Source organism: Eublepharis macularius, chromosome 3 (assembly GCF_028583425.1).
Source record: "Eublepharis macularius isolate TG4126 chromosome 3, MPM_Emac_v1.0, whole genome shotgun sequence".
Taxonomy (NCBI): domain Eukaryota; kingdom Metazoa; phylum Chordata; class Lepidosauria; order Squamata; family Eublepharidae; genus Eublepharis; species Eublepharis macularius.
In genome coordinates this window covers 89,055,062-89,122,061 of record NC_072792.1, presented here as the reverse complement: position 1 = coordinate 89,122,061, position 67,000 = coordinate 89,055,062, and the positions used below count along the sequence as shown (strand labels likewise).

Genomic DNA, 67,000 nt, shown 5'->3' with positions numbered 1-67,000 from the left:
TCTCTCCTTCCCATGTAACTATTAAAAGAGGAAGACCTCCGCTAAGAGAGGGAAGCAAGACTGCCAGCTGAGTGGCATTTTAGCCACTCTGCTTCAGTTAAACCCCGAGTTTCTAGAGAGTGCGCGGCCCTGCGCGCTGAAGCAGAACGTGCCCTGAGTGCATTGGAGTGGGCTGGGAACTGGCCCTTCTGCCTTGCCATGCTAAAAAGGGCTGGGATTGAGCCTTCAAGGAAGAGCAGTTTCGCTTTCTTCTCACTCTAGCATGTAACTGTTGGTTTTATACCTTCTCCACTTCATCATACATTTCCTTGGTGACAGCGAACAACAACTACAATAATAATAATGCAATTCCTGGGGATGCCAGAGTCAAAGAAAAAGAACAAGAAAAAATTATTAAATATAGAGATCTGGCAATAGAAACCACCCAACTATGGAAGAGTGCAACAGTAGTCTCCATTGTCATAGGGGCACTTGGAATCATCTTGAAAAACATTGCAATTCATATGGAAAAACTGCAGCTTTCTGACATAACACCTACAGAACTGCAAAAGATGGCGCTACTTGGAACAGCTTACATATGACACCGATATCTGGTTGATACTTAGGTCTCTGGTGGAAACTTGTATCAGCTTAGTAAGACCAATCAATAATAACATGTGACCTCTGCTTATTGTTGATTGTGTTTTGGATAGTTTGAATAATAATAATAGTTTGTATATTCCACTCTTCTAGACTGATTAATGCCTCACCCAGAGCTGCAAAAGTTAGTGTTATCCCCACAATACAGCTGGGCAGCTGGAGCTGAGAGGAGAGACTTACCCAAGGCCACCTGCTGAGCTCATGGCAATAGTGGGATTCAAACAAGTAGAGTGCTGATTCACAGCAAAACCACTTAACCACTGTGCTACTGGTGTGAAACAAAGAATAGGGTTAATCTTCCCTCTCAAATAAGTCTCCAAAACACATGCTTTACAATTCTTTAATGTTTATTGCCTCATACAAAAATCAGTACCATAGAATTCTAGTCTTTCGGTTTGGTCATTGGTTCTTGATATTCTTATTTCTCATTGGGTCTCAAGGTGGATTACACAGTGTAAATCAATACGGTCAACAGCAGGGACATTAAATAAACAGTGCAATATTTACAGAATGTAACGTAAATGTAAATTTACAAAAATTGGAAACCAGCAGAAATCCAATATAGAGCTTAAAACAATGCTGAAAACAAGCACAAGCATGACATACTAGACAACGCAGAAACTACCCAGTACAGACTTACTATATCAACATACAGTACACAGTAGTATAGTCTACTGTCCCTTTACCAATGCATCTTCTTGGACCATTTCCTTACAATACAGCCCTCCTATTTGTGCAAAAAAAGCCCTCCTGAATAATTCAGTTTTGCATAGTTTGCAGAAAACCAGTAGAGTGCTAGGCCAGGGTAGCTGATTTGCGGCCTTAAGTGTCATGAGAAGCTTGCTCTTTTCGTAGAAGCTGCTTCATTCAAAGTGGTAGATCTAAATGTTTTTATACATGAATATTCCATGAAACAGGCAACAAGTGATGACTGCAGCCACAGATATGTGAATGACAAGGGCCACTTGCAGAGCTTATTCCCAAATCTAAACATGGTTGATCTGACTTCGAAGCTTTTTGCCAGATGAGTTTGCTTGTGGTTACTCATTGCAGCCACCCTCAAGAGACACCCTGAAGATACTCAGATACTCCTATCAAAAAGAGTCCAGTAGCACCTTTAAAACTAACCAGATGCATCTGACGAAGAGAACTGTGATTCTCGAAAGCTTATGCTACAATAAAGTTGGTTAGTCTTAAAGGTGCTACTGGACTCTTTTTGATTTTGCTACTACAGACTAACATGGCTAACTCCTCTGGATCAGGTACTCCTATAATTCTTTCATGTTACAGGCTTGAGCCCCCCTAGTTACCTTCATCATACTTTGGTTCTTCAGGTCCCATATCCTTGAGTTTTAAAATAAGATTCCCATACATATATGGATGATAGCCAGATAAGGAAGGAACTTATAATGGCTCTATGAAAGTGCTCAGGAGAAACCCATATATAGTTATTATGGAGATATTTGAAGGGTTGGCAGAAAAGGAGTTAACATTAAGTCTCATCTCTATGCACAGCCAAAACTTTAGCCAACAGGGAAATGAATACTGGAAGAACTAGTTTTATCCCAAGGGAGCCATGTTTTTGCTTCAAAAGTTTCTTTTCTTTTTTGTTTATTTTAGCAATGTACATTAGATATTATAAGTTGAACATGTTGCTAAGTTAATTTGTACACTGGTACAGCACAGGCCAATGTCTTTTACTTCTGTCATTTTTGTTCATTTTTTCAGTACTTTGTAAGGTACTTTGTTACAATCTTCTGAACTGTATTCTTTGTGCTAGAAACTCTATAGACACTTGCTGTCTCTAGATGCTCTGTAATTTCCTTCTCTGTTCTTCTCCATTTATATTAGATTTACATAAGATCTGAAAATCCATTGCAAACATTGTAGGAGAGACGGCCCCTGAGGTTGGACATCTGTATCTGGCAGCCTGAGCTGTGGTTCTTGCAAAACACCAAAGTAACCGTTACCAACTAACTAATCACTATGAAAGAATGTTAAACACGTCTTGTGCAAAAATATGAAATTTACTCACACTGTAGATATGTCACAAAGTTGTTCCAGCCACTACTATTGGAGCAACTGGAGCACTCTATATATTTACACTTCAGTAAGAAAACTCAAGGGGGCAGTAGAACATTCAATAAGAGCCCCTATTGTTTGCAGAAGCATACAAACTTGTCGAAGCTACACAGAGCCTCTATGCAATTTCATCCAATTTCATATACACAAACTCAAAGCACCCTTAGGTTGCCTAAGTAATTTCAAACAGCCATTTTCCAAAATTGTAACTGTGTTTGCAGAAGCAGACAAACTTATCGAAGCTACACAGAGCCTCTATGCAATTTCATCCAGTTTCATATACACAAACTCAAAGCACCCTTGGGTTGCTTAATTCGATTCTGACAGAAAATCAACTAGTAATTTCAAACAGCCATTTTCCAGAATTGTAACTGAACGGGTCAGCCAGCAAGAGGTCCCGTTTCTGGTATCCCCTTCTTCAGAGCAGTTACAACTGTAAGAAATACATAAAAGGTATAAATCAATATAAATTAAACAAATCTCCATTCTGCCTTCATTCCATGGTTCTGCAAACGCCTACTTACATACAGCACATCAAACAGCATTTCTATCATGGTTCCAAATCGCTCACCGGCGTGTATAAAGGAGAGGGAGTAACCCACTCCTTAAAAAATGCTGTGTAATTCTCCTCTATTGCCATTGAATGATTTTTAAAGGAACATAGTCCCCAGACAGTCCTCACAAATAAGATGTCAACTCGCAACTGACATTCATTCCTTGTGGTTCCTCCGTATGCAGTTTGTAGATCCACCACGCTTCTTTTCTTAACAAGTCCCGTTGTATAAAGACTTCTTCCTTATAGTGGCTTACATGTAGGACTGTGTAAACAAAGTCATTTTCACGATGTTTCAAAGCCATGAAGTGTGAGACCATAGGCGCGTCTTCCACTCCCCGACGTATTCTAGAGCGATGTTCCTGTATACGTGTTTTAATAGCTCTAGTTGTACAGCCTACATACATCTTATTACAAATACATACAATAAGGTAAACCACATTTCTTGTATTACAGTTTGAAAAATCCCTCCAATACAGTCCCATAGCTTTAAACCTCTGGACAGGCATAACCAAGTCACAGCTGTTACAACCTCCACATCTATAATGCCCTTCAGGAAAATTCCTATGTGGTTTATGATTTATCAAGTCTGTGTGAATAAGCTGGTCTCTGAAGTTCCTGGTTCTTCGGTGGGCTATCAGAGGCTTATCTGTGCAACCTGGAAGATCACTTATTAAATGCCAATGTTTGTATACTATTTGTTTGATTTGCTTCGCTAATGGAGTGTAATCCAGTGCGAAGCAGATCCTAGTTTCTCTTTCCACCCCCCTTCCCTTTAAGAGATCTTTTCTATTTCTTTCTAATGCCCGTTGCCTGCCTCTCACAACAACATCTTCTGGGTAACCTTTGGATATAAACTGATCCCTCATCTTCCTTGCATGTATTGAAAAATCCATCATGTTAGTTGAATTCTGACGGAGGCGTAGGAACTGGCTGAAAGGTAAGTTACACCGTAGGTGGGGTGGGTGAAAAGATTGGTAATGCAGCAGGGCATTCCTATCCGTAGGTTTCCTGTAAGGGCGCACATGAACTACATTACCCTCTGCTCTATACACCGACACGTCCAGGTAGTTGATTTCATTACCATCGGCTGACCATGTAAGTTTGATGCTATTGTGCACCGTATTCATCCAATTACAAAGCTCTATTGTGTATGAATTATTAGACAAAATAAGAAATAAATCATCAATAAAACGGCAGTAAAACAAAATATGTGTGAAAAAAAGATTTTGGTCTGGGTTCTGGAAAAAGTTTTCTTCTAATCGTGACATGAATAAGTTAGCTATACTTGGTGCTGCGGAGCAGCCCATGGCTACCCCGCACGTCTGTAAATAAAAAGTCTCCTGAAACCGAAAATAATTCTTAGTGAGTACTATGTCCAAAAGGTCTAACAAAAAATGTGTGGGAGGTAGTTGGGTGTCTCGTTTATCTAACAGGGATTGGACGGTCTGTAGTGCTTCTTCGTGTGGGATGTTTGTATATAAGGAAGTTACATCCAAAGTAACAAACATTGCTTCTTTGGGTATAATTAAGCCCTCTACTTTATTAATGAAATCCCGAGTATCCTGAATGTATGATTTTATTTTCTTCACAAATGGCTGTAAAAAAGAGTCCAAATATTTAGCCACCGGCTCTAAAATCGAGTTGGACCCTGAAATAATCGGCCGTCCAGGGGGGGGTGAACCGGGTTTGTGAATCTTAGGGAGTATGTAAAAGATGGGAACTCTAGGATACGTATTTAACAATGCCCTAAACCACTGCTCAGAAATCCAACCCATTGCTACCGCTTCCTGTAAAGAATTTTTAATTAGACCGGTAATACTTTTTGTAGGGTCGCTGGGGAAAAGAAGTTGGGACAGACTGTACTCAGTGTGTCTCCTGTTTTAATGTAAATATATATATATATATATATATATCCAGATTTTGTACCCAGAGTAAATAATGGGAATGGTGTTCATTTGCATTCCTCCAAATCCATAATGCCTTGAGTGAACTCCTGCTTTTCTTAGTGTGTATTCTAGTGTTCAAAGATTGCTGGCACAATTCTGGTTGTATCTTCAAAAGCTCAATAAGATGGATCTGCCACCAATTGAATTGTGCACTTACCAGAGAAAACAAATTGAACTTGCCCCAATTCTGAGGTCTGCCAGGGTGAGGAGGGTTGCTATGGCAACCTAGTTATCTGAAGTATAATTGGTTTTTGAAGCTGCAAGAGGGTTTTTGAAGCTGTTGCCCATGAAACTGTCTCTCCTCTGTTTTGGTGACATTTGCATGAATTTGTTGATGCCTGAAGTCTAGATAACTAGATAAGACTATAATTCATAATCTGGTGGTGGCTATGAAAATAAATCCTATTTTTTTATGGGGGGGGTAGTGGAATAAAAGCAGGAAAGATCAATTCCTCATTGGAGTCCAATTTAACCTGGACCAACTGGTTAAATTCCACATCTCCTAAGGTCGAACAAGGAGCCTGTGGGGTCTGTTTTGCAAAGACTGTTCACAGTAAACCTTTCTGGATATTCCTTGTTATGTTCTAGTATTCAAGAAAAGATTCCCTTTTTTAAAAAGGCCTCAAGGAATCCTTCCGGAAAATATGATTCCAGTTGTAACCATGTAATTAGACATGAATTTTTAAAAAATAAACTATATTTTTATTTCCATTTATAATCGAATTTCCATAGTAATAGGCGGCTTCCTGCAGACAGCTTCTCCAGCTATCATAGTACAAACACAGGAAGCTGTACAAGAAATTCGTCAAAAAAATAGGAACTTCCCCATGTGGGTTGGCACGCCCACTGCTGACCTGCTCCTGCCTGTCCAAAAGCACAAGTACCTCTTTGTTATAAACTGATGAATGGAATACATATAGGTCAAACACTTTGATCTTCAGAGTCAAATAGATTGCTCTAAATGTATAGATGCAGGAGCTTAGAGAGTTGCTCATAAGTATGATACTTGTTTTCTCTCTTTTAAACGTACTGGTTGTGTGTTTAAACCCTTAGAAGGACAGCTAACTTCCAGAGTGGTACTGTTGGACACACAAACCCCACCCACAAACACACAAAAACTCTTATGGTACCTAAAAGGCTAACACATTTATTGAAGCATGGACTAGAGTCCTGTTCTATCAGGTGTGTTCAGGTTTTTGTTTTAAAAGTTTCAAAACTGCTCTGGGTGTGTGGGAAAAGATATGCACATTCCCAAGCACAGACACCACCCTCTTCAAGCTACAGATAATGTAATCATGTAAATTATAATGATCCAGTGAGTATTTAGGCAAGCCAGTTCTTGGTAGAGGAAGAATGACAAGATGCTTGGAAATCACTAATTAATGGTACTTGTATTGAAGACTGCTAGTTTTGGCTAATAGGCCTAATTTACATATTTCCCATAATAGGTTCTACCAAAAAATGATTTAACATAGTAATTGTAATTTAACTTTTAATGTTGAATTATGGGTGCTGCTGCTTTCCAGTTTGATAAGTAATGAGCTCTTTCCTTCTTGTTCGTCTGAAGATTACCCCTGACTGGGAACACTTGTTTTCTTGTTATGGCTGTGTTCCCATGTTCACAGTGATAAAGATAGGGTTACCAATTCCAGGTTGGAAAATTCCTGGAGATATGAGGGTGGAGCCTGGAGTTTAAGGAGGGGAGGGATATCAGCAGAGTATAGTGACATAGATTCTGTCCTCCAAATCAGCTATTTTCTCCAGGCAAGCTTATCTCTGTGGTCTGGAGATTAGTGTTAATTCTTGGGGATCTCCAGGCTCCACCTGGAAGCTGGCAGCCCTAGGTAGAGCTGTGCAGCAAATTGCTTGCTTTCAGATTTCTTTGTTCTAAACGTTGCAAAACTGCTCTGAACAAAGGAGGGGGAAGATGTTCTTGGTTCTTGGGGGACTTTCCACACAGTACTATGAAAATATATGTATACAATCCTGATTTTACATGAAATTAGTCTTCAGGACAATTAGTTTCCGAAGAATAGAAAGATGTATTGAGACATGCTCTTATCTTGTTCTGCCCACATACTGTAAAGCTCAGACTGGATTTTCTGGGATATAATCCAGCAGTTCACAGCTGATACTAGAACACAGGTGTTTGAACATTAAATTGTCTATGTATCCACCTGATACATATTACTTTCCATGAAGATAAACATATCTAATAAACTAACTTTTATTTATAAAAAAGGTATCTAAAAATAAATATACAAATACAACATTGCCAAATGCAAGCAATATTTTTAATCCCCTTAATATCCTCCTCCTAGTTTTCATTCTCCTAACTGAATATTTTGTATCTATAGTTGGTCATCTATCACATTCATGACAGCATTCACACTTTTGTTGCGTTTGATGATTAAACCAGTGCTGATATATGTGTGTGTAACATAGGTTAAAAGCAGCAAAAGTATTTGTTAAACGTAAAATATTTGGAAATACTGCAATTTCTTGGACAGAAGTCATGTTTTCCCTTAGTATACTAGCACTAAGAAACTTGGTATTAAAAAAAATGTCTCTGACTAAAACTGTTTTTTTTGTTTGGGAGGGAAGATTCAAATAACTCTTACTGAGTTCATGAAATCATTTGTAAATAGTACTACTGCAGTCATTTAAACTGCAGCCTCTAGATTTACATGAAGCCAATTCACACTTAACAAAGTCTTCATGTCCCCAAGGGGTCTGATTGACAGATGGTCTGGCAATTCCACACTCCAAACTTAGTTTCCAGGTATATGAGGCCTAATTGGGCCACAGTGTGCAGGCAGAGAGACTCCCCAGCATCATCTTCACAATTTGAAAGTGTTCTTGGCAGCTGCTGTTTGCCCCACTGGGAAAATTTATGTGAAGCTCTCAGTACATGTGGGACAGTGTCCCCTCAGGGAAGGCTTAAATCCCCTTTTCTTGCTTACCAAAGTCCCATTCTAAATCGGGCCTGCAGGTGCCTTGGAATTCAGTTCTGTGCACTGAACTCCCATGCATGTCTAATCACCAGGCCCTGTGGTATACATATGGGGGACAGAAATCATGATCGTCATCATCATCACCACTACCACCAGCACTGCTGCTGCCACCACCACATGAACGGGTCCTGATCTTACTTCCAGATGTGCAACTGCTTCAGGATATGGGCAGTGGCAGTAAAATATGAGGTAAATATACTTAAATAAGGACCATTTCTAAAATGAAATACAGCCATCCTGTAAGAAAGAAATTGTTCCAAACATGGCTAAAGAAAAAGAGGTAAAAAGAAAATTACACCAGAAAAGGAACAACAGAGTTTGTATAAGTTTCTGATGCAAAAGCAATTAAAACAATAAACTATCTAAAATATGTTTAGAGTTGCCAAGTAAAAGGGAATGAAGTCTGCTCTTGTGCCTGTAAGAGCCACTTGATGCTCAGAAATGCACCTTCTGTGAAGGTTTCTTAGCACAGGGATAATGTGCTAGTGTCTCTGTTGCACTGGTTAAAGGAACAATTACAGTCACATACTGAAAAGTTGGCAGCCCTGTTTTAAGTTTTGCTTAAAGTTGGAAGAATTCCTTATTAAAAAGTCCTAAAATAGTCTTTCAATGGAACAAAAAACTCTTTAATCAGAGTAGCTGGACGCTCAGAAAAAATTCTGGTTCTGCAGATGTTCTTTGCTAGCTGAAACAGATCCATGTACGAGGATGAAGCAGAATATTTGCTAGAAAAGAAATAAAAACACAACATTAATGTAACTATTCAAACATATGCCTGGGCATCTCTCGGTCCCTTGATATGCAGATTTTTCTTTCAAGTTAATCACTTCCCCACTTCAACATCCCGCCCCTTGCTGTGAGAAATGTTATGGGGCCATCTTGCTTCCTGGCAAAGGGACTGTGTTTTAACACCTGCATGACAAGCAGAAATATTATAATAGTTTTCACATTACTACATTTCTATGCACCATTCCCTTCTGAAAAGCACAAAGCTTCCATCAGGACAAAGCCTACAATTTGTTCACAGCCTTGATCAGAAACTCTTGTTTTTTCCATTCCTGTGTTCCTCTTTGACCCACTGCACCTCACATGGTTATGACAGCTTACAAAATGAAAAAAAAACTTACTAAAAGTATCTTACTAGTCATGTTTTCAAAGTCACTCTTCTATAAATAAAGGTAAAAAATACAGCATTACTATGAGCGGAACTACAAGTGACAAAAGGCACAAATTGGACACTTGTCAGCTTCCCTCAAGTTTTGATGGGAAATGTAGGCAGCTTGGCGGAATGTTGGACAAGTGACAGTTGAAAAGTCCATTGGACAGCAGTCAGAGAGCCAAGCTGCATGACTAGGATGCCTACATTTCCCATCAAAACTTGAGGGAAGCTGACAAGTGTCCAATCTGTGCCTTTTGTCACTTGTAGTTCTGCTCTATATTGTCTGAATTTTTTCCTCATGTAGATTGCTGTGTTCATGCACACAAAACACTTGCACCAGCTGATCAATTAAATGCATGAAAGAACAAAAGGTAACATCGCAATCAGATGTTTGTTTCAAATAAGTGATTAGATGAAATTAATAATAAGTGATTAGATGAAACTACTGAAGTGATTAGACTGAATTCATTTAGTCTGAGTGACCTTGGGCCATGTGTCCACATTTGTCACTTGATGGCTGCATCAAGGCAAATGCTTTTTTCCCTTCAGGCAGTTGGCAACCTGACATATATGTACCATCCCTTCTATAATTAAACAGTTAACCAAAAAAAAACCCCAAGGGCATTTTTAATAAATTAAAATTGGCCTTTGTATCGCCCAATTATGTAAACTGACTGAAAACCACACAGATCAGATTATTCATTCACTTTCACCATGGTGTTTCCCATTTCTTTTTGTTGCTTTAACCATGGCCCAGAAACCAAGCATTCATAGAAAAGGTGTTCTCAGTATTACTTACAATAAAAGCCTTATTACACTGTTGGGTTTAGGATATGGGCAATCCAGTATACATCATATACTTCGACTTTCCCAAGGGTTTTTGACAAGATACCACACCAGAGACTTCTGAGTAAGCTTAAAAGTCATGGGATAAGAGGACAATGGATTTTAATCTTATGGATTAAAAATGTGTTAATGGCAGGAAGCAGAGAGTTAGAATAAATGGACAGTGCTCTCAATGGAAGGAAAGATTGGTACTGGGTCCCGTGCTGTTTAATTTGTTCATAAAGCATTTGAAATGTAGCTGATGAAACCAAATGATTCAAGATGATGAAAACCAAGGTGAAGAGCTACAGAAGAATTGTGTAAGAGGGCAACAAAATGGCAAAACAGGTTCATTGAGGGTAAATGTAAAATGACTCATATTGGAATTAAAAAATCTGATTTTAAATATATGTTGATGGCTCTGAATTTGCTGAGATCTTGAAAGAATTTGCTGAAAGAGATCTTGAGGTTATAAAGAATAGCTCAATGAAAAAGTTGACTCAGCATGTGGCAGTGGTGAAAAAGGCAAACTCTGCTAGAAATTATTAGGGAAGGGATTGAAAATAAAACGGCCAATGATGTAATGGCCTTGAATAAGGCTATTGTGCATCCTCTTTTTGGTTACTGTGTGAAGTTCTAGTTACTGTACCTCAAAAAGGATATGGCATAGCTGGAATAAGTACAAAGGGGGGCAACCAAGATAATTGGAGGCTTGGAGTAACTTTCCTATGAAGAAAGGCTGGAATGCCTGGGACTTTTCAGTCAGCAAATAAGACAGCTAAGGGGGAACAAGTTTATAAAATTACACATGGTGTGAAAGAAGGGGATAGAGGGAGCTTTTTCTCCCTCTTCCATAATACTATTATTCTACTTAGTGAATAATTAAACTGTGGAATTCATCGCCAGTGGAGGTAGTGATATGCATTACCATAGATAACAAGAGAGTTTGACAGATTCATGGAGCAGAAGTTCATCAGTGGCTACTAGCTATGATGTCTGAAAGGAGCCTCCATCTACAGAGGCAGCAAATTTCTGAATAAGGTGCTGCGAGGCAAAAGCAGGGAGGACTGTTTGCTCTAAGCTGTTTGGCTCTCTAGGGTAACGGGTTGGCTGCCGCATGAAACAGTATGCTGGATTAGATGGACTGAACCTGCAGGCTCTTCTTAAATTCTTAATGGCTTTGGATACTTCTGATATGAGCGATTCACCTGCAGGGCTCGGGTATGAAGTGTGTGTGTGGGGGGGAAGTATGATATATTTACTTCTGTGACCATTTTAAAGATTTTATTTTCTTTAACAGATTGCAGTCACTGTTGCTGTGATTTTCCAGGGGAGAATGGGCAACTGGAGGGGCTCTTGACATGGGCACGAACAGCATTACAAATGGAAAAAAACCCACGAACAGCCTATTCGTCTGTTCGCGAACAAGCCATTCGTGAGGCTCTATTCTAAATGAACAAGTGGTCATCGTAAGCCTCGTTCGTTGCCTTCGTCAACCATTCGTCAGACAGGCTGGGGCCTTTCAATCAATTACCCTGGCAACGGCAGGGACTGAACTCTGTCTGAACTCCTTCTGGCTTTAACCCTTCAAAGTACTTCCTGCAGACAGTCCCGTTTTTGCCACTGTGAACAGAAAATGACAACAAAGGGGGAGACCCATGCATCATGCCTTTCCCGGGGTGCAATCTGTCTGAAACTTGGGGGGTCTTCGGAGGACAGTGAGGACTATGTCCCCTGCAAATTTGGTGGGTATTGGACATTGGGAAGGTCTGTTTGTGGGGTGTTTAAAGGGCCCTGCCCCTTGCACATGGCAGGAAAGGGCCCTTTAAACTATCAGCTGGCAGGCGGCAGGGGGGAATTCCCCTTGCCACCTGCCAGCTGATAGTTTAAAGGGATCTTTAAGGGGCCACAAACAATGAACAATGAACAAGTTTGTGAACAGAGTCATGTTCATTACTGTTCGTTGTTCGTGGATGGCAACAAACAACGAACAGGTTCCTCTTTTTTTCCATTCGTGTCCATGTCTACTCTTAACCCTTTACAGTTATTCCTACTCTTTGTAACTTGGAAGCTATTTAAAACCACCGTAATTGAAGCCCAAGTAGAATGTGTTCCACAGATTAGGAAAGGTACTGCCAGGTCTAAGTGAATGCCCACATGGTCAATGTCAATGAAGCCATAAACAGCAAAAAAGCTTTTTTACAAAAGTGAAAGGTCTGTCCCAATGAAGTGAACAGAAGGGAGTACAGGGTCTGGCAAAAGAAGTGCAAATTAATTAGGCATGCAAAAAGAGAATTTGAGGAGTGGATTGCTGAAATCACCAAGACAAACAATAAACATTTCTTTACATATATTTTGAGCAGGAAATCTGCTAGAGAAGCAGTTGGGCCTTTAGATGACCAAGAATTGCTGAAGGAAAATGGGGAGATAGCAGAGAAGCTCAATTAATATCTTAGCATCTGTGTTCACTGTGGAAAGTGTGGAACCTGTACTCAAGCCAGAGCAACTATTTTCAGGAAGGGAGTCTGAAGAACTGAGTCAAATTGAGGTAATGAGAGATGTAGTTCTAGACCTACTGGAGAAATTAAAAAAGCAATAAGTCTCCAAATCCTGATAATATATACTCAAGAGTTCTTAGGGGACTCAAATGTGGAATTGTTGATCTACCGACTAATGTAAATAACTTGTCACTAAAATCAGCCACTGTACCACTTGAAGAGTAGTAAATGTTACACTGATTTTTAAAAAGGGGTCCAGAGGAAAACCAAGAAATCTCATAAATGATCTGGAAGGGAGGAGTGAGCAGTGTAGTAGTGGCTAAGAGGCAGATAACACACAATTATTCAAGATGGTGAAAACCAAGGCTGATCATGAAGATCTCCACAAATTGGAAAACTGGGCAACAATGTTGCAAATAAAGTTCAATGTAGGTGATGCACGTTGGAACTCCCCCTCTTTAAGTACACACTAATGAGATCTGAACTTTCTGAGACCAAGAGAGGAAGAGACCCTGGAGCTGTAGTGGATAACTCAATGAAAATGTCAACCCAGTTTGTTGCAGCAGTGAAAAAGGCAAACTCTACGCTGGGGATTATTAGGAAAGGGATTAAAAATAACATAGACAATATTTTCATGTCTCCATATAGATCTATGCAGAAGCCTCATTTGGAACTTGGGGGAGGGTATCCAATGATGATGAACAGTAGATTCAGGATAGAAATACATCTGTACTCAATGAGTGATTAAAATGTAGAATTCACTACTAGAGAATGTAGTGATGGCCACAAACATAGATGACTTTAAAAGGGGATTAAATAGATTCATGAAGGTTAGATTTATCAGTGGCTACTAGTCATGGTGATTAAAGGAACCTCTACATTCAGAGGCAGTAAACTTCTCAATACCAGTGCCATGAGGCTGAAAGTGAGGCACCCAAAGGGTCAGAGCCTCTCTCTTAGTTCCTCTGTAGCACTGCTGTCTTGTGGTCAGTCTCTTTGCCTCCTTGTATATTCTGTTTATGTTTTTGTAAATGAAGGGAACACTATAAGGACATTATCAGTCTCCCATGGTGTCTCATCCAAGGAAACTGAACTCTCTAGTGACGCTTCTGGAACTTCTCATTGCTTGAGAAAGATTGCTTTTTAACAGGGCATCAGCATTTTAACTCTTCTCCCACAGCTGCCATTTCCTCTCCAGTCCTATCAGGAGGAGGCTTTTTCTGGTTCTTTCTTAAACAAGTGATAGCTAGATTGCTATAGCATTATAACAATGTATCCACAAGGTCCTCTGAATCCCTACCTTTCAATTTAAAAAAGCAAGTCTCCACTAGGGATGTGCGTTTTGGCTTTCTGAATGCCGAAAGAAAGCCGAAACAAAAGTGTTTCGGCTTCTTTCGGGTTAGCCGAAACGTTTTGGCTAGCCGAAAGAAAAAAAGCCGAAACGTTTCGGCTTCTTTCGGCTTTCTTTCAGCTTTTCAAAGGGAAAATGCCTCCGTCTTCCCGGATGTCTGGGGGAGGCATTTTCCCACCGAATCAGCCCAAAATTGGTGGGGACCTTCCTCTAACCCCTCTCTAAAAAAACCCCAAGTTTCAGACCGATTGGACTTTGGGGGGCCATGTTATGGCCCCCCAAAGCAGGTCCCCCTATCCTCCCATAAGAAAGCGAAGGAGCAGCATATTGTTAGCATGCTGCTGCTCATCTTCTTCATTATTTCCTATGGGGAAAAATGAAGAAGCAGGCTTCCTTAGCCAGGGGTGGCATTTTGCATGCAAAATGCCCCCTTACCCTCAGGGGCCCTTCTCCCACCCTTCCTCCCACCCCCCACCAAGGCTCAGCCTGATCCCACTTGGGGGGGGGCATTTCATGGCCTCCCCAAGTAGGTGCTCTTTTCTCTACCACTGACAGCTGGGGGAGGCTTGTCTTGCCAGGGGTGGCATTTTGCATGCAAAATGCCCCCCAACCCTCTGGGGCCCTTCTCCCACCCTTCCTCCCACCCCCCACCAAGGCTTAGACTGCTCCCACTTGGGGGGGGCATTTCATGGCCTCCCCAAGTAGGTGCTCTTTTCTCTACCACTGACAGCTGGGGGAGGCTTGTCTTGCCAGGGGTGGCATTTTGCATGCAAAATGCCCCCCAGCCCTCAGGGGCCCTCCTCCCACCCCTCCTCCCACCCCCCACCAAGGCTCAGCCTGCTCCCACTTGGGGGGGCCATTTCATAGCCTCCCCAAGTAGGTGCTCTCAGCCCCCAAAGTCCACCTCCTACAGCCCCACACAAACCCAATTCCCCCCCAGCTGCCACACACAGACCGAAATCCCCACATTAGCCCCTCACAGACCCAAATCCACCCCCAGCAGCCCCACACCCATAACCCCAGGAACAGGCTGGCAAAGGCCAGCCCTCTCCCTTTGTTCCCTATGCTGCGAACTTCTAAACTCTCTTTCCCTGGGCAATTCTGCACAGCTCAGGGGTGCCACAATGGTGGGCACACTTCTGAGTGCCAGCTGGTCCCTGTGAAAGAGCACCTGAACCACAGACACCCTCCCTCAAATTCCCCCACCACCTACAGAGATGCCCCATTGTTCCCTATGATGGGAACCAACTGCACAACAAAGAATAAAACACAAACAACACAAAATAAAGTTTTTTAAAAATTATTTTCTCCCTTTCAAAGTACAAGTAGGCAAAGCATTATGACACATTACACCAGCAGTCCCCCACACAGAAAAATAACACAACTCACTTAACATCAGAGAATCACAAAGCACAATTCCTGTCAAAAACACTTTATTTCTTGAACAGCTTTAGGTTACACAGCAGGGGAGCACACCAAAGGGCATGGCAGCAGTATCTTACACAAAAATAACACAACTCACTTAACATCAGAGAATCACAAAGCACAATTCCTGTCAAAAACACTTTATTTCTTGAACAGCTTTAGGTTACACAGCAGGGGAGCACACCAAAGGGCATGGCAGCAGTATCTTACACAAAAATAACACAACTCACTTAACATCAGAGAATCACCCCAAAATATTGCTGTCAAAAGCACTTTATTTCCTTAATTGCTTTAGGTTACACAGTAGGAAGGCACAACAGGGCATGAAAGCAGTGTACTACATAAAAATAACACAACTCACTTCACATCAGAGAATCACAAAAGCACAATTCCTGTCAAAAACACTTTATTTCTTGAACAGCTTTAGGATACACAGCAGGGGGGTGCACCAAAGGGCATGGCAGCAGTATCTTACACAAAAATAACACAACTCACTTAACATCAGAGAATCACCCCAAAATATTGCTGTCAAAAGCACTTTATTTCCTTAATTGCTTTAGGTTACACAGTAGGAAGGCACAACAGGGCATGAAAGCAGTGTACTACATAAAAATAACACAACTCACTTCACATCAGAGAATCACACAAACACAACTGCTGTCAAAAACGGTGAAGTGGGTTGTATTATTTTGTGTAGTACACTTCTATCATGCCCTTTGGTGTGCCCCCCTGCTGTGTATCCTAAAGCTGTTCAAGAAATAAAGTGTTTTTGACAGGAATTGTGCTTTGTGATTCTCTGATGTTAAGTGAGTTGTGTTATTTTTGTGTAAGATACTGCTGCCATGCCCTTTGGTGTGCCCCCCTGCTGTGTAACCTAAAGCTGTTCAAGAAATAAAGTGTTTTTGAGAGGAATTGTGCTTTGTGATTCTCTGATGTTAAGTGAGTTGTGTTAATTTTTCTGTGTGGGGGACTACTGGTGTAATGTGTCATAATGCTTTGCCTACTTGTACTTTGAAAGGGAGAAAATAATTTTTAAAAAACTTTATTTTGTGTTGTTCGTGTTTTATTCTTTGTTGTGCAGTTGGTTCCCATCATAGGGAACAATGGGGCATCTCTGTAGGTGGTGGGGGAATTTGAGGGAGGGTGTCTGTGGTTCAGGTGCTCTTTCACAGGGACCAGCTGGCACTCAGAAGTGTGCCCACCATTGTGGCACCCCTGAGCTGTGCAGAATTGCCCAGGGAAAGAGAGTTTAGAAGTTCGCAGCATAGGGAACAAAGGGAGAGGGCTGGCCTTTGCCAGCCTGTTCCTGGGGTTATGGGTGTGGGGCTGCTGGGGGTGGATTTGGGTCTGTGAGGGGCTAATGTGGGGATTTCGGTCTGTGTGTGGCAGCTGGGGGGGAATTGGGTTTGTGTGGGGCTGTAGGAGGTGGACTTTGGGGGCTGAGAGCACCTACTTGGGGAGGCTATGAAATGGCCCCCCCAAGTGGGAGCAGGCTGAGCCTTGGTGGGGGGTGGGAGGAGGGGTGGGAGAAGGGCCCCTGAGGGCTGGGGGGCATTTTGCATGCAAAATGCCACCCCTGGCAAGACAAGCCTCCCCCAGCTGTCAGTGGTAGAGATGAGAGCAGAGCACCTACTTGGGGAGGCCATGAAATGGCCCCCCCAAGTGGGAGCAGGCTGAGCCTTGGTGGGGGGTGGGAGGAAGGGTGGGAGAAGGGCCCCTGAGGGTAAGGGGGCATTTTGCATGCAAAATGCCACCCCTGGCAAAGGAAGCCTGCTTCTTCATTTTTCCCCATAGGAAATAATGAAGAAGATGAGCAGCAGCATGCTAACAATATGCTGCTCCTTCGCTTTCTTATGGGAGGATAGGGGGACCTGCTTTGGGGGGCCATAACATGGCCCCCCAAAGTCCAATAGGTCTGAAACTTGGGTTTTTTTTAGAGAGGGGTTAGAGGAAGGTCCCCACCAATTTTGGGCTGATTCGGTGGGAAAATGCCTCCCCCAGACATCCGGGAAGACGGAGGCATTTTCCGATTGAAAAAGCCGAAAGCCGAAAGCCGAAAGAAAGCCGAAACAAAGCCGAAAGCCGAAACGGCTGGCCGTTTCGGCTTTCGGCTTATTCGAAAGAGCTTCTTCTTTCGGCTTTCGGCTTTCGGCTTTAGCCAAAATTTTTTGGCTTGCACACCCCTAGTCTCCACCCTTTTAATTGCTTTTCCTTCTGTTTCTGCAATGGAAGTGGCTACAGACTTACTCTTTTTTTTTTTAAGAAAGCTCATAGGAGTAGATAGATTATTACAATGTTATAGTGATCTAATGAGGGCTGATTTTTCAAACAAAAACACCCAAAGCACCCTAGTGGCATGAGAGAGGAAATGGTGACTATGGGGCAACAGATCAGAGAAAGTGTAGGAAACCCAGTATCTGGAAGCCCCATTGCTGATGTAGTAAACTGGCAGTAGGGGTGTGTGATCCAGGATTTGTAATCCAACTAAATAGCCAGATTTATACCAATCCAGCATAATCTGGCTATGTCAGATCACATTGGAGAATCCTGCATGAGATCTGGGGAGCTGGAACTCTGATGGGCCAGATTTGTTCAGCCACAGACAGCCACAAATGGGCAGAGCAGCAGCAAGCAACAGGGCAGTGACACAGCGAGAGGGCAATGGTACAAAGTGGAGAAAAGCTCCGCACCGTGGCAGGAATGTGGTGTGAGGCTGGCAAGGACAGCAGGTATCAGTCAGGGCAGGTTCCCATCCTCCAACCCTGCCGAAGCTCCACAAAGGCCTTCACGCAGCTTCTGTCTGCCTTTTAAACTCCATGGCTCTGAGCCTCACTCCCTCTTGCTTCAGTTTGGATTCCCTACTTTTATATTGGGTTTCTCTTATTTGACATTGGGATTCTATGGTTTGACATTAGTTCCTTTCCTTCATTTTGAGTCTGTTGGGCTTTGCTGATTAATCTTGCATTGGAGTGGGACTTGCATTGGGTCTGGCTTTTGGCCAGGGGTTGATTTTGCTTAAGGCTCCCCTTTGCCTGGAAAGCCTTGAAAATGTTTTCCCCGTAGGAAACAAAAGAGAGTGGCTGAGGAGCAATTTTTTTGGTACCCCTGAAATCCAGATCCTGATTTACCCCCCCCCCATATTTTTTTTTTTTGTGCACACCCCTAACTGGTAGCTGCAGTGGCAATAGGAAACTACAGGGGATCTTTGCTGCGAGAAAGACACTTAACTCAGCTCTGTTTCCCTTGAGGCTTACACTGAATTATACAAAATAGGGTTCAGAAAGGAAGAGCATACTTTTTTTTTTCAGAACAGTCCTGGAAAACACTCCGTTTTACCTGTTCACAGAGGGAATGTTGCTCCATATGTGTACAACATTCTGGATGGTACCATTCTGCAGTTTCATTCTGACTACTGCTTCAGTCTTTTAAAGGAATAAATGCATACATATGTTTCAATAGGTAAAACAATATCTACATGACAATGCCAATAGCATACAATCCAAATGGTTAAAACATTTCCCAGAAAATTTTTAATTAAGAGTGTACAGCCTGTGTAATTTCCTCTTTCCATTTCTGTTTGCTAGACTGATATATTTTTTATAAACAGGGAGATTAGCACATATGCTCATCAGCATGAAGAAATGCCAACCTGCCTTACAGTTTTACCTAACCAGTTATGCCTAGGGGTGTGCAAGCCAAACTTTTTTGGCTTTCTTGTTTCGGCTTTACCCGAAACAAGAATCTATTTTGGATAATGCCGAAAGCCGAAACGGCTAGCTTTAGGTTACACAGCAGGGGGGGGGGGGACACCAAAGGGCATGGCAGCAGTATCTTACACAAAAATAACACAACTCACTTAACATCAGAGAATCACAAAAGCACAATTCCTTTCAAAAACACTTTTATTTCTTGAACAGCTTTAGGTTACACAGTAGGAGGGCACAACAGGGCATGATAGCAATGTACTACACAAAATAATACAACCCACTTCACCGTTTTTGACAGCAATTGTGTTTGGGTGATTCTCTGATGTGAAGTGAGTTGTGTTATTTTTGTGTAGTACACTGCTTTCATGCCCTGTTGTGCCTTCCTACTGTGTAACCTAAAGCAGTTAAAGAAATAAAGTGCTTTTGACAGCAATTTTTTGGGGGTGATTCTTTAATGTGAAGTGAGTTGTGTTATTTTTGTGTAAGATACTGCTGCCATGCCCTTTGGTGTGCCCCCCTGCTGTGTAACCTAAAGCTGTTCAAGAAATAAAGTATTTTTGACAGGAATTGTGTTTTTGTGATTCTCTGATGTTAAGTGAGTTGTGTTATTTTTGTGAGGTGGAATGCTGGAATGCCCTTTGGTGTGCCCCCCCCTGCTGTGTAACCTAAAGCTGTTCAAGAAATAAAGTGCTTTTGACAGGAATTGTGCTTTTGCGATTCTCTGACGTTAAGTGAGTTGTGTTATTTTTCTTTGTGGGGGACTGCTGGTGTAATGTGTCATAATGCTTTGCCTACTTGTACTTTGAAAGGGAGAAAATAATTTTTAAAAAACTTTATTTTGTGTTGTTCATGTTTTATTCTTTGTTGTGCAGTTGGTTCCCATCATAGGGAACAATGGGACTGGCTGGCCAGCCATCTCTGTAGGTGGTGGGGGAATTTGAGGGAGGGTGTCTGTGGTTCAGGTGCTCTTTCACAGGGACCAGCTGGCACTCAGAAGTGTGCCCACCATTGTGGCACCCCTGAGCTGTGCAGAATTGCCCAGGGAAAGAGAGTTTAGAAGTTCCCAGCATAGGGAACAAAGGGAGAGGGCTGGCCTTTGCCAGCCTGTTCCTGGGGTTATGGTGGGTGTGGGGCTGCTGGGGGTGGATTTGGGTCTGTGAGGGGCTAATGTTGGGATTTGGGCCGGTGTGTGGCAGCTGGGGGGGGGAATTGGGTTTGTGTGGGGCTGTAAGGGTTGGACTTTGGGGGCTGAGAGCACCTACTTGGGGAGGCCATGAAATGCCCCCCCCAAGTGGGAGCAGGCTGAGCCTTGGTGGGGGGTGGGAGGAAGGGTGGGAGAAGGGCCCCAGAGGGTTGGGGGGCATTTTGCATGCAAAATGCCACCCCTGGCAAGACAAGCCTCCCCCAGGTGGAATTGGTGGAGAAAAGAGCACCTACTTGGGGAGGCCATGAAATGGCCCCCCCAAGTGGGAGCAGGCTGAGCCTTGGTGGGGTGTGGGAGTAGAGGTGGGATAAGGGCCCCAGAGGGTTGGGGGGCATTTTGCATGCAAAATGCCACCCCTGGCAAAGGAAGCCTGCCTCTTCATTTTTTCCCATAGGAAATAATGAAGAAGATTAGCAGCAGCAAGCTAAAAAGACGCTCACTTTTCCCTTACTTAGGTGAGGATAGGGGGACCTGGTTTGGGGGGGCCATAACATGGACCCCCAAAGTCCAATCGGTCTGAAACTTGGGGGGTTGTTAGAGAGGGGTTAGTGGAAGGTCCCCACCAATTTTGGGATGATTCGGTGGGAAAATGCCTTCCCCTGGCGTCTGGGAAGACGGAGGCATTTTCCCATTGAAAAAAGCCGAAACAACCCGAAAACCCCGAAATGTTTCGGGTTATTTTGTTTCGGATAACCCGAAACGTTTCGGCTTTCCCCGAAACATTTCGGATAACCCGAAAAAAGCCGAAAGACATTTCTTTCGGCTTTCTTTCGGCATTCGGAAAGCCGAAATGCACATCCCTAGTTATGCCCAGAATATGCTGAAGGGCGCTGGGTCATTGTGAATTCAGTCTGAGAGATTCAGTTTACACTGTTCCTTCCTCTGCTCCAGTCATGAACTCTACACATAGGGTGATGATTGCACAACATACTTACATGGGTTTTAGCATGGGAAATATTCTGGTTTATTCAGCTCCTTCACTAATGGGCCATGTGGGTAGATGGTGCATGGATACACAGTGACAGGGACAGAAGTATAGTGAAATGTTTAATAACTGGACCAGTTAATATTTGTGGCTTTGAATTTCACAGAAAACTAATCTGAAATATTTCTGTGTCAACTGCATTCTGAGAACAGAGGCCTTTTTTGTTGTTAAATATGTACTTATTAGGATTCCCTTGAAGCTGCCCACACTTCCATGCTCTGGTCACTTCCCCATTGTGAATTTCCTCTTCCCTGTCTTGCTCCAGTTACCACATGACTCTTTGTCATGTGGCGAGTTCCCTTGCCAGTAGCAGATACCCTATCCAAAGTTTGGAGGCTAGTGAGGAAATTCTACTCACGACAGAGAGTGAGATGACATAGTGTACTGGTAGAAGTGACTTCAAGGAAGCAATGGGAACATATATGGGTAATGGCTAGACTAATCTTCTGATTATATCCACACAGGAGTGACTATACTCTCAGACTGGCAATAGCATGGTCAGACTGAAGCACAGGCGCATCTTCCTGGAAAAGGCAAGCCTGCTACCACTAGGATATCCTCAGTGGGAAACTATTACTTCAAGGTAACCTTGACCAGCTTCACCCAGACGATGAAATTTACAGCTTTAGAAAAGAAATGAATGAACTGCACTCTGCTAGTGCTAGAAAGGCTACACTAAAGAAGCCTTCCTACCTAAGATAAAAATAGATAAACATTTACTAAGTGAGCCTTCAACTAGTAATCTACTACAACTGAGATGTAATTAGACAAATGGCCTGGCCTAAAAGATGAAAGTCCCATAGAAAAGGAATCGTTTAGGATGCTGTAATTTCTAAGTTTAAAGAGCCTGCCTTAGAATAAGACCAGCTAGGGCCTGTATAGGGCTGAGGGACAGAGGACTATGGGCTGGTACCTTTTCTTTATATTACTTGCACAATCCATTGCAGAGTATGTGTGTGGCCTTTTCTTTTTCTCTATTTGAAATGCTAGTAATTGCTCTCTGTGGGTGGGAAGGTGGCATAGTATAGCTCCATCTCATCAAAACTTGGAAGCTAAGCAGGGGTAATTGGGTGGGAGACCACCAAGGAAATCTGGGGTTGCTCTGCAGAGGAAGGCGATGGCAGATCACCTCTGCTCTTCACTTGCCTTGCAAACTCCTTGATGGAGTTGCCACATGTTGGTTGTGACTTGATGGCATGCACACACACACACACACACACACACGAGTCACTCTCTATACCACTTCAACCATCACCATACAAATACCTATCTAAAACAAGTGGCAAGGGAAAGGAGGTGGTTGTTTGCTAGACCACTGTTTTCCTGAGAGTGTGCAGGTCCAGTTAGATGTTCCCATGGTAAGCAGTCATTAGATAGTGGGAGATGCAGGCACTTGACAGAGCTTTTAAATGGCAACACAGAAGGGAAGCTAGGAGTGCTTGTAAGGGAAGATAGGCAGTCCTCTGAAAAATTCTGAAATTGACCACCTAGTATCAGCATACTGAAGGAGAAAGCTGAAAAAGACCCTCCAAGAGCCTGGTGGACTTGGGAGAGTGGCATGTTGCCAGGTGGAGGCTCCAGATGACTGCTGAGTGCCTAGGTGGCTCAGAAGGCTGAAATGGAACAGTGCTGTCAGGTCAATGGAGATGTTCTGTGACAACCATTTTACCACATCCTCTGCACTGCTACAGATGCGAGAAGACCAGTACGAGCTGAAGCTGTTGGTTTGTTCAAGTTGAAGCTTGTATAGCCAACTTTGTCACAGGTACAAAATGATGACATTGGTGAAAGTAGTAATTGTTTATGCAGATAAAGAAATCCCATTAGTCTGTAGAATCTTCAAACTACACTCCTGAAAATTTATATTAAGTTTAGACAGAAAAAAGCCAATAATCTACTCAGTAAAATGTTTAAAAACAAATTGTATTGCCATTTACCTTCCAAAATCTACAAGCTGCATCCCTGGTTTCTTCTTCTAGGACCAAATTATCAAGGAACATCCAGAAAAAAGGCCTGCTTCTTTCTATGGGTCTGCTGTATCGAAGAATACGATCATACTGATACATATACCAGGCTAGGGAGGAAAATGAATCAGATGAAGATAGTCTCTGAAAATGGTATTTGGAAGTGAATTACAGCCACTTTTAAAAAACAGTTTCCTCTGATGAGAAGCATTGCCCGAAATCATGAGGAGGGTAAAAGTAATTTGTTGGCTGATGATTCACCACTGGCAGCTAATGGTTAGGAGATTGTCTCTTGATTGCTGGGAGGGGGTCATTCTGTGCTTGGAAAAAGTAATCCCTCTCTAGCTGAGGGGAGGGGGCAGGTATTTTAAAGTAGGTTTGATGGCAGAAATGAAAGAATACTGGGAGTGGACAATCATCCAAATTGCTCTCTAGAAATCTGGTGAAATTATGCCCATTTGCTTACACCTGGGCTTTATTTGTATATTTGTCACTTAAGCAAATCAGACTCTAGTGCTCACTCAGCCAAAGTTAATGAGTAGCACTGCTCCGGGACTTCACAATGCTCAGGGAAGTATTTAGGATTGGAGTTTTAATCTAAGCATGATAATAATAGTATAAAAATTGTAAAACCACGACTGATGCCACCAAATAGCTACAGTTTCATGTAAAAAATTATATTTTATACATTACCAGATGGATGTTCATAAGAGTTTGCAAGTGCAGGTGTAGAGCCAAATACAAAATCAAATGGACCCCATTCCTCTATCTAATAAATATCACAAAGCAGTTTCAGAATATGGAATATGGAATGTTTCTCTGACATTCAGATTAGCAACAGAACTTCTAACACTTCCTTATCATCCAATAAAGCTGAGCCTGATGAATAGGATGTTTCTAGCCACACTGGCATTAACTGTTCTAGGTAGCTCAAGATCAGCACCATGAGAACTCGCACAGCTGAGCAGTTGTCAGCAGCCATTAGCATTATGGAGCTTTGAGAGGAAGTAATTCTGAATGCACATCACTCTATTTTGAATCTCAAGCTGGAGTCCTATGAAGACTGACTTGAGAGTGGCTCCACATCTTGGTAGGACTTTTTGAGCAACATTTGTAGAATGTTGTAGAATTTGTAGAATGCACAGAATGTAGAATGTACAGTTCTACAGTGAATCCCTTCAGGAATTGAAAGTTAGGCATATTGCCTAACTTTTACAGGTGTGATTAGAGTTGATGGTATGTTTTATGAGCACTTCTGGAATGGCTTGCTTGTACTCAAACCCAGTAGGGAATGTGGTTGAAATTATTTTTTAGAAATGCATGCTGATGTGCTAGTATTCTGGTGCTGATTGATCCTGTCTCTTTTCATCACTGGGAAAAAGAAATAAGAAAAAGAAAAAAGAAATTCTAGAAGGCCATGAGGAGTTGTTGGGTAGGGAATAAATATTTGTTACATTTTCCAAGATCCAGATCTTCCCCTCCTGGATGCTATAAGATCTAAAGGGTTTGGGAAGACCTAATTGCCCCAGCTTAAAAAAAGATTCTCAGTTGCCCTCAACACTTCATGCTTCTTGGAGGACAATGGGCATGCTCAGACTTCATCAGGCCAGTGGGGCAGGGGGTTGTCTTCTGTTTTAATTTACAGTCATATTTATCTGCATACCCGAAGAGTCCGTCAAGTATGCAGAAATCCCTACTCTGTAGCCATAACGACAAGCATGGAATGTGACAAGAGGGAATGACAATTATATTCAAGAACTGTTATTCAACCAATGAAGTTGATCAAAAGGACATTGACATCAGTGGCTAAGAGACAGCTCAAGGCACAAAAGACTATTCCTGATTTCCGTGGGCCTGAACCAGAAGCTGGGAATGTGCTTTGGGTTCTCTCTGTGCGACTATGGCGCATGAACAGATCTAGTGCCAAAATACACTACAGACAGTTAAGGATTTCTCAGTTGCCACTGCAACCTACTCCCCACTGTCCCATGGCTGAGGAAAAGCTAGTCTGAGATAGGCTGTGTTATTTATTTATTTATTTGTTTATGGTCCGCCTTTCTCACTGAGATCCAAGGCGGATTACACAGTGCAAGTGAAATACAATATAATTCGCAGCTTGGACATTCACTGAGCAAGTACCATAATGAATAACAGTTAGGATATTCATTGAAATAGATGTAGAGTCTCTCTACATGAGACCTCTTACACGAGGATGCTCAAGTGAAGGGAGACACAATGTTAGCTGGGAAGCATACTTTAAAAAGACAGAGCCAACAGAGATCGCTCCTCAGGGGCTTAGTTAATTTTATTTTCACCTCCCTAAAGGGAAGGTGAAATTGACAGAGCCTTCAGGGAAGTGAAGATGAAATTAACAAAGCCTCTGAGGAGGATCTCTGCCAGCTCTGTCTTTTTAAACTACCTTCCTGTAGAGAGGTGAAATTGACAGAGCCTTTGGTGCTGTCTTTTAAAACTATGCTTCTTGGCTAACATTGTGTCTTCCTTCACTTGAGCATCCTCATGTAAGCTGTCTCATGTAGAGAGACTCATAGTAGGGTATGGTAGCAGGAAATTTGAAAACAAGCATAAAGTCAAACATAGAGATGAAATCTTCTAAAATAATGCATAACTAATTTACATGTTAAGCAACATGGAAACTCCTGTGTGGTGCTTATCTGCATCAGCAGAAAATACACAATAGCATAGCATGTTGTCCATGTCCCTACCAAAGCATCTCTCTGAGCTGTTTCTTATGACATAGCCCTATAATCTGGGTAGAATGCCCTTCTGAATAATTCAGTTTTGCATATGTTGTGGAAAGACAGGAGAGTGGGAGCTTTCCTGACCTCTTCAAGCAGGTCATTACATGAGATGGGGGCCACCACAGAAAAAGCATGGGTGCAGGCAGCTGTTGATTTTGCCCAACTGCAGGGCAGTATCTGCAGAAGGCCCTGTTCAAATGAGCAAAGCTGTTGTGGTGGAACAGAGAGGCACAGATATGAAGGGTCAAAGTTATGAAGGGCTTGGAATGTGATAGTTATGGCCTTGAACTGAGCCTGGTAACTGATGGGATGTCAATAGAGTGACTGCAAAATGGGAGTGATATGCATACTCCATCTCATTCCTGAGAGTAAGCAAGCTGCAGCATTCTGCATCAGCTGGAGTCTCCAAGTCAACTTTGAGGGGAAACTTATGTCTCCTTTCTGACGTTTAAGTTAAGAACTGCTTTGTGGCATTTTTTCATTTCTAGAGGTGCTAGTGGAGATGGTGAGGAGGATGGAGATCGGTTCATCAAGCAGTGAAAGGAAATGTGGTGAATAACAACAATAATAATACATGGGAACTGAGAAGACCCTGCAAATAACACATGACTGTTACGTAGGACCCTGGATCCAACCTGTATACTCCATAGTGTGTAATCAATATATTCTCTTGCAGAAGGATGGGCAAGAGGTGACAGCAACAGAGTGACCAGTGACAAATCTATGTTGGATTTACTTGTATGCTAAAGTCACATGTCAAAATTGACTTAGCTCCAGCTGTCTTGCAGTTTTCTTTCATCCTCTTCCTTCATAGGCCATCTGAACAAAAACTACTTGCACACTTCCCCTTGTATCTCCATAATGAAAAAGTCTAGAGACTTCAGAGTGGAACACAATATATTTCTGAGGGAATATCACCCTGAGATATGTCCTCTGGAGGAACAGGCCTGCCTTTTAATGTACTACGGACTTTCTGGAGTTAGTTTCAATATCATCTATACTAGCTCTTACAGATCACTAACTGCAGTTAACCAAATCCTCATGGAAGAGGGAATGACTCTTAAACTCACTTACAGGTAGTGTAGCTATCAAAGCAGGCTGCTCTATACTTTATACTTTATTTATTTCCCTTTAAAATCTCCATAGAAGACTACAGAGAACCTAGTACTTCAGAAGTAGCTTCCCCAGCTCTGAAATGTTTATGCATTTTATATAATACTTTTCATAGCAAATCTGTCTTACTGCAATTCAAACCCGTTTGTTCTTGTCCCTTCATCAGCATCTAGTTAAATATTGCTTATCCCCCACCCCTAATCCTTGTAAACCTTTGGATGGCTTGCACAATGTCTCTGAGGCTTAGCTCTGAGTTGGTACTGAAGGTTCTCAACTCTTCCTCCATCTTCCCTAGAACAACAACTACTACTACTACTACAACAACTACTTCAACTACTAGACATGCCTGTTGAATCAGGTCCAGGCTGATGTTCCTTTACAGCAACAAAACCAGGCAGCAGGTTTATATTGACCCTTTTAGGGACAAGCAGGCTATAAATACTTTAAAATAACTTTTTCTATCATTCTAATCCTTTAGAAATTGCCAGGGGTTGAATTCGAGGGCCAAAACCTCACAAGATGCAGGGGATCTCTATCCGGACCCCAATATATGTGTTACCGTTGAAAAAAAGGGCCACTGTGGGTCAAGGCCATGATGCTGGAAAGGGTTTTCTGCCCCCCCCCATTAGAAATGCCCTTCCCCATCTGCTTTAAGCTGTAGGATATAAATAAAAGCCTGCACCTGGAGTATTTTAATGACTTTTTAAAGATTATTATTGATTTTATGGTTTTGTGATTAATTCACTGTGTTTTATTAATGTTGTTAGCTGCCCTGAGCCCATTTGTGGGGAGGGTGGGGTATAAATCAAATCAAATCAAATCAAATCAAATCAAATCAAATCAAATCAAATCAAATCAAATCAAATCAAATCAAATCAAATCAAATCAAATCAAATCAAATCAAATCAAATCAAATCAAATCAAATCAAATCAATAAATACCACCACCACCACCACCACCACCACTACTTTTTAAATAAGTAGTTTTCCAAATCTTTAGTTTTTCTAGCCCATGTAAATGTTTACCAGTGTCACTGGAGCCAGTTCATATGCAAACACATTAAAAGAAACTCCCTGAAACTTTGTTGCACTTCCTATCAAATATATGCCAAGAAATTAAAAACACGAGAGTTGCAACTAAATCCTGATAGTTGCTTTCAGGACTTGTTAAAACTTAGTTGTTGGGGAGGTATGCTTAAAAAGATATACTGAGAACAATCCTAAGCAGGTCTACTCAGAAGTAAGTCTCTCGTTATTCAGTAACTGTTCTAGGTAGCTCAAGATCAGCATCATGAGAACTCACACAGTTGAGCAGTTGTCAGCAGCCATTAGCATTATGGAGCTTAATAAAACAATTGTTTTATTAGAATCACACTCATAATTAGAAAATATGAGTTACGCAAACTTGATTTAGTAACGTACTTACATGAGTCCTCACTACATCTGTGACATCATGTATGTATTTCAACTTCATATTTTTTCCTAGGAACCCAAGACTTTGAAGTTCTGAAGAATGGAAACAAGAAAGGTAGAACTGCAGTCGTACCAGACACAGTCAATTAGCCAAATGACAAATACTGTAGTTTCATGTGAACATGCCCATTGAATGATGATCTTTGACAAGTGAGTTGGCCTCACTGAATAGACATCCCATGATGTTCCTGCAAGAAACTGGAGTTGCAAAGAGATCATACGGGACCAGTTTTTTGTAAGTCCCTCTGCAGCTTCAATTGCTTGTGGGAGTTTTTGGGAAGGCTACACTGTGCCCAGGATCATCCATCAAGGCACAAGTAAACCATTATTTTTCAGACTTATACAGAACGGCTGGTTGACTAATTAGTATGGACTGAGCAATTATTGACAGGCTCTGAAAATCGTGCTTCTTTAATCCCTTCTTAGCACCCGGAAGGCATCAAGTGTGTGATTCATAGTAACAGGGATTCCCCTTAGAGAGTTTAAGGACTGTGACAGCCACATGAACAAATGTACCAGAAACTGTTTTGGCCAGAGTGTTCACCTGTTTTTTCACTTTGGCCAGGCATCTGTTTGTCTCACATTTCTTTTATTTCAATATTTTTTTTTAATTTTTTTTTTACAGTTGATAAATTGTGAAGTTTTTATAATCTTATATAAAAAGCCCTGACCTGGATAGCCTAGGTGAGCCTGATCTTGTCAGATCTCAGAAGCTAAGCGGAGTTGGCCTTGGTTAGTAATTGGATAGGAGGCCTCCGACGAAGACCAGAGTTGCAGAGCCAGGCAATGGCCAACCACCTCCAATAGTCTCTTGCCATAAAAAACCCACTAGGGGTTGCCATAATTCAGCTATGACTTGAGGGCACTCTACCATAACAAAAGTGTGTAATTGAAAAAGAAACATTTTAAGTCCCATTATTTTGACTCAAGAGTTAAGCTCTTGTTTAATGTTTGATCATCTCTAGAAAAGAACATACTGTTTTTTGCTAGTCAAATATATTATTGCCATGGAAAATTTGAGTACACCAAGAAACAAGTCATAAATCATTCTGTCTTACTGCCCCAATCTGTTTGTGTGGAATCAGAACTGGAATATCCACTCACCTTTTTGTCCCCTCCCACATAGCATTACTGAACCCAGACCACAGCATGACACAGCAGGTGCTCTATAGAAAAAAACTCTGCTGTATAAATAGCTCTGGATGATCCAAGCAAGTGAGCCAAGCCACAAACTAGCATGGAAGGTGAAACATATTAAGCATGCAAGCTTTATTTCCCACTTATACTTACCCTGTGAAATGTTTTCAAACAAAGAAATCACCTTTATTGGTGTTCTTTCTCTGGGACTCAATGGCCGATATATTGACAGATTCTGACGCAATTAGAAAAAAGGCATATTTGGCATAACACATTTGTTTGTCAAATTTGCACAATATTAACTGCAATAATTAGTAACACATCAATTTTTAATAGCACACAGTTCCATTTGTTACACTTAACATGCTCTAGAAGCCTTTTTTTTTTTTGCACAACTCATACAATCACACTTCCCAAGTCTCTATCAATCCCCTTGCCTGTATTGAAGGGGCTTTAGAAAAGGGGCATGGGGATGGTGTGATTAAGATAAGTATCTTGACCAATGTTCCCTCTAAGCTTTGCAGTGTTGTGAGCTAAAAATCTACTTTGTGAGCTGAAACAACTTCCATTAAAATTTTGAGTGCACCTCCTTTTTAAAAAAAATCACAATCAAATTATTTTGATTACATCAAAACAATTTAACAATAAAAGCCATTAGATGAAAGGGCCACAAAAATCAGAGTATATTTCTGTATAAAAATGGATATGCCCATGCTAATTACAAAGGGGTAGTTGTATTAGTCTGTTGCTGCAAAATAAAGCAGACATGCAATGGCACCCTAAAGACTAGCACATTTATTTCAAGATGAGCTTTTGTGAGTCAGTGCTTACTTCTTCAGCCTTCTGCGTCAAGGCCAAGTTAAATGACGCCTTCACCATGGTGGCAGCTGAGGTGCTACCTCCTCTCCTCTTCTCTCTGGGGCTGAGGGGATCCTAGCGATTTCAGGCTTCATGGGTCAGGCCAGACCCAATCACTCAGCTCTGCTCTGTTCCCCAGCTAGAGAGCCAGTGGTGGCTGGAGGCACTCTCTGGCACCACCCTGGGGGCCAAACCAGCCACAGCCGGGAAGGGAGGAGAGAAGTGGGATGAGGCTCGATCCCTGCTCCGTCCCTATAGGGCCCACCTGCAGATGCTGGCTGAGTGGGAGGGCGGGGCCGCCTGAGGGTTAGTATCTGTGAGCTACAGCTGAGAAGCTGTGAGCGGAGGAGTCAGAATCTGTGAGCAATTGCTCATGTGCTCACATTAGTGGGAACACTGATCTTGACTAATCTCTCAAATCTTTACCTATACCATGTAAATATAATGAAGCAACTCATTTTTTTGGTATACAGAGCTCTGTTCTCACTGGTTATTGAGTTTGCAGGATTCCAGGTAACTGATGGCCAAGGTGATGTGACTGTGAGGGATCTATGATGGGATTGTCTATGGTTTGTTAAAATGCTAAAATTATACCTGTATGGTGGTAGGAATCGGTCTTAGACCCTCAATATGGGAGAAGTATGGTTCACTCTTTTCCTTGATATGTCACTTCCTCCCCACAGTGCTGTTTCTCTGTGGAAGAACATAGGAGCACCCATCTATGTCCCTTTCCCTTTTGGGACAAACAGCAACTGCGGCTGGCCAATTTGAATCGGGAAAATGGCCCCTTCTCCGGTTCCTTAGTCCTGATTTGGATTACCTTTCCCTCATAACTGTTTTTAGGATTCAAAGAAACCACCTGAAATCCTGACCACAAATCTTCAGTAGTGAATGATTTGGCCCTGAGGAAATCCAAAAGTTTAAGTATCAGTTTTGCAAATGACCATTGGGAAGTATTATGTTATTGGATGAACTTTGCTGCCATCTGGTGTAGACAGAGCTTATCTTTCAATCTTGTTCCCAAAAGATTTCCACACAGAACATTTATTTCCTGCTAGAACTAAGGACTGTGTATGTGAGTCTTTTCTCCTCTATTTAAAAGTAGACATGGGCACAAAGCAAAATATGAATCAAATTTCATCATGAAATTGGCTGTTCCGTGTTTTGTGAAGTCGAGTTTCGTGGGGCTGCATTTTTCACGATTCGTTCAATTCATAAATGTTTCGTGGTGCCAGACAGGCTGGCACCGATCCATTGATTCCCTAGGCAAAATAGGCCCAGAATGTCTGCAAACCTTTTGTTGCCGTGGAAACCCCAATCTTAGCCCATGTAACCTTGACAGGCAGCTCTCCCTGCCAACCTGAGAGCTGAGCAATGCAGGTCTGCACAAGTTTACCTGGGAACTTCCTTCACCTCTCTGTTTCCCTTCTCCATTTTTAAGAGCAGGATGGTGGAGTAGCAGCAGCAGTGGCAGCCTCAGCAGCTCCTTTTGCCGCTGCTTGCTGCTCGTCAGCTTCAAGTACCCTTCCCTGACTCTACTTCCCATCCTCCTGCTGCTCTGACATGCCTTCACAGTTACACCTCCCCACCCCCAAGCTCCCCGGAATGCATCCACTCTGCTTGGCTTTTCCTTCATGAACTTGGAAGTGGGGGGGGGAGGGCATGTCAGAGCAGCAGGAGGATGGGAGGACGGGAAGGAAAAGTCAGCAAAGAGAAGAGAGAAAAGCCCAAGCAGATTCACTCCGCTTGACTTTTCTTCCAGCAGCAGCAGAAAGCAGGAGGACAGGAGGACAGGAAGGAAAAGTCAGCAAAGAAAACCTGAAGGCAGCTACTTGGAGGATGGCTGGAGGAGAGCCTGCTGAAGTCTCCCTGCAAGTTTGGCATCTCTGGGTATGAAGGGGGCCATTAAAGACTCCAGGTTCTGACAAATCACAAAACTAATGAACTGTATCACGAAACAGGACAATTTTGTGGAAGTTCGTATTCCGTGATTCATGGAACATGACGAAACGGGAAACCCTTGTTTCGTTTTTTGTTTGTTTGTTTCATGCCCATCTCTATTTAAAAGGCACATCTTCTGGAAAATATAATCTTATTCTGTGCTGTACATCCTACACCATAATGTATGCAGTTAATGCAAGGATAAGCAATCCTTGCAAATGAATATTCTCTTACAGATTCCTGATCATAGAAGTGCTTCAGTCCTGTCCTCCATGTCTTCTTTTTCTTTAGAACTCCACTTGCAGGTCCATGTGCACCCAATGGCAGACACAAGAAACAAATCCATGGATTAATTTCCTTGACTTGCTTTGCCATGCCACGTCTGACAAGGGTATCCAAGCATTTTGTACACATGCATCTAAAAAAAAAAGTCTTTGAAGGCACAAACTGCTATTTCCCTTTAACACTTCAAAAATTCACAGTAGATACAAATAATTATTCTGCTGTTTCACAAAATACTGCAATCTTGAGATAGCTTTAGACATTGTGCCAAAAGGGGGTGGGCCTTTCTTTCCCATGCCTGAATATTCCCTTGCCTGAAGCAAAACTGAGGTCAATTAAAAGGTCACTTTCATTTAATGCATGGTGAGAAGGACAACTCTCTATGGATTTAACGGCATATGATCCTATTCCCCACTGCTGCAATACAGGGATTCTCAGAACTCTGTAGTAAGGCTGTATGTTACATTTCAAAGTTTCATAGCAACTCTAGGACCTAATCAGAAGCTAGATGTTGGTGTAACAGAAGTAACTGATGTTGACACAATACTTGATGACAGGAATGGGCTGGTCTGGTAATGCCCCTTTTGCTGGGCTCTTAAGGGTCAGGTCACCAAAGCAAACTTTGACCCCTTGTACTGGTTGTAATCTTATATCACATGCACACATCCACCCATCCACCACACCACTGCTAATAGAAGATGCAAGATGCTATGAAAAAAATCCAACTGGAAAGTCAGTTAAAAGATATACTCCATCTTTAGTATTTGGGTACTATAAAATTTTTAAATGACAAGGGGGAAGACCTCTGTTCAGCATGTCTAGTTTTCACCTTTTTGGTGCTGGAATGTATGTTGCAAGGTCTGACATTCAGTCATTATGGGGTTAATGTATTTACTCACTGTGCTTTTGTTTGTTTTGACCTGGAAGAGAACCTGGCAGAGCCAATAGCCTGGAAGCCCCGGAAACTGAGATGTGTTTGTAAACTATTATTGGTCAATAAGTCAGGTGATTTTCTTTTAGGCTCAAGAAGACAGAGGAAGAATTGCTATTGTCTCTCTTTTTTTGTACTTGTGGTCAGCAAAATCTAGCTCATAGGGTTTTTTATTTTGTAGCAATCCGGTGTACATTTTCTCTTTATAAGTAAATGTTTTTAAAAGCAAACTGATGTTTGACTCTCTATTGATTCAAGATCCATTGCACCTCTGATTTTAAACTATTTTTGTCACTTTCCCCCCAACATTTGGAACATATTCTGATGTCTTGCTTCCAAGATGCCTGTGCAAACACTTGAGTTTTTTGTATTTTGGCAATTCCAGCCCATGTGGCAAGGTCCCAACAGCTTCATCTAAAATATCATATTTTAGATGAATAAAATATTCTTTCTTGGTCTAGGACTGCCAACTGATCAGAAAACCAGCCAGACCTGTGCATATGCTTTTTAATGGCAGTTTGCACTTCAAAGAGCAACAAAGGCCACGTAAAATGTAGGCAACCTTAGCTTGGCTCAGTCAAACTGACTATGCTGTTGTGACAGAATTCACTTTTTAAAAGATTTCCTTAGTGCAGCACTCAGAGAACTGGAAGGGAAGGAGTTAACACTGCCTGGAATGAGACCTTGATTTACAGGTTGCTCCCTCCTCCCTCTGATTGGCCAGTCAGAACCAGCCCTCAGGATGACAGTTGGTGCTGACAGAGGGGTTGTGTGTGTGTGTGTGTATGGAGTTCAATTGAGTGTGTGAGAGAGTCTGACAAGGAGGGTCAGACAGGTACCCCTATGAAGTGTGAGAAAGGAAAACATTTGCCCTAACTATAACAACCTTGTCTTAAGGAAGACTTTTAGTTAAGGATTCCAAGTGTCAAAGCAAGCACAATTTGAAACCCAGCCAAGATAGAACTGGGTGTATGTTTTTGGCAGAGTGAGTGGGTAGTAAGTAGAGACTCCCATTCAAGCCAAGTGAATAGGGTTATGTCTTCTTAGATGAAAAAAAATAATTCCTGCTCCGAGTCTAGAAGGGGGTTTGGCTCTAAGGAGGACCTCATGTCTATTGTAAAGTGTTGAACTAATGTCAGGACACCTGAGTTGAAAAGGGAAATAAAAAAAATTCTATTAAAAGAAGGGAAGCATTGTTGATTTAACCAGGGCTTTTTTTCTGGGGAAAGAGGTGGGGGAACTCTCACCCGAAGCAACTCCAGGGAGGAGGTGGTGTGCCTCTCAACAGGTGCATGCATGCAGCATGCGCACATACTCCTGGGATTGCATGATGACGTCACTTCCAGAAAGTGATGTCATCACGCAGGTGTGGCCACACTGGAAGCGCTCCTGTGCTCCATGGAGGGTCCTATTCAGCCCAGAAAGGGCCACTCCGCCACAGGGGAGCACTCCCCTGCCTGGCTGTGGCTGGATCTGGGCCATTTCGTGCCCAAATTGGGCCAAAATCGGCCCGAAACGGCCCAGAACAACCAGGAGAAGCTGTTGCCACAGGGGAGGCATAAACAAACATGGATCGAGGCCCAAAATAGGCCATTTTAAAAATACTCATGTGACTCCAGTCATATCGGTATTTTAAAGAGCTGCCAGAATGCTGTTCCGGGGCATTCCAGCTCAAAAAAAGGGAAGTCCACCCACAGGGTGGGGTGGGTTGTGTAGGAGTGAGGAGGAGGTTAGGAGAGTGAGAGAGAGAGGATGGAAGGAGGAAGAGCTAGAGAGATGGAAAGAAGGAAGAGCGAGCAAGGAGGAGGCAAGGAGGGTGGAAGCCGCAGAAGGATGGAAGTAGAAGGATGCTGCAGGGACCATGACAGGTTGAGCACGCACACGAGTAGTAGAGAGGGAGCAAGGGTGATGTATACCTCCCCTCCTTCCACAGAATGGAGACCCGGGCAGTCCCTGTCCACAGCCAAGGACCGCAGTTCAGGCACACCGACGCCTTGTGCAGCTACACTCCAGCTAAAGCCTGACACCTTTACTCATTTTAGCTAATTTATCAGGGGACATATACCATCGATACATCATCTTATAAAAATTTTACTTAAGTCTAACACTCAAAGTAAATTTAAGCCCCTTTACCCACATATTTTCCCATTGATCCATCACTATATTATACTCAGAAATTTTAGCCCATTTTACCATACAATCTTTCACAGATCCTTCTTGTTTCAAATTTCAGTAACATCTTACACCTTTTGGAAATAACAAGTTCATCATTTGAACAAAGCTCTTTTTCAAACTCAGTCTTTTCATGTTCAAAGCCCCATAGTTTTTTTTAATCTAATTTTAATCTTTCTAAAAGTTGAGCATAGGAAAACCATTGACATTTATAATCTTTAGCTATTAAATCCTCCCTTGTCTTCAGTTTGCAATCTCCTTGTGAGAATTCTAATAAATCTCCATAAGTCAACCATCTTTGTTTGAAAATCATCTCCGTTCTGTAAAACGCTTCCTGTGTTGAAATCCAAAGGACTGTAAACATTGAAACTAAGCTGCGTATTACTTTTAAAGTAGTCTGTTCTACCAACAAATTTTACCTCAGCAATTTCATCCCCTGACTGCCCATATTCCATCCCTGCCTGTTCAATAAAGTTGCTGTTTCTTTTGAGAGTTATTCAGCCTCTAGTGTCATTTCATACACTGAAGAAGAGGGCTCCTGCTTTTCCCTGATTAAGTTTCTGGGCTGGGCTAAAAAGCCAAAAATATAACTGCTTATCCGTTATGGGAAAAGAACTTTACAACCGTAACAGAGACATGCTACTTGGGGCTGCTCAGCCATAACAAACAAACATGGATTTTGGAGGGAAAATCTGCCTCATATGGGGGGAGTGAAGGGGGGGGTCTGTCATAGCTGTAGGGTGCCAAAATATACATTTGATTCATGGTACTATTTGGATACCCTTTCCCCTGCACCTGGATCTTCTCCCCACTGGGGCATATCTTCCAGGGCTAGATTGCAAACATTTTTAAAACTTGCCCTGTAACAGTGCCTTATATAAATATTCTACACTCTTGAGCTCCAACATGGTAGCATCTAGAACTCATATTTTTAGATATTGGCTATCCATTACCTTATGCATGCTGGATTGTCGCACATCACAAGAGATTCTCCCCAGCAGCAGATAGCACAGTCAGCCTGGAACCCATCATCATCGCAGAGGAAGAACCTCTCCAAAAACCTTTCCTTAAAAAACCCCCAAATAAATCAGGAAATAAGCGAGGCTGTGAGATTTGAACCAGTCATTATGTAATTCTCTCAGAGTCAAGCTACAAGTGACTCCTGACTAGAGATGGGCACAAACAGTAATACGAACAAAAAAAGCCACGAACAGCCCAATCTGCTGTTTGCGAACAAGCTGTTTGTGAGGCCCCTTTCTAAATGAACAGGTGGTCGTTGTAAGCCTCGTTCGTTGCTGTTCGTCAAGCCAGACGGTCAGGCACCTGCAATCAATTCCCTTGGCAACTTAGGCAGGGATTGTCTGAACTCTGTCTGAACTCCTGCTGTTGCCCTGGAAACCCCAATCTAAGCCCAATTTAGCTTGATAGGCAGGTCTTCCTTTCAAGTGTGGAACTCCAAATTTGTTACAAGGGAACAAAGACCAGGGGGGAGGGGGGCTCCCAGCTATGGCTTTGGAGAAGGAGAGACAGCTGCTGTTGGTATTTTGATAGAGTGCATTGGAGCTTGAATTTTCTTTGTGTGTGGTGAGATAGGGATCTACCCCTTCAAGTTTCAGGGCTGCTGCTAGGCTCTGGGCCAAACTATTATTTACTATTGGTACCTTTCCTGCCGCCTGCTCAGGTAAGGTTTCTGGGAGTGGTGCAGTAGGGATCTTGACTTGGATGATGGCTGGTGGAGAGGCTGCTGGCCCCCATGATCAGCCCACCATGAACATGTTCGTGAACAGGGCCATGTTTGTGGTTGTTCGTGAGTTCCTGTTCATGGATGGCAATGAACAATGAACATCATGTTTGTTTGTTTTTTCTCTTTGTGCCCATCTCTTTTCCTGACACGAGGAGAACTTGTGTCAGTTTCCCGCAAATTTTGACAGGAAGTATAGGCGTTCTGTCTAGCTTGTAGCTTGGCTCTAAGAGTTGATCTGGGTAGGGCTGATGGCAGTTGTTGTTCACTGATCACTTCGTTGCTTGTCGTTCACCCCGATGGCCATCCTGCAGCTCGAGGGTTCTGCTGGAATGGGTTGCTGGGTTGTGCTGCCCACAGGCAAGATGGAACCCCCCCATCCAAGAGAGGACTCTGCCTCACAGCCCTCACAGCCCCCCAGCTCAGGCACCCGTGTGTTGGTGCATGTGCAGAGCCACTCACCGCAGGGACCGTCCACCTCCCCCCCACAGCCGTTGCCTCGTCCTGCCACCACAGGGAGTGAGGGCTTCTGCCCATAGCTCCATCAAGCAGTGTGCACGCTGGCCCTGTGGCCCTTTGGCTGTGGATGAGCTGCACTCTGGGCTGGGCGTGCTTGCCCAGCAGTTGATCCATTCTCCCATGGCCCAGCGGCAGGCCAGGCACAATCAGTTGGGCTGCCTCATCCGGCTGCTGCACCTTGGAAGCGCCAAGGGAGTGCGGCTCTAGCAGCACTCCTGGCTTCCACTCCTCTTGGCCCAGTAGCACAAGGTGGCTGCCGGGCAAGCCTGTGCCACCCAGCCCAGGTTGCGGCCCATGATCCCAGAGCCATGTGGGGTTGGGCCGCGGCCTGGGCTGGGTGATGCAGGCTCACCTGGCAGCCACCTCATGCTGCTGGGCCAAGAGGAGTTGGGAGTCAGGAGCACTGCCGGGGCCATGCTCCCTCAGCGGCCACCTCTGAAGTGTGGCAGCCCAAGGCAGCCCAAGGCAGCCCAAGTGATCACACCTGGCCTGCCACCAGGCCACGGGAGAATGGAGCAACTGGGGGCCGAGCATACCTAGCCCAGAGCGCAGCTCGTTCCCTACCAAATATATATTTTGTAATATAAACAAAATATTTTGAATGATGCTGTTGCTTTCTAACAAGTCATTCAACTAAATACTTAAATCAGCACTGGATTGAGACTGATGCTACAAGAATTCTCTTACATGTTCATCTCCTATGGTTCTATTCAAACTATTTTTCTCCCTGCTACTTCTAACGGCTGAAATTGTGGGGAAAGTAAGATTCATCTCACATGTTTTAAGAGATGTTTGGCTGAGCAATTTAATTTTGCAGAGTATTCTTTTTTCTCCTTGGAATTAATAAACTGGCTATATTCCAAGGACATGGACATTCGCTGGGACATACTAAAACCATTCCTCTTTAGAAGGTGGTAAAATAAAAATAATTAAGAATAATAAATCATCATGTAGATCAACATTGTATGAAACCACTATCAATTAACTTCAACATTTCAGCATTAAAGACTGTCATAATTTAATTATCCAGTCTATATACTCGTTTACATTACTGGCCTCTATAATGAGATACACATTTTGTCATTTAAACATAGTATCTTTATGAACTATGTTAATTTTATAAATTTTGTTTGAAGACTCAATAGACATAATAAAATAACTCCTCACATGTTGTGGCAGAAAGCGGTCATCAAGGCAGGCTTGAATACTGGCACCTCTTTTTTATTTAGGTTAAGTAATAGGGATGATTGAAGCATATGTTTATGACAGAAAATCAGAATATCCATATTATAAAGTAATAAATAAGCAGAAGACTAAAATGCTAGACTCAGAAGACATGAAGCTGGCCCATCTACTCACAGTGCAAGGAGCACAAATTCCCCCATGAAACAAAGGATGCTGAGTGTGGATCTCAAGGCTTCCACAGCAAATGCAGATTTCTACAAGATACAAAATACTGTGATCATACAAAGTGTCATTCCATAACATATCTAATTCAGTGTATAGCAGCAATTCCTGCAGATCCCTGTGATTAAAAAAGTTTAATCACTGTTTGTATGGCAGTTATTCAGTTCTGAGAATGTGCAAGAAAATGTTAAAAATATTACAATTCTGCTAATGATTTCATTTAAATTTTGTATAATATTTCATTATTACACAGATAATTCAAGAGGAGAAATATCATTCATAATAAAAAATGCTCCATTCCACCCATGGAGAACCATTTATCATCTATAAAATATTGCTTTTTAATAAGAAGCAAGATCTGTAATTTCTCAGATCCATGTATGTGTATTTGGAGGGCTCTTTGCCTTCCATTGTTGTAATACACAAGGGCAAGGGAGGGGGGGCTAAGTGTAGACAATGGCCCTTTCTGGGTTTGAAAAGCTACTTTTGGGAGAGGTGACTGAGAACAGAGAAACAAGTGCTGAAGCTTAACCCATCGCTTTCCCTACCCACTGTTCCCTTGTGGGCTTCCCCCTCCTACTTTCTAACAAATTAACTGACTAATAGGCATTATTCCTTTTTTTTTTAATAAAATTTTTTATTAGTGAGTGGTAAAACAAAGAAAATTTTACAAATTTGACACAAATAATCCCATTTCCCCCCCTGCTCTAACCCCCACCCTTTTCCTCCCCCCTCCCTATTGACTTCCAACAGCTTTCCAACCCCTAACCCTTCTTATTACTTAAATCTATTTCATTTATATTTCCCTACCAACACTAATTCAATATCTCTTATTCTAAGCACATTCTTATTTATACATAACCTCTATCAAACTTACTATCAATATAGTATATCTCAACTCAATATAACATACTAATATGATATAATATATAACAAAGATCACCCTATCTCTTACTTTAAACTTATTCTATTTTTCTTTTCAACATATACTCCATCAAATACACTATCAATATAGTATATATCACAGTAATATATTATATATATGTTGTATGCTATGCCACCAATGTAGCACAGCACACATCACCACACAACACAGCCACATATCATATTATATATAGAGTCTGATCTACTAACCCGTTGTTTTATGTCATATATCATGTATAGTATACCTCATCGAGATATCTGTTTACCCCTTCTCATTATCCCATATATTCAATGTAAAATCCCCTTAAACATTATATAATCTTAGATTATAATTACATTCCCCCTAAATGGTAAGATCCCTTCTCTCTTGTCATTACAACACTATTCTTTAAAAATTTTCAAACTGCCACAGTTCTCCTTTTACATCCCATTTTTTTCCAGAAATTGTTTCAGTTTCCCCCAATCAACAATATATTGCCCTAGGTCAAGATCTTTAAGTTTCCTTGTCATTTTGTCCATTTCTGCCATGTACAGCAATTTGTAAATCCAGTCTTCTACAGTTGGTATTTCTTGTGTCTTCCATTTCTGCGCATATAAAAGTCTTGCCGCTGCTGTCATGTAAAATAACAATGTTCTGTGCTGCATTGGAACTGTCTCCATTCCCAAGTTCAGTAGCAACAGTTCTGGGTTCTTATTTATTTGTATTTGTAAAATCTCATTTATTACTTCAATTATTTCTCCCCAGTACTGTTTAGCTACTTCACATGTCCACCACATGTGATATAATGATCCTTCATGTTTTTTATATTTTTAGCACTTGTCTGACATATTGGTATTTCCTAGCGCAATTTTCTTTGGCGTTAAATACCATCTGTATGTCATTTTGTACACATTCTCTTTAATGTTCGTACAGGTTGAGATCTTCACTGTATTTTTCCATAGGTATTCCCATGCTTCCATTGTTATTTCTTTATGAAAATTTATTGCCCACTTCACCATCTGAACTTTTACTGTTTCATCCACCGTAAACCATTTAAAAAGTAATTTGTAAATCTTGGATATTTCTTTCTTGCCTTCCTGTAGTAACACTTCCTCTGAATTTTCCAATCTTATTCCTCCTCTCTGGCAGTCCGCATTATAAAGGTCTCTGATCTGTCTATACTGGAACCATCCATAACAAGGAGACAATTCTTCTTCTGTCTTTATTCTCAATTTTGAATGTTGTATTTGCGTAATCTCCTTGTAAGTTAGACATTGCTGTTCATTGTCGACAGTTCTCGGATCTATTACTTCATACGGAACCACCCATGAAGGAATTCCCTCTTCCACATACAGCTTGTATTTTTTCCAGACCATGAAGAGGCTTCTCCGAATATAATGGTGCAAAAACAAAGAGTCCTCTTTTACTTTATCATACCACATGTATGCATGCCATCCAAATATTTTTTTGTGTCCCTCCAGGGCCAGTAACTTACGGTTTTTTAAAGTTATCCAGTCTTTCAGCCATACAAGACATACTGCCTCATGGTACAGTCTTATGTTGGGCAGTTGCAAGCCACCTCTTTCCTTCGCATCTTGTAAAACCTTCATTTTCACTCGTGGTTTCTTGCCTGCCCACACAAAGTCTGAGATTTTCCTTTGCCATTTATCAAATTGTTTGGAGTCTCGAATAATTGGTATGGTTTGCAACAAGAACATCACACGTGGTAGAACGTTCATTTTTACTGTTGCAATTCTTCCCAGCCATGATAGATTCAATTTGTTCCATTTTATTAAATCTCTCTCTATTTGTATCCACAATTTCTCGTAGTTATTTTTGAACAAATCTATGTTTTTCACAGTCAGTTCAATGCCAAGATATTTTACTTTATTAGTCACCTCACAGTCTATCTCCATTAGCTCTTGCTGCTTCTGTTTGGTTATGTTCTTACATAGGATCTTTGACTTCTTTTTATTCACGTAGAATCCAGCCAAATCTCCAAACTCTTTTATTTTCTCTATTACCTTTGGCATATTTTCAATTGGATCCTCTACTATTAGCATTATGTCATCCGCAAAAGCTCTGACCTTGTAGGAAAATATTTCCCAGGTTTGTTTGCACCTTCAAAGGACCTCTGATTCATCCTCTTTAAATTCCACTCTAATTCTTTATTGTCCATTGCTGTCAATTGTTCCTGCAGAATTTTAATATCCTGATATATCTTTTTTCCCCCCGGTCTTTTCTTGAGTTGTATCTCTTTGGCTTTTATTTTATCCAAAATTTCAGATCTCTTTTCCTCCTTTTTCCTCCTATTTCTTGCGTTCAGGTCTATTAGTATGCCTCTTACCACCGCTTTGTATGTATCCCAAACTTTGTTGGTCGGCACTTCTTTATTCAGGTTATATTGTATGAAAAATTTGGTCTCCCTTCGCAGCAACGCAATATTTTCCTCTATTTGTAACAAGTCCTCATTTATTCTCCATCCTTTTCTTTTATTATTTTTCCCAAATCTCCACATGATTGGATTATGATCTGAGCCTACCTTTGGCATTATCTCCACCTCTCTGGTCCATAACGTCAGTTCTTTAGAGGCCCAGATCATATCTATTCTTGATAATGTAAAATGTCTTGCAGAGTAAAATGTATATTGTCTGTTCTTAGGATATTGTCTCCTCCACACATCTTCTAAACTTTCTTGTTCCTTAAGCATAAAGAACGCTTTTGGTAATAGTCCTCTTTTTTTGTGAGCAGCTTTAGACTGCTTGTCCTCTTCCAAATTTGTGACACCATTGAAGTCACTGGCCAATATTATGTGATCATAAGTCAATTCATCTAATTGTTTCTCTAAGTCCTTAAAAAAAATTTTCTTTTGCACCATTAGGTGCATAGATCCCAATCATCAATATTTTCTTAGAGTTCCAAATGATTTCCACTGCTAAATATCTGGCTTCTGCATCTTTTAAAACTAGTCTGGGCTGCAATTCTTTTATGTACAATACAACTCCCCTCTTTTTCTTTTTAGAAGCAGCAACAAATTCTTTTCCCAATTTAACAAATTTCAAATATTTTTCGACCTGCTTTCTAATATGTGTCTCTTGCAGGCAAACTATATTACATTTTTGCTTTGATAGCCAGTGGAAAGTAGCTTTGCGTTTACAAGGTGAATTTAGTCCATTAACATTCCAAGATATAACTTTACATTCCATGATCACTTTCTTGTAGTTTTTGGTAAGTCCTTTTCATTTTCCCTAATAAAAGTCTCCATCTCATGTCCAGATCTGACACTCTTTCTGACTCCACCAAACTCAAATGTCAGCCCTTCTGGTATTTCCCATCTGTATCTGATTTTCAACTCCTTTAGCATCTGAACCAGTTCTCTATACTTCTTCCGCTTAAACAACACCGATCTGGGCAACTCTTTCATGATTCTCACCACTTTTCCATCGACTTCTAATGGATCTTGAAATTGTTTGCTCACAATTAATTCTCTTGTGCTTCTAGTCGTAAATTGAACAATCATATCCCTTGGTAACTTCCTCTGAGCTGCGAATCTGGAATTGATTCTATACACAACGTCCAGGAAAGCTGCAATTTCTTCCTCCTCTTTCCCCAGGTATTCTGCCAAAATTTCTGTAATCTGTTCTTGGGCTGATTTTCCCTCTACTTCTGGGACTGAGCGAAATCTGAGTTGTTTTTCCATCTGTTTACTTTCTGCCACGGCCATTCTGTCTCTCATCCCCCTCATTTCAGTCTTTTGCACATCTGCTAAAGTTTCCACCGATTCCTCTACTGCGTTGACTCTCTGCTGTGTAACTTGTAGATCATTTTGTATTTTATCTATACCTTTTGTCAGTTCTGCCATCTCCAATTTAAGGGTCACTTTAAAGTCTTTTAATTCTTTCGCCATCTCTAGCATCATGTCCTTAAGCTCTTTATTTCCCTCTGAAACTTTTTTATCAAGATTTTCCATTGTAGCTTGCCACTCTTTCTTCGACATCGTGGGGATAGCTTTGCTTCGCTCCCACGAGTCTGCCCTTTTCCTTAAATCCGTGACGTTGCTTTTTTACTTTCTTTTACTTTTAAAAGTCCAAATCCAGTTTATTTTTCTCAAATCCTGTTTTAAACTGTCCAAAATGTCGGGCGTTTTTTCTCTATGGTTTTATACTGAAGCGTTCACCCTTACCTTCTTTAAAGATGGCCTACTTCCTTTTTCATTGAAGTCGCCAGTTGCCCTCTTTCAAAATGGCGTCGCCCTACTTCCGGCATTCAAGAGAAGAGCCCTTCTCTTCTGTCTCTTTATGGTTCTGACGCACTTCCTGTTCCTCTACATTTCACAGCAGTTCTCGCGATTTTTTAAGCTTTCTCACAGTCTATTATCTCTTCCCAGCCACAGGTATGTAAACAATAATCCAATTTCCGCGCTAGCTTCTCCTTACAAATTTACTTTTTCAAATTTTTTCTTGCCGAAATCTTCCCCTTATATAACTAATCTGTTGCAGTTCTTAAATCCACTTTTGCCTCTTATTTCCTCAAGGGTGGGTGGGGGCTCATTGTGTAGAGCCCCCCCTCACCTGAGATCAACGCGCCCTCAGGTTCTCGAGCGTTCTCGCCTGTTCTCTGCCTGAGAACAGGTGGCTGCGGGCAGTTTACGCCCCTCCAGCCTCCAAAACAGCGGCACGGACAGCTCAGCTCTTAGAGCTGCGTTAGACCTTCATGGATCCCCAGCCGGAAGTCCCTAATAGGTATTATTCCTAATAGCAATAGAGGCACCAATTATGTGAAATTCTCTCACCTTCAATACGTCTCTTTTTATGGATTACTTCATATGCAAGATTTTCTTTAAAAAAAGGAATAAATTCATTTTTTGACATGTGAGTCTTAAATCAGTTTGTATTTAAAGTTCTCTATTAGACAAGTATGAAGGCTACATTAATTAGAATAAGTGCTTAATTTCTTTGGTATATTCTGTCCCACAATGATAACTTTCACAGATGACACAAAAGCTCCAGAGAGGTTCAAAATTCTATATAATTTGGGGCACTAAAGAAGTTTAGCAGATTATAATACAAATGTATTTTTTAAAATTTACATTATTTCTGTCTTGCTTTGCATCCCAAAATTTCACAGCATTATACAAATATGCATAGATATTTCCTTCAAAACCCCGGCAGGGGTTGCTGTAAATAAGTTATATCTTGCTGGCACTTTCAACCATCACAGATAAACTTCCAAAGTGATTAAAGCATCATCTAGACTCCTAGCTAGAATATCAGCATAGGAGTGGGATAGGGACTATACTTGCCATGAGACACTTCGGTTGTTACTTAAAACCCATCAACTTCTGTGCCAATAATAATTGTCCTTCAGCAGTTTGTGATCTCCCCACCTCCTGCCTTGGGAGGCCCATTCCGCCTAAGCCCTTTCTTGGATTTTTCCCATCTCTGCTCCTATGCTATGAGACAGTCTTCTGATATTGGTCCAAAAGGCATAAACACCGATAGCCTTCCACAGGGTTTGTGAGACTGTTCTTTCTCAATGATGCACAAAGGGCACATGGCCTGACTTAAGACTAGGGCCCGCATTGGACTACCCTGAGGTGGGGCAGCTGCCAGGGCCCAGGACTTATGGCAAGGACAAATTCTGTCACTCTGCGCTCACTCATTTGTTAGCGCTCCAACATCCATGCTCCTAGATGCTCACATGCAGGTGGCTGTGACAATTAGTGGTAGAGGGAGGGCTTGCAAGTGGGCCGTGGAAGGACGTACAGGCAAGTGGGAGGCATGCAGAAAGATGAGAAAAAAGAAGGGTGAGAGAAGAGAGCCTGGGGGTGAGCAGAGGACAGGATGGGGGTCCTAGGAACTCTCTGCTTGGGGTCCCCAAAACCTGGAACTGGCCCTGCTGAGGACATACATTTATTTACTTAGGAATTTTTTAAATTCTACCTTTACCAAAATTCCATACAAATCATGTAAAAAGAAATTATCCATATAAAAAGCAATAAAGCCATTAAAATCCACCTGTGCATCAGAGCTGGAATTTCTGGTAAGTGGACATTCTCTGAAAGTCAATTTTTATTGTTTTGTTGTATATAAGGTCTTGTGCACGTTCCACAGGTGGTGGTGGGTAGGGAGTAGTCTCTGATGCTACTAAAAGTGTAGTCTTCCTGTCAGGTGTCAGTTTGGTTCAGAGCAGGAATAACTGCACAACCCTCCTCCACACCTTCATGCAGTTTTCTGGATTTTTGTGGTCCAAAATAGCAACAAGTAAGTGTAGATAAACCTTTTGTGTATGTAAAGTTAAAGAGACAGTTCAAAAACCAAACACAGATTCAGGCAGAAAAAATAATTACATTGAGCACTGTCAAATACTGCGATGTATTTCATTCTGCTTGGAAATAAAATTACCTCTGTTTGGCCCTTGAGAACTTGCAAGAGTAATTTCTTTCACCGAGCTCCCTGAAAAAAAATGTCAGAACTCAATTTCTCCAGTGAAACACCTGGGTATTATGAGTGTGTGGGTGGTGGTGGGGAGAGAGGTAAAGAAAACAATTATGAGGGGACAAAAGAACGATGGTATAACCCCTCTTCCTATATATCACACTGTTCATTTTTATATACCTGAACTGTCACAAGCAACTACAGTCCAAACTACAGATGTCATTGTGAATGGATTTCCCTCCCCCCAAAATAGCAGCTGGGGAGGAAGGCAATGTACTTCAGGGAAAGGAATTTATGACATTTTACTGACACAGCTGCCCCATATGGGAAAATAAACAGGTACTTGTATTGTGCCAGGGAAAGGCCCTGGTTGGCCACAGCCTTGAAGGGCCTCTGCAGGCAGCTGGATTGCAGGCAGTTGGATCATGGCAGATCGGTGTTGCTGATACTACTGGATTTGTCAGCAGCATTTGATATGGTCGACTACAATCTATTGACCCACCTCCTCACCTCTAAGGGACTGCCTTAGAGTGGTGTATCTCTTTTCTCCATGGTCGGGGACAGAGGGTGGCACTTGGGGAGAAATTGTCATCCCATCACCCGCTGGTGTGCAGTGTCCCTCAGGGGGCAATACTCTCCCCATTACTGTTTAATGTTTATATGTGCCCCCTCGCCCAGCTGGTGCGGAGTTTTGGACTTCAGTGTCATCAATATGCTGATGACACCCAACTATATCTGATGATGGACGGACGGCCCGACTCTGCCCCAGATGTCTTGGAGCATGCCTTTGAAGCTGTGACTTGATGGTTGAAGCACAGTCAGTTGAAATTAAATCCCACAAAGATGGAGGTCCTGCATGTGGGTCTGGGGGCCATGGGCACGGGACTCCAGCTCCCCGCTCTTGATGGAGCACTACTTGTGCCGGTTTTGAGAGTTAGGATCCTGGGGGTGATCCTGGATGCCTCCCTGACTACGGAGGCATAGGTTGCAGCGGTTGCCCGGTTTTCATTTTTTTATCTAAGATAGGCCCGGCAGCTTGTCCCCATCTGTTGACCCATGACTTAACTGCAGTGATCCAAGCAATGGGTACCTCTAGACTAGACTACTGCAACTCACTCTACGCAGGGCTTCCCCTGGGCCTGATCCAGAGGCTACAGCTGGTCCAAAATGCAGCTGCGCAAGTAATTGCAAGGGTCCTGATTAGGGAACATATAACACCTGTACTACGCCAGCTGCATTTGTTGCCGGTTGAGTACCAGGTCCGGTTCAAGGTTTTGGTGTTGACCTATAAAGTCCTATGCGGACTGGGCCCACCATATCTGCAGGACCGCCTCTCACCATATGTACCCCAGAGGATGTTTAGTTCAACAAATAAACAACTGTTGGTGGTTCCTGGCCCAAGGGAGGCCGGCATGGCCTCGACCAGAGCCAGGGCCTTTTCAGTCCTGGCACCGACCTGGCAGAACTCTCTGTCTGAGGAAACCAGGGCCCGGTGGGATTTGTTATCTTTCTGCCGGGCCTGTAAGACAGAGATGTTCTGCCAGGCGTATGGTGGAGGCTAGGTTGGGCCCCCACTGGCCACACTAAAGATCTGTCCACCACCCTATATATGATCCTATGTATGAGCTAGGCCCTGAAATGTAGTATTTTATTGTTGCCATTTGAAGAGAAGCTGTATTATATTTATTGTATAAAGTTGTTTTAATGTTATTTATATAATGTTTTATCTGTTTTTAACTGTTATTTATGTAAATTGAAATGTTGTACTCCACCCTGAGCCCGCCTGGCGGGAAGGGCGGCCTAAAAATCTAATCTAATAAATAAATAAATAACAGCCAAGCCCAGTAATTCTAATAGTGCTTCAGGGGCTATTCAGCTCAGACCTGGCCAGCAGTAGGGCCCTCGATAAGTGTTGCCTCCGTCATTGCCTCTGAGCTAAGTCCGTGGCTGCTGGAGTGCTGCCTTTGGAGTCCTGCAGAGGCCTCTCTTCCTGGCTTGATCCCAGACTATTTTAAATTGCCTGGATTTCCATCCTTGGCCACTTAGCAATTCTGGAGAAAGGACTTGAGGTTAAAACTCAGCAGGGAGATACTGCCCTTTGCCTGATCCAGGCTTGTGCTGTATGCTATGGCTGCTACTAAGCACAAACAAACAGAGAGAGCAAGTCACAGATCCCCTAATGCCATGTCTAGTTTGGCCTTTACTTTCTGCATAGCCAGCAGCGCAGCCTGAAAGGGGTGGAGCCTAAGATCAAAGACAGTACTGAAAGTCAGTGTGGCTTAGCAAGAGCCTGAACTGCATATATATAGTCTGCATGTTTTGCATAACAAAAAGGCTCCCATATATATATATATAGTCTGCATGTTTTGCATAACAAAAAGGCTCCCATAGCAGACACATTATGCAGAAAGGAGCGGATAAATTTTAAACACCTGTGTCCACTAACTTTCACCTCTGAAATTATCCGATAGCCAGTAATGATGTAGTTGGGTTTGAATACACAGCCTCAGACCGCCTGCTTTGATACAAAGGCAAGTGCTGCTGGTTGGTCTTAATCAAAGGTATATTACATGGCTTTTGGTTTTGACTTTTGCTGGAACAGTCCAGCACCTTGCTTTTGGGGGCAACCCACTGTCATTCAGAATAGCTATGAAGGTAGCAACCCAAAAATCTGAACTCAGTGGAGGAGGAGAAGAGCACAAGCATAGTTAACTTTGGGGGACGGTAGCCACACAGTCCGCAAACAAAGACACATTTAGGTCCGCTTGAAAACATGATTACCTCTACTTGAGCTTGGAATGTCTGTGTGAATAATTTCTTCCACAGAAGTCAGAGAACTGCTATAGATTGAGAAAACTGGAAGAGAGAAATTGATTCACAGATCTCTAGAAACTACAATCACATTTTTTCTTTATACAACCTGACTCCCCCCAAAGGAAATCCTTATAGTATTATATCCAATCTCTACCTTACCTGGGGGAATATATCTTGTAGCAGCTCCTGGGGTGCAATCCTAAGGAGAGTTACATGCTTCTAAGTCCACTTACTCCAGTAATGTGGAAAGATGTAACTCTGTTTCGGATTACCCAGCTAGTCAATTTCATTTGCTGTCAAAAGCATCCAAGTGACAGCTGAAGGCTTTCTTTCCATTTAAAGAAAGTTTGTATATTTCAGTGATAATATATAAAAAGACAAACGATCTGGGAAGTGATGGAGGCATCTTTGCGAAGAAGTGGCCCTTCTTTGTTATTTAAAAGAACTAGTCCAACACTCTTGTGCCTGAGGGATACAGTAGATGGTTGCTCATTTATAAATGATATACAAACATTTTAAAAGTATACAAAACAGTAGAGGAAACACCAGATGGGAAAATGCATCTTCTTTGCTATAGAATATTCGTTCAGTAGAGATATCTAAATCCTTCTGGATAATGGACTGAGTATGTTTCTGAATTAGCTGTTCTGTAAGTGATCTCCTTTCAGAATCAGCACACAGAACTCTCACAATCTACATGAGGACTGTCAAAAATTATTGGCGTAGATTTTAACTTTAAAACACCCTTTACGATGTTTTGACACTGTAGGTTCTTTTAAAAATCTGCAAACATACATTTTCCCACTACTTATAAATCAATGGCTTTATGCCCAGAATAAATCCCAGAGCAAATGGAACAGAGTTTACAACTATTATTCTTTGGGATGCTCAGAGGTGCCTTACATTATGCCTTTAGATAGCACAAATCAGAAGGTTTAGTAAAGTCATGTGTTGGCCTATGCAACAGCTTCTATGCAAGCTGTCCGCCCCTGACAACCTCTGAATCTCTCAGATTTGGAATTCAGTGAAATCCATCCCATCCACCCATTTTTTTTTGGCAAATCTCTGTGTAAGAAGCTTTGGAGTTTAACCTTATTTCTTAAAGTCAACTTAGGTAGAATAATAATGACATGTACTTTTTATATGAGATTGATTTCTATGGGGTATGCCAGTGTTCTGCATTTCTATTTAATAATGTTTTGTTTAACCAGATCTATAGTTAAATAAATAAAAAAATTAATACATTGAATGTTTATTGGCTGGGAAATACAGGGCTTCACTTTGAACCTGTCATAAACAAATACATAAATGTCTACGTTAGAGATTGTGGGCTGTGCCCTGCAAAGATTGAAAAGTTGTACAGGAGTATTCAGTTAACAAGCAGCCCTGTGATTTAGTCATTAATGTGTTGATTAATTTAGTCAAAGAGGACGTAATCTCCATGTGGCTGTGAATCCCAGCGATGGCTACAGGATGATGCAGCAGCTGTTGCTCTAGAATAGACATAGCAGCTCCAAACCTTAGCCCAACATCCTGCTTTCTCAGTTCTGATTTGGTGAAACCACTGCTGCCAAAACCAGGGGTGTGTGGGGGGTGACATCTTGAGGTGCCACAATAGCTGCACTACAGACATTACCATAGCAGAAGATCAAGATGACATGACCTCAGAAATACTGTTTTTTTATAGATCAAATCTTCCGTTTGTTTTAAATTTTTATGGTCACCATGCCAACATAATTTTTAAAGAAAAAAAACACCATTACCTCTGTTTGGTCTAAGGAGAGTTGCGGGAGCAATTTGCTCCATAGTGCTCACAGAAATGACATCAGAACAGCTTCTGATTTTGCCTGACAGAACTGAAAGAGAGAAAGACATCTGGGTACCATAAGAAGTGATCATGTGGTCGTCCACAAAGAGACCTGTAGTTCAACATCTGTTTTCCATAGCACAAACCAGATGCCCTCAAAGAGTCCCCCATTTTTCTCTCCCAGCATCTAGTATTTAGAAAAATATTGTCTCCGAAAATGGCTAATGGCCATTGACAGATCTGTCTTTCACACATTTGTTGAGTCCCTTTCTTTAAAAACTATCTAACCTGGCAGCCGTCTTGTTGTAGTGAATTCCACAAATTAATTTTCTGTTAGTAAAAAAGCACTTTCTTTTGTCTGTTCTGAATCTGTTGCCCATCCTTCTTTTGAATGCCTCTGAATCCTGGGATTTGGGGACAGGAGAAAAAAGTTCTCCCTATCCATTTTCTCCACCTCATGCATAATCTTGTAATCCTCCATCATGTCCTCCTTTCATTGCCATTCTTCCCCATGAAAAAACCCACACTTCTTGGCTCTTCCTGGTGGGCTGGTTTGCACTTTGCCTCACCAGCTTGGAAAGCTGTTTTTGCTTGGTGATTGACAAAATCTGTCTTTAACAGCTGGCATCGCTTGCCATGTAGATCCCCCCACCCCCGGTCACACAAGAAGGTTCCATGCTTCTATGCACTTTCTATTATCATTTCTATTTCTTTTTTCAAATAAAAATTTGTTTTAAAAAGAAGGTTCCATGCTAGAAATAGATACCTCCAAAAAATATCCATGGTTGGCACAGAAACAGCAGCCAGCAAAGATAAAGCAACACGGTACCTTTAAAAAAATTACACAGCTTGTAACATGATAGATACATGCCCAAAGCTGCCCTGTTATTGAAGAACCACTGGATACCTCAAGTAAATGTGTAGCCATTTATATTTACTCCTGCTCACTTCCACCAACAATGCAATTCTATGCACATTTAATAGGGAGCAGTGGAACTTATTCCAGTGTAGATCTGCAGGTGAGAGACCCTGTTCTTCTCTCTCACCTCCCTCCCGAATACAGTCCATGGGTTCAAGAAAGGATTTTTTGTAGAGCTCAGCGTGTGGATTCCAGGAATTTCTTTCTAATGCCAAGCGGCAACATGATTGTTTTGTTAAGTATTTGACCTGAATCATGTGCAAATGTTTCCTCACTGTCTAGGGTATGTTTCTGTCATCTTTGCTGCTGCTTCATGTTGCTGATATCACTTATAGTTTCTAAGTTTTTTTGTTTCATTGATTCCTCCACTTATTTATACTTATTTTTAAAATTTATTTCCTGCTTTTCTCCTTAGTCAGGACCCAAAGTGGCTTTTCACATTGTTGTCCCCTTCTCCACAACCCTGTGAGGTAGGTTAGGCTGAGAGATTGTGACAGACCAGGGTCACCCAGTGAGCTTCTGGGGCAAGTGGGGTCATCCCAGCCACCATGCCACCCCAGCTCTCTACTCTCTTTATTGCTCATACAGTAATGTGATTATTATTATTTTAAGTACTGAGACCATAAAGAGTAGCTGCTTTGAGGGTCTTTGGATGGGAAAGCAAGGTAGAACTATTTATAAACAAGTAAATAAAGTAAGTGTGCAGACTGCTAAGTCCCATGGGATGTGAGGAAACTACCAAGGCAACATGGGGTTGGATCCCCTAGATCCATTCTGCTAGTTGTAAAATAGAAAAAGAGTCCAGTAGCACCTTTAAAACTAACCAACTTTACTGTAGCATAAGCTTTCGAGAACCACAGTTCTCTTCTTCAGATGCATCAAGCCTCTGCATAGTCTTAAAGGTGCTACTGGATTCTTTTCTATTTTGCTACTACAGACTAACAGGGCTAACTCCTCTGGATCTGCTAGTTGTGCTTCCAGTGCCACTGCTAATGGAACAGATTTGTGAAATCCTACCCAAAACGGGGCTTGGGCTGAAAACACATTTATTTAGTTGTATTACACAAACACATTTGCCTGTGTAGTCTAGGGGGTGCAGCGCTGAAGTCTCCCTTGCAATTGGGTGAGTCCTCTCCTTCCATTTCGATTGTTTCCTCTGAAGAGAGATTCAGATTTGGGATGCTGGCAACCATATTTCAACGGGTGCAGGCAACCGGAGAGCAGCACTGAACTCTTGCAATGGGCGTCGGGGCCCTCACCAGCCCCCCAGAGGCATCCCTCGCCCACCTGCATCCGAGGCGCTGGAAATCTCCTCCAGGGAGCTGTCGCTGTCCAACACGATGACAGCCTCTCCTTCGCCGGCCATGAACGCGGAGGCGTCTTCAGTGGGGGCGGGGGCGGGGGCTCCGATCCCTCGCCGGCTGCAGTCTGGACGCGAAGGGCGTGGCAATGGACGTGCCCCCCTACGTTGGAAGAGGAAGGGCGGGGCTCTTATTCTCTGCGAGCGTGAAGGAAAAACTGGGGGAGGCGGAAGGGTTATGCGAAATTGATGTCCGTGGGCGAGATCCGCGCGCTAAACTTTGCTAGGGACAATTTTAGCAGGAAAGGCGCTGATATCATGGCAGCAATCGCATCATGGACATTTATAACCCGATTTACTATGAATTACATATATATACGTTCCACGTGTAATTTCCGTTAAGTGGCCTCTGGGTTATTTGGAAGTCGCCGAGAGTGTTAGCAGTCTCGAAGGGAAGTAGTGGAAGTAATTGAGACCGGAGAGCCGGAGGATCCCGCGGGCGACAAGGGAATTTCCTCTCCTTCCCAAGTTAGAGAGACATTGGACGACGTCTGTGGATGAAATCTGCAGCCCCAAACATTTCCCTTCGAGTAAACTCCCACAAGCGCGGGACCTCAAAGGGATCTTCGGACTACGCCGTCAGCACCCACGTTTAAAGAGAAATAAATGCCAAACCAAGAACGTTTTGGTTCCCCCCCCCCGACTCTTCTTGCTAATATCGTTGCCTATTCACACGCGAATACCTCAGCATTCGAAAGATGGAAGTTTAAAAAGCGTTTTAAAATCTTTGTTTTAGAGCTTATGTGTTTAGAAATGCTTCTAAACCTTTAGGAACCCCGTGTAAAAAAGTTCTGAAACGTTTCCTTGTCATCCCGGTGAAACATGAAAGACACCAACGGGTAGCGCATGTCCTAATTAAAGTGGAGAAATTTTAAATAGCGTTTGCGTTGTTGTCTGCCTTCTTGGGTTTGATATCCGTCAGAAGCCAATAGAAAATCTCTTAGTGCCTTAAAGAAAGAAAATAAGTTGCACCTTTCCTAAGTGATTCAGGTGGGTAACAGTGTTGGTTTGTAGTAGAAAAGCAAGATCCGGATTCAGTAGCACCTTAAAAGCCCACTAGATTTCCAGGATAAGCGTTCGAGAATCAGAGCTCCTATCTTACTTCTCTGCAACACCCCTCTCACCTTCTGACAGGGATTAAAAAACACCTAGAAATCTCCAATCCTACTTGTATCTGACGAAGGGAGCTTTGACTCTCGAAATCATATACCCTGACAATCTAGTTGGTATCTAAGGTGCTACTGGACCTAAATCTTGCTTTCCTAAGGGGAATCTGAATTGTAAATCCGCTTGTCCTTATCGTAGGGACAGGGTAAAAGCCGGAACGAGACGGAACAGGCCGGAACGGGCACTAAAGAAATGCCAGTGCCACAAAAAAAGAGGAAGATGTATTAGAGACACTCCAGAACAATATTTTAGAAATGAAAACTCAGGACTGGCACCCTTTAATTAACCCATTCCATGCCAAAAAGCTCCCAGAACAGCACAAAACAGCCCGGAACGGGCACTAAAGAAAGGCCAGTGCCACAAAAAGCAGTGGGATGTGTTAGAGACACTCCAGAACAATATTTTAGAAATGAAAACTCTGGACTGGCACCCTTCGATTAACCCTTTCCATGCCAAAAAGCTCCCGGAACAGCACAAAACAGCCCGGAACGGGCACTAAAGAAAGGCCAGTGCCACAAAAAGCAGTGGGATGTGTTAGAGACACTCCAGAACAATATTTTAGAAATGAAAACTCAGGACTGGCACCCTTCGATTAACCCTTTCCATGCCAAAAAGCTCCCAGAACAGCACAAAACAGCCCGGAACGGGCACTAAAGAAAGGCCAGTGCTACAAAAAGCAGTGGGATGTGTTAGAGACACTCCAGAACAATATTTTAGAAATGAAAACTCAGGACTGGCACCCTTCGATTAACCCTTTCCATGCCAAAAAGCTCCCAGAACAGCACAAAACAGCCCGGAACGGGCACTAAAGAAAGGCCAGTGCTACAAAAAGCAGTGGGATGTGTTAGAGACACTCCAGAACAATATTTTAGAAATGAAAACTCTGGACTGGCACCCTTCAATTAACCCTTTCTATGCCAATATGCTCACGGAACAGCACAAAACAGACTGCAGTTTTCTGCAGACTCGGGACTGAAAGCACACCCAGACCATGTTTTTCGCTTCCCTCCACCCCAACAATTATCTGTTGGTAGCCTGGGACTTAGCCTCAGGCGAAGAGGAGTTACCTGGCTGGATGCTCCAAGTAACAATCAAAAAATATGTCCTATTTTTTCAGTTATTTATTTGTTTATTTATTTGAAAAAAAAATTAAGAGATGTCCGATTAATATATATAATAAACCAAAAAAAGGAATCCACTTTAAGGATTGCTTCCCATAGACCAATTCAGTTAGAGGGTCAAAATGAAGGTGAGTGCAAAAATGATGCGAAGGGTGTGTGTGTTTGTACAGTGAACAGTGGATTAATGTGGACAAAATCAGTGATGCAAAAATTCGTGACAGCTTGGTTGGAAAGCTACATGAAGTATTGGTATCTGAAGAGGGTTTTGACTAAAGTGTCAGCAGGTGCTTGGAGAGACGGTTCAAGCATACAGGAGGGAACAGCAGAGCTGATTTGAAGAGAAGGAGACTGGGTAAGGTTGCAACCTCCAGATAGAGCTTGGAGTTCTCCTGGAATTACAGCTGATCTCCAGATAAGAGAGATCAACTCCCCTGGAATAGCTGCTTTGGAGGGAGGACTCTATGACATTATATGCCACCGAGGTTCCTTTCCATCCTAAACCACACCATCCTCTGATATTACCCCTAAATCTGCTGGCACAAGCAGGAGTCAGCAACTGTAAGACTGGGGAGGCTGAGGATGGTGAAGCAGCAAATATCATACTCTAGAATGTAACAGATAAAGGGTTTCTAAGCAAGATCAGGTTTGCCATTATGGCCCCTAGGAGAAAATTTCCTATGGGATGGTGGTCTGGGGTACCACTTGTCTGCACACAACACACACACGTCAGTGCCCAGGCAGCCAGGAGGGCCAATAAGGCTGGCTAGGCAAGAATCAGCCAGTGGTCTAGTGGTGCAGAAAAGCCTGGTGCTGCAGATGCTGCCTATCCTCCTCACTTGGCTTGCCTTTGCCTCAGTTGCCCCATCAGTGATCCCTCTTGATCAGAGACACCAGCCACAGATGACCAATGATGAGGCAAGTGAGGCAAAGACGAGCCGAGGGAGACAGGCAGCAATAGTCCTTGGCTTCACTGTGGTGCTGCCTCCTGCTGCTGGCTTGTACTTGCATATTAGCCCATTATCTGTTGGATCTCCTCCAGATGAGGCAGTGTTGATGGAGGAGGGATGGGACCAATGGTGAAGAACCATTTTCCATGGCTTCTTTGGCAACCCTGTCCACCCCCGTTGCCACGTGATAAAGATGATCCATTTCAGTCTGATTGTTGCCCTCATCATGGCACACTAAGATCATTTGTTGCCCTGATGAATGCCCTACACTGATCCTCTTATTTGGAAACTGCATCCTTGTTTGTTTTCCTGTACTTCTTAGTGCCTTTTGATATCGTTGACAATGCCATCCTGTGACAGCACGGCATTCATATTTGCTAACGCTGTGACCTGGAACCAGGTATTTGGGACACAGGGAAGTTTATATCCCAAACATCTGCCTGCCATGCAGCCACAAAGAGGTAGGTAGATAACATGCACAAATGATGTCTTCTTCACCCACTGGTTTGTAAAGTGTGGGTTGGTGAACCCCAAAAAATGGAGCCAGGGCATCCATTGTAGATGTCAGCACTCAAAAGGCAAGGATTGATGGGGGGGGGGGTTACCTCCCCCTGTCACATATGTGGAAGAGAACAGCTTCTCACATATGTGAAGGACAAAGGCTTTACATTCAGTAGACAAATGGCAGCTTTCTCCCTACCTCCTCGACGGTATCTGAAGACAGCCCTGATCAGGTGAGCAAAGCTGCTGTGGTGGAACATAGAGGAAGAGGTTGTCCTACCGATATGCCAGGCCAAGGCCATCTCACAGTCAAGACTTTGAACTGAGTTTGATAACTGATGGCGGAGGCAGGGCGGGGGGCGTCGGGGGGAGTGGTGCAGCCGCGACCCCCAAGGGCCCGGCTGTCCTCGTCCTCGTCCTCGTCATGGGCATGGGCATGGGCATGGGCATGGGCATGGGCATGGGCAATTTTATTTTTGGCAACCTCTTCTACATGCAAAACTTTTTTGGTACAAAGTTGTAATGCGGCGGGGCGGGGGGCGTCGGGGGGAGCCGCGCAGCCGCGACCCCCGGGGGCCCCCGGCCCGCCGGAGGCGGGGCGGGGGGCGTCGGGGGGAGCCGCGCAGCCGCGACCCCCGGGGGCCCCCGGCCCGCCGGAGGCGGGGCGGGGGGCGTCGGGGGGAGCGGCGCAGCCGCGACCCCCGGGGGCCCCCGGCCCGCCGGAGGCGGGGCGGGGGGCGTCGGGGGGAGCGGCGCAGCCGCGACCCCCGGGGGCCCGGCTGTCTTTGTCTTTGTCTTTGTCTTTGTCTTTGTCTTTGTCTTTGTCTTTGTCTTTGTCTTTGTCTTTGTCTTTGTCTTTGTCTTTGTCTTTGTCTTTGTCTTTGTCTTTGTCTTTGTCTTTGTCTTTGTCTTTGTCTTTGTCTTTGTCTTTGTCTTTGTCTTTGTCTTTGTCTTTGTCTTTGTCTTTGTCTTTGTCTTTGTCTTTGTCTTTGTCTTTGTCTTTGTCTTTGTCTTTGTCTTTGTCTTTGTCTTTGTCTTTGTCTTTGTCTTTGTCTTTGTCTTTGTCTTTGTCTTTGTCTTTGTCTTTGTCTTTGTCTTTGTCTTTGTCTTTGTCTTTGTCTTTGTCTTTGTCTTTGTCTTTGTCTTTGTCTTTGTCTTTGTCTTTGTCTTTGTCTTTGTCTTTGTCTTTGTCTTTGTCTTTGTCTTTGTCTTTGTCTTTGTCTTTGTCTTTGTCTTTGTCTTTGTCTTTGTCTTTGTCTTCGTCTTCGTCTTCGTCTTCGTCTTCGTCTTTGTCTTTGTCTTCGTCTTCGTCTTCGTCTTCGTCTTCGTCTTCGTCTTTGTCTTTGTCTTCGTCTTTGTCTTTGTCTTCGTCTTTGTCTTTGTCTTCGTCTTTGTCTTCGTCTTCGTCTTTGTCTTTGTCTTCGTCTTCGTCTTCGTCTTCGTCTTTGTCTTCGTCTTTGTCTTCGTCTTCGTCTTCGTCTTCGTCTTCGTCTTCGTCTTTGTCTTTGTCTTCGTCTTTGTCTTTGTCTTTGTCTTCGTCTTCGTCTTCGTCTTTGTCTTTGTCTTTGTCTTCGTCTTCGTCTTCGTCTTGGGCAAGGGCAAGGGCAAGGGCAAGGGCAAGGGCAAGGGCAAGGGCAAGGGCAAGGGCAAGGGCAAGGGCAAGGGCAAGGGCAAGGGCAAGGGCAAGGGCAAGGGCAAGGGCAAGGGCAAGGGCAAGGGCAAGGGCAAGGGCAAGGGCAAGGGCAAGGGCAAGGGCAAGGGCAAGGGCAAGGGCAAGGGCAAGGGCAAGGGCAAGGGCAAGGGCAAGGGCAAGGGCAATTTTATTTTTGGCAACCTCTTCTACATGCAAAACTTTTTTGGTACAAAGTTGTAATGTTATAAAATGGTAAAAATTTCATAAAATTGTAATTTTACTAACAATCCAACTCAAATAAGTTTATAGACAATTCAAACAGTATTGCTTCTATAATCATATTAGGCATAAATATTAAACATAACTTTTAAACATTAAGTAAAAAGTATTAAACACTCGGTAGAGATGGGTTGAAGGTTTTATCTTAAATCCTGAGCAGCTTGAAACCTTCAAGTGAGAACTGAAAACATGTTTCTCTGTTTTAGAGAAACTGCTTTTCAGTACAAAATAAACGGGATGTATGTTTTTGTTGCACTCTCCCAACCAGGAGACAGACTCCTCCTAAGAGTTTAATGGCTTCTTTCATTAACAAACGCTAGTCGTTTTCATTACGTGAGGTATCAAAATATAAATGTTTATTTAAATAAAACATAGAAAAATAGAACAGATGAACGCAACAAGAATTAAGTTTCCTAACATTTCTTAATGAAATCTAACTCAGTCAGATTAACGATGAAATGCATTCAAGTTACCGTAGCACATATTACAAGGGTGAGTTTCCTGCCTAGATCTTCATGAGATTTCTTTTGGCCAAAACCCTGATCTGCTATTTGGATTACCATTTTTATATACTATCTTATGCAGAAATCTAAGATCTTTTCATATGATAACAAAGATAAATATCAAACCAATCATAATTTAATTCTTTTTTACTATTTCCAATCATGTGACATTTTACCTAGCCAAAAGTACCACTATGCCCAGCTGTAAGATAAGAGATATGGATAGTAAAAGTGACAAGAAAAGTTACATGACCAGATCATCCTTGGTCTCTGCTAACAATTACAGAACATGTATCTGATACTGTTCACTATTTTTAATTGGCTGTCAAAGATAAAGAAGCACCAGTTATACACCATACTAGAAAAAGAACTACAGTGATGTTCATACAGTGTTATTTAGAATGCATATGTTTCACTAAGTATGTGTTCTAAACCATAATCAGCAGTCTACTGGTTTGAATCCCACTACTGACATGAGTTCAGTAGGTGGCCTTGGGTCAGCCACTCCTCTCAGCCCCAGCTCCATTGTGGGGATAAGAATAACACTAACTTGTTCACTGCTCTGGGTGAGGCACTAATATGTGTAGAAGAGCGGTATATAAGCACGGTTATTATTATTATTTATATTTCCATGACACCATCCCTTGACCTGTGAAATTAAGTATTTTGATAAATATGAAAGTGATACCAAATATAAATGCATTGCATAATGTGTGAGTGTACATATGCAAACTTTAAAAATTGTATTGGATAATACCGCAAAGCATGATTACTGAGAAAGCTGCTTTCACTGCTTTCAGTGTGGAGAGCTGCTTGTAGATCAAAACAACCTGACGAGCTGTCTTCATGCAGAGTGCGCTTGATTCTCTTGTCTTTCAATTCTGCTTTCGTTCAACATGGGTAAATCGATGTGTCAGCAGTAAACATTTGTATCACTCCTCTCTGAATGACCTTTTAAATTTTACTGCCTATCGTGTCAAAGCGATTAAAATTAACAATACAGTTACTAAGCAGCTAAGATCAATTAATGGCTCTTAGGCTTTATCTATTGATCTAGTGACATCTTCAAAACCCACTGGTAACAGACTATACATACTTCTCTTCTATCCACAATATATACACAAGGATTGATTACATATTCTTATCTTCTAAATTACATATTTAAATGACATATTCTTATCTCCTAAATTAATTAGTCAAACTCTTACATCAAGGATTGGTGACAAGTTGTGGACAGACTACGCTTGGACAGAATGTACACTGAGAATAAATGACATCAAACAAATTGGAAACTAAATAAATCACTTTTATTTAACAAATAAATTTCTTCTGAAGTCTCTTTAGAAATTAAACAATAGAAACAAACTATGTGGCATTCCTCAAATCCACGTGTAGGATGCTATGGAAGTGGTACTTAGAGGGAAATTAATCTCCGTTGCCTCCTGTCATGAAGAGCAAAAAGAAAACATTAGAAATGAAATGATATCTAGAATAAGAAAACTACAAGATAACACAAAAAAGGCCACCCAATCTATAAACTTGCTTGCATGAAAATTAGAGGAAAAAACCTCCTCACATTCTATACAAGCTATTGAAGGCACCCAAGAAAGACTCAAACTAATTCTGTAAAATTAGCCGATGTATTTGCTGAATACTACCAAACCATTTGTACATCAGACAATCCTGACACTAATCATATTTTAAATTATTTATCATCACAGGAAATTTGGAAAAAAACCTCACAAGAACATAAACAATATCTGGACCAACCAGTCACAACAGAAGATGTTACAGTCACTATCAAATCCTTGGAAAAAACAACAAAGCTTCAGACAGGGATGGATTCCCTGTCAAATTTTTACAAAAAAATACATTCACCTACTTTCAACTCCACTAACTGCCACGTGCAACTCTGTTATGTTAGGAGGTAGCATCCCTCTATCTTGGTCAGAGGCTGAAATAGTAGTTACTCCAAAAAAGGACAACCATATTACAAATACTAAATCTTCTCAACCAATACCCTTCCTGAATGAAGACCAAAAGATCTTTACAAGCATATTTGCCAAAACATTGTCTAAATTTAAATAACCAACTACATTCACCTTGACCAGACAATACACGTAACACTTTAACTATAATTAATTTCTGTGAACCATACAAAACCCCTGCATTACTTCTGGCCTTTGATATAGAGAAGGCATTTGGTTAAGTTGAAATACCATATCTAAAACTTTTACTTCAAAAAATGGGTTTTTGCAACCAATTCTAAAATTCCATTAATGCTCTTTATCTTTCTCCAAAAGCTACAGTTAGGACTAACAATGTACATTCAATAGATATCCATATAGCAAGGGGAACTAGACAAGGCTGTCCCCTTTCCCCATTTCTGTTTGCCATAACTATAGACAGGGCCGGTGCTACCATTAGACCAACTAGGCAGCCACCTTGGGCACAGACCTCAAGAGGGGCATAGTTTTATACAGATTACTTTCTTGAAAAAAATGCAACTGAGAAAACCTATTGAGCACCCCCTAAATGGTCCTGTCCACAGACATCAAGCAGCTCAAAAGCTCACCATAACTTTTTTATTTATTTATTTATTTGATGTATACCCTGCCCTCCCCACAGATGGGCTAAGGGTGGCTAACAACATTAAAAAATAAATTAAAATCACAGAAACATAAAATCAATATTTATTTAAAAATAATTAAAATGGTCCAGGAGCAGGCTATTTAAACAAATATTGGGAGTCTGTATACAGGCATGGCAGATGGCTGAGGGCAGCTCAGGAAGAAATGGTGGTCTTAGATGGAAGAAGAAGGACACTCGCTGGCACTCAGCCAAAGGCCCAGCAGTACATCTCCGTTTTACAAGCCCTGCAAAACTGTAACAGGTCCCACAGGGCCCAGATCCCCAGCGGGAGAGCACTCCACCAGGCCAGGGCCAGGGCAGAAAAAGCCCTCGCCCTGGTTGAGGCCAGATGGATGTCCTTTGGGCCAGGGACCACCAGGAGTTGCTTGTCTACAGAGCGCAACACCCTGCAGGGGACGTAATGGAAGAGGCAGTCCCGCAGGTATGGAGGTCCCAGTCCATGAAGGGCTTTAAATACCAAGGTTAACACCTTGAACCAGATCTGGAACTCCACTGGAAGCCAGTGCAGCTGGCACAGCACATGATGAATGTGCGCTTGGATGGGCGTTCCGGTAAGGATGCGTGCTGCTGCATTCTGGATCAGCTGTAACTTCCAGGTCAGGCCCAAGGGCAGTCCAGGATAGAGTGAGTTGCAGTAGTCTAGCCTGGAGGTGACCGTTGCATGGATTACTGTGGCCAGGTCCTGTGGTGAAAGACAGGGCGCCAGTTCCCTGCCCTGTCAAAGACGAAAAAAGGCAGACCTGGCAACAGTCATGACCTGGGCCTCCATTGAAAGTGTAGCATCCAAGGTCACACCCAGACTCCTCACCATCAGGGAAGGTTTCAATTGTACCCCATCAACAGCTGGGAGCCGGTTCCCAGCTTGATTGCCCCATGATCCAGACACAGAACCTCTGTCTTCAGGGGATTCAATTTCAGGTGACTCTGATGTAACCATACCGTCACAGCCTCAAGACCCTTGACCAAGGAATCCAAAGCAAGATCGGACTGACCATCTGTAATGATTCCAAGTAAATGTGTGCATGTATCTTTAAATGCTTGATGAGATAGGTGAAGAGTGGGGGGTGAAGGAGATGGATGAGTGAGTGATGTGTGTCAGGCTATGGTATTCCATACTCGATAGTCTGTTTCACTCCCTTCTGCAAGAAGACGAGGTCTTTTGATTTCAAAAGGTTTATTGTGAAAGACAGCATTCAAGCCCAGACGTGCATATTCCAGGATTAGAGATCCTGGCCGAGCAAAGCATTGCTAGGAATGAATCATAGAGCAAAACATTTCACACTCCCGGAGTCCAGCCTCCCCCCCAAGTTCATACAGCAAAACTTCTCAGAGGTGTGCTGAGCTGGCCAAGGTCGAAATAGCAGATAAGACAGGATCCTTTCCCATGGAATCAGCTCCTTGCAAGTGTTGCCTGTAGGGAAAGAAGTCTAAACACTACACAATTAAATATGGCGTTACTTAGGTTAAAACAGTTTCTGACAATATGATTGGTTGAGGACTGAGAGGGTGGGTGGAGTGAATGCAGTTTGAGACGGAGAGTAGAGAGAAAATTTTTAGTCAGAAGAAAGCAGGCTAGCTGTGTGCTGCCTGAATATGTTGAAGTGTTTATGAGAGAAATATAACCTGTGTGGAACCTGAACTGAGCATGTTTGTGAAAGGACACTCAGTCAGGGAAAGAGAGGCCAGCTGTGTGAATGAGAGTAAATGAAGTAACTTTAGGAACCGAGAACTACGTTTATGAAACCGATACGCTTCTCGACTAAATAAAAGTTTATTTTTGTTTTGCTATATCCCAGGATAGCTGTCATTGCTATATCCCATTCTTATCTTCAGGGCCACATAGAACCACGAAGGAGCCTGACGCTTAGGAACGTTACCAAAGGAAAATTTAAATAAAATATCTTGGAATAAATATTCCGGGTGGCAGCAGACTACCCAGAGGGTTAAGGGATAGATTAAAAGAAAAAATCTACCCTAAAGAAAGTAAAGGTCATAACACCATCCATCAGCAGATAGAGCTGAGTGTCATCCGCATACCAGTGACAACCTAGCCCAAAGCTGCGGGCTTACAGGGCAAGGGGGCACATATAGATGTTAAATAGCATCGGGAAAAGAAACGCTCCCTGAGGGATGCCACATACCAAAGAATGGTAAGCAGACATCTGTTCCCTGAGTGCCACTCTCTGTCCTAGATTGTGAAGGAAGGAGTTCAGCCACTGCAGGGCTGTTCCACGAATCCCCACATTGGCAAGGGAAAGGGTCAGAAGATTATGACTCACCATGTCAAATGCTGCTGTAAGATCTAAAAGTATCAGCAGTGCCGACCCACTCCGGTCCAGGTGTCGCCGCAGATCATCTGTGAGGGCAACCAGAGCCGTCTCTGTACCATGGCCAGGCCTGAAGCTGGACTGGAATGGATCCAGGATAGAGGCATCACCCAGGTATACCTGCAGCTGTTCCACTACTGCCCTCTCAGTTACCTTACCCAGGAACAGAATATTCGAAACTGGGCGATAATTGGCTGGATCAGCAGGATCCAGTGATGGTTTCTTTAAGAAGGACCGCACCACTCCCTCTTTCAGTGAGTCTGTAAAAAACCCAGAACTCAGAGAAAGATTAATGATGTCAGCTAACGGTGCCCAAATCCCATCACCACCACTTTTCACCAGCCATGATGGGCATGGGTCCAGTGAGCTCGTGGTAGGTTTCACAGCATGAAGGACCCTGCCCACCTCCTCCTGGGAGAGTGGCCTGAATTGATCTAATATCAACCCTGAGGGCCTCCAGTACACATACTGCATCAACTGTGGTGGACAGATCCCAGTGGAGTGACAAGATATTATTCACAAAATAGTCTCCAAAAGCCTCACAGCTTATTACCGAATTTACATTTTTATTTGTCCCATGTGTGAGGGACGTTAAAGACCAAATCACTCTGGAAAGTTGTGCTGGGCAAGAACTAGTGGACGCAGTGGAAGCTGCATAGTAGTCTCTCTTTGCAGCTTTCAGTGCCATCTCATAGGCCTTCATAAACGTCCTATAAGATGTTCTTGTCATTTCATCATGGAGTCGCCGCCACACTCGCTCTAGCCGTCTCAGCTCCCATTTGATTTGTCGTAGCTCATCAGTATACCAAGGAGCTACTCTAGTTCGGGGGCAGAGAGAGCGATGGGGAGCGATCTCATCAATAGCTTCAGAGAAACGAACATTCCAGTCCTCTATCAGCTCATCCAATGAGCCACCAGGGGGCATCGGATCCTGCAGAGTGTTCTGCAATTCAATTGGATCCATTTGACTCCACAGGTGAGCATAAATCAGCTCATCGCCCAAGCAGGAGGGGGTCATGGTGCCCAGACAAGCCCTCAGGATGAGGTGGTCTGACCATGGCATTGCTATAGCTTCATCCAGATCCACCTGTATCCCGAACCCAAAGATCAAATCCTGTGTGTGTCCTGCTCGATGTGTGGGCATTGATACAAACTGGGAGAGTCCTAATGCTGCCATGGAGGCTATCATGTCCATGGCCTGTGAGGAGGTAGCATCATCAGCATGGACACTGATGTCCCCTAAGACCAGAAGCCTGGGGTACTCCAAGGCCCAGCCAGCCACCGCCTCTAACAGGCCAGGCACAGCATCTGCTGGTGCGTTGGGCAATCGGTACACCAGACAGATGGCTATACTCTCCTCGGCATCCCACACCAGGCCCACACAATCAATGCCAGCAATCTTTGGCAAAGGGAGCAGCCTGATGGAGAAAGACTCGAATGAGCACCACTACCTCAACAAGACATTTCCCAATATGTAAAACAAATATGAGAAACCTGTACCATAAATGTGTTGGAATACATGTGTGTTGCAAGGTCTGAGATTCACTCATTATGGGGTTAATGTGTTTACCTAGCATGCTATTGTTTAGATTGACCTGGAAGGGGAACCTGGCTCAAAGCCAATAATCTGCAAGCCCAGAAAACTTGAGTGTTTGTAAACTGTTATTGGTCAACAGGTCAAGTGATTTTCTTTCAGGGTCAGGAAGACAGAGGAAGAAGAAGATTCTCCATTCAGTTATCCCAGCTCTTTGTTTGTAACCAGTAGTGAGAATGTAGCTCCAGGTATTTGTTATTTTGTAGGCAATCCTGTTAACCTTTTTTCCTTTAGAAGTAAATGATTTTAAAAGCTAAACTCGTGTGCTGACTCTCTATTGATTCAAGATCCATTGCACCTCTGAAGAAAAGCTATTTTTTAACCTTTTCCCCCAACAAAGTGGACCAG

The 67,000-nt window shown here is 42.5% G+C and overlaps 1 protein-coding gene across 1 annotated transcript; it reads right to left on the bottom strand.

The window, feature by feature from the left end:
• Positions 1–8,820: 8,820 nt before the first annotated feature.
• DNMT3L (DNA methyltransferase 3 like) lies at positions 8,821–53,934 on the bottom strand. The gene is made up of 13 exons (XM_054974399.1): positions 53,856–53,934; positions 51,606–51,698; positions 46,996–47,046; positions 45,384–45,428; positions 39,640–39,719; positions 36,974–37,086; positions 32,870–33,053; positions 29,990–30,071; positions 28,653–28,732; positions 24,049–24,124; positions 23,329–23,465; positions 18,832–18,917; positions 8,821–8,962 (listed from the first exon to the last, which is right to left on the bottom strand). The coding sequence occupies exons 1-13, from the start codon at positions 53,932–53,934 to the stop codon at positions 8,821–8,823; spliced, it is 1,248 nt and encodes a 415-aa protein (XP_054830374.1).
• Between the last annotated feature and the right edge of the window lie 13,066 nt (positions 53,935–67,000).

What these genes read in the sequence shown, in the direction of transcription:
- DNMT3L (XM_054974399.1), bottom strand. Translation starts at nt 53,934, where the DNA reads ATGGCCGGCGAAGGAGAGGCTGTCATCGTGTTGGACAGCGACAGCTCC. An exon ending in ACTTCTATGATCAGGAATCT is followed by an intron (nt 30,072 to 32,869) that starts GTAAGAGAATAT and finishes TAATTGCGTCAG; the next exon opens with AATCTGTCAATATATCGGCC. An exon ending in CAGATGTAGTGAGGACTCAT is followed by an intron (nt 24,125 to 28,652) that starts GTAAGTACGTTA and finishes GATATTTATTAG; the next exon opens with ATAGAGGAATGGGGTCCATT.